This window comes from Acipenser ruthenus, chromosome 15, assembly GCF_902713425.1.
Source record: "Acipenser ruthenus chromosome 15, fAciRut3.2 maternal haplotype, whole genome shotgun sequence".
NCBI classification, from domain to species: domain Eukaryota; kingdom Metazoa; phylum Chordata; class Actinopteri; order Acipenseriformes; family Acipenseridae; genus Acipenser; species Acipenser ruthenus.
Window position 1 is genome coordinate 30,546,663 of NC_081203.1, and position 72,089 is coordinate 30,618,751.

The 72,089-nt window shown below is 36.3% G+C and overlaps 3 protein-coding genes across 8 annotated transcripts in view; all 3 read right to left on the reverse strand.

Moving 5' to 3' along the window:
* Positions 1 to 6,761: 6,761 nt before the first annotated feature.
* LOC117422667 (endoribonuclease Dicer-like) lies at positions 6,762 to 35,915 on the reverse strand. 2 transcript variants are annotated; one of them, XM_034037910.3, is made up of 29 exons: positions 35,661 to 35,915; positions 32,750 to 32,881; positions 31,962 to 32,064; positions 31,265 to 31,452; positions 30,997 to 31,159; positions 30,428 to 30,558; positions 30,069 to 30,203; positions 29,664 to 29,824; positions 29,122 to 29,290; positions 28,491 to 28,963; positions 28,176 to 28,308; positions 27,428 to 27,670; positions 27,177 to 27,331; positions 26,913 to 27,045; positions 26,650 to 26,725; positions 25,839 to 25,978; positions 25,307 to 25,486; positions 23,912 to 24,125; positions 21,760 to 21,913; positions 20,358 to 20,540; positions 20,139 to 20,244; positions 19,785 to 19,960; positions 18,770 to 19,559; positions 17,577 to 17,732; positions 14,332 to 15,157; positions 13,638 to 13,906; positions 12,521 to 12,683; positions 11,868 to 11,943; positions 6,762 to 11,269 (listed from the first exon to the last, which is right to left on the reverse strand). In XM_034037910.3, exons 4-29 carry the CDS (start codon positions 31,376 to 31,378, stop codon positions 11,104 to 11,106), a joined length of 5,685 nt encoding a protein of 1,894 aa, XP_033893801.3. In that variant the 5' UTR covers positions 31,379 to 31,452; positions 31,962 to 32,064; positions 32,750 to 32,881; positions 35,661 to 35,915; the 3' UTR covers positions 6,762 to 11,103. The 2 variants fall into 2 exon arrangements, with proteins under 2 accessions (XP_033893801.3, XP_033893800.3); XM_034037909.3 differs by lacking the exon at positions 32,750 to 32,881.
* Positions 35,916 to 36,977: 1,062 nt separating this feature from the next.
* On the reverse strand, positions 36,978 to 59,508 carry LOC117421882 (calmin-like). The gene is made up of 13 exons (XM_034036344.3): positions 59,101 to 59,508; positions 47,792 to 47,853; positions 47,048 to 47,143; positions 46,600 to 46,683; positions 46,306 to 46,398; positions 45,307 to 45,500; positions 44,358 to 44,551; positions 43,525 to 43,607; positions 41,191 to 42,675; positions 40,671 to 40,846; positions 40,324 to 40,396; positions 39,879 to 39,943; positions 36,978 to 39,322 (listed from the first exon to the last, which is right to left on the reverse strand). Exons 1-13 carry the CDS (start codon positions 59,183 to 59,185, stop codon positions 39,169 to 39,171), a joined length of 2,844 nt encoding a protein of 947 aa, XP_033892235.3. The 5' UTR covers positions 59,186 to 59,508; the 3' UTR covers positions 36,978 to 39,168.
* A 6,243-nt stretch (positions 59,509 to 65,751) lies between these two features.
* LOC131697612 (nesprin-3-like) overlaps positions 65,752 to 72,089 on the reverse strand; it is a 19,647-nt gene continuing 13,309 nt past the window's right edge. For all 5 annotated transcript variants that reach the window (XM_058987828.1, XM_058987830.1, XM_058987829.1 and 2 more), the window contains 6 exons: positions 71,876 to 72,039; positions 71,033 to 71,498; positions 70,411 to 70,569; positions 69,895 to 70,059; positions 69,260 to 69,298; positions 65,752 to 68,188 (listed from right to left, as the gene is read on the reverse strand). In XM_058987828.1, the coding sequence (XP_058843811.1) occupies positions 68,003 to 68,188; positions 69,260 to 69,298; positions 69,895 to 70,059; positions 70,411 to 70,569; positions 71,033 to 71,498; positions 71,876 to 72,039 (1,179 nt within the window). In that variant the 3' untranslated portion in view covers positions 65,752 to 68,002. The remainder of the gene's footprint in view (positions 68,189 to 69,259; positions 69,299 to 69,894; positions 70,060 to 70,410; positions 70,570 to 71,032; positions 71,499 to 71,875; positions 72,040 to 72,089) is intronic.

A 72,089-nucleotide genomic window follows, 5' to 3' on the forward strand; every position in this document is an offset into this window, starting at 1 on the left:
TCATACAATTTTTTCGTTCACCAAGTGGTTCACAGTCTAACTTCTAGACTCCCTGTCGGTTTTAAACCTACACTGTAGACCATTGCACATGTGCAAAGTCTTAATTATGTTTTTTTGCAAGCAAGGGTCTTGATATACATTGCTGACAGAGCAGCCAACCAAAACTGTGTTGCTGCTACGGCTGACTCCTCTGTGCAGTAAGGTTTGACTGGAAGAACCCCCCCAGTCCCCAACTTCTATTTAGGATAAAACAACTCCTCCTTCAATCTGTAAGTGAAGCAGAGTTAATATCAGGGAATACAGCAAGTTTTAAACATTTCTTAATTTTTTTAGTCTTTTTCACCTACACTTCTGTACTGGTTTCTGCAATTTGTTTCAAAGTTCAAGTGCAGCAGTTCCAGATCAGTGCTAAATTGGGGTCAGTGAATACAACCAACAGGGTTTTAAACTTTAAACTAGATTTGTTTGTTATCAGTCACCTCTTTAAAACCCATTAGTTAAGATCAACAGTCAGTCACAACTGCTAACTGCTCCCTTCAAATACATTGTGCATGTGAGCTTAACAGTATTACATTTAACAATAAAGCTATAAATGAACCGAAGAATCTGCTGACAAAGCCAGCAATCAAGCAAATGTCAAAATTATTGGGATTAAAAAATTCAAAGTTTGAAACCAAACTCCCGGAAATCAGTCTCAGGCATGTTATGAGAGAGATTTGACACTGCATGGATACTAATAAAGGCTGAAGTCAAAGCATGTGGTTTTAACCTTGGTGTTTGTGACATGTCAAAAATGTCTATTTCTATCAGTGGCAGACAGGAATAGCACAAAACACATGTATGTACATAAAGGCACACATTAGCTTCTTGCACCAGCTTAAGCAAGTTCATTTCAGTTTTCAACATATCCTCTTGTTGAGCCAATGGAAGGTCATCGGGGTATGTTAACTCTGCCCTAGTATCTTTGTTTCTACTGTGGAAAATTTACAGAAGCAAAAAGCTAGCAAGAGTGAGTGTTTTACTGATTCAGGATTTTGCAGTTTGAAACCATAAGCTTGAATTCCAGCTGGCCACTCAAATTCATATTTGTGAATGCATTGCTTTTTCAGATGCATGTGGAAGAAAATATAGGGGTTAAGTAGGAGGATGTTTGATCTTTACAATACAAAAATGTGTGGCGTGTCCTTATAGCAACTAGCTACTAATTGGACAGCTGCAGATGGGGTTGGTATCCGCCTGTGCATTAAGTATTTTATTACCAGTGCTGCTGCGCATATATTTAGCTCAAGCGCAGTGTATGTCAATACTTCTGAATTTTAAAGGAAAGTCTGATCCCACAATCTTTCTCGTGGGGAAAATGGCACCGTCATTAAAAGCTCATTAAGAATAAGCAGTCAATACAAAAACATTACACTGCTAAAGCAACAAGGGTTGTGTAGACATATGATTTATCCAAAGAGGTTAATGAAACCTATTCAGAAATGGATTGAAGGATGTTTCTCAACTAAATGTAAAAAATTCAAGGTTAAAAGAGCTGTTACAAGAATAACAGCAGGGAAACTGTAAACCTCATAGGAAGTGTGTTTTAAATGTAGGATTCATATTTCAAACATGTTTATTTGTTATGATAAATATAAAGCACTATTACTAATGATAAAATAGTTTTATAATGCACAAAAAATAGTTATAACAAAAGTAAAACTGCTTGTTTACCAGTACCAATAAATTCAACTTCTCACAAACAGTTTATAACACCTAAGAGTGTTTTTAAGTAGAATGCAATCAACTCAGTGTTAGAGCTAATGTCATACTAAGATCAATTTATTATACAGTAAGTAATGGGCCCACATGGGCACATCCTTATTAAGCATAAGGAGAATGTAGTGCATTAGAGCGACAGGAGGTTATCTGCTACATACAACAGTTTAAGTAAGCACACATTGATTTTTTAGGCACTGCATGCTGTCTCTTAAAGAATAGCCCTGTCATTAAATTCGCTTCCGAGATTAAAATCTCCTCAATTTGGAATCCACTATTAAAACCACCTGCAGTTTTCTGTTAGCTGAGTTAGGTGGTGTCAGTCGACATAGGTTCTTAAGCCAATACAAGCCATTAGGTACAATAGGCATTACTGTATTAAACAGATATCTGATAGACTATCTATGGTCAATTAAAATCTTCCCTTTTGATGGAGTGAATTTCCATATCCCGCTCTATAAGTTACCTAACAGCCCTTGAGAACTGGGTCTAATTACAAGTGAGGAACAGCAGGCCCTAGTCTGTGCTGAAAGGCCATCAGTAAGCCAAACCATTAATAACCTGCCTGTGCGCTGTACATTGTAATTGTCAGACTGCAATTTACAGTAATCCTCAGACAGAAAGAAAAAAGAAAAAGAAAAGAATAAATAACTGCAGCTGATTTTAAATTCTTACCACTAGTTGAAAGAGAGAAAAACAAGATGCACAGGTTAAAAGGCGAAGTTGTGTAAGCATGTGTGTTGAGTGAAAGACGTTTTAGTACTAGCAAGGGACCCACATTTGAAAGGTCAACGAAAAGTTTTGGCAAGAACCTACTGAAAAACAATGAACTTTCCACATATTTGTTTGCCATTTCTTTGTTTTTACAGCGTGCAGAATAAATGACTTAAATGATGCTGGGTGAGCCTGCACATTGTCAACACAGGTTATAAGTCATTATTAAACCCTCCCCAATCAATTCAGACTAACCTGGTCTAGGCAACCAGAGCAGAAGTTATTTGCATTCCTTTTGTCAAAAAAACAAACATATCCTCTTTCCCATGACTTTCCTTTTCTTTTATTAAATACAGCCACAATAGTATTTCATTGCAGGTTATGCACATTTTAGAAAGTGGCTCTGTGTAGCCTAATGTAAATGCCTAGAACTAATTCAACTAAAGCATACCAGGTGAATCTCTCCAGGCATTCAGTCAAGGCAGGCATATTACTTTTAAATAAGATTAGCCGATAGCTTTCACTATACTAGTCCCCGCTCTTAACAGACACCACCCAGTACACACAACTGCCCAAAAAATAAAATAGTGCCTTACCACAGCAATACAGGTAGTTCCAGTGATGGTCTTATACTCCTTATCACTGAGAAATACCAATAGAAACTAAATTCAATGACAAATGTTTCTACTGGAAGTCTTCCAATGTCCTTAGTATTTCTAAATTTAGCACAAGCCTTTTAGTGAAACAATATGTGTAGAATCCAAAGGTAACCTATAAACAGTGGATGTTTCCGGGGGGGTACAATTAAATATTTGGACACCTATGCTGACTGCAAGCTAGGTGACGTTTTCCTTAGAGATGATTCCTTTGTGGTGTGATGTCAGAGCACTATCTTATAAAATACAATGTTTATAACCAATTGTGGATAAACTGCTTGCCATGACAGTCAAATCAGCAATGTATACGTCAGTCAGAAGGCTGGCCATATCTCCCAAAGTGTAGCAAGAACACAGAACCATGTTTATTACAGGAACTTATCCAATTAACCTGCAATAGCTAACGAGATTTTAACATGGCCAATAAATAAACAAAAAAATAAATAAATAAATAAATACATACATACATACATACATACATTAACATACATGATGCTGTGAAAAGGAATAAGGTACTTTGATCATGGTCTTAATGGCAGGTGAATTGGTTCTCCAGCTAGTTCAGAAAGGTGTTACAAAAGGGGGGAGTAAAAATCAGATGGGCAAATATTTATCTTCTTGTAAGGTAGCACCGATAGCAGCCGAGCAGATCTGTCATGCTGAGCTGTGAATGTTCTGCAAATCCCATGCGTACTTCAGATTCCCAGCTGATCAGCACTGGATGAAGTGTGGTTTAACAGATAAGATCTTAGATTACTTATGTTTGATCAGTAATAACATGGACAGGGTTACTTGCTTTACACTGCAGTAGAATTACTAGCAACATGTTCCTAGGTTCCGGGTGCAAGTTAAAAGAGCTGACGTCTGGAGGCCAAGAGATCATGGTGCAATCACATCTCAACCAAGGCTTCATTGTCTTGTTATTTGCAACCCAGGGTTTACACTAGCGTAACTTAATTTAAATATCCCTGCTTAAACCATATTAATCTCCCACTTCATATGGCAGCAAATGATAAATAACAGATACAACTATACCGTAATTCTTTTAAAATGAGTAGACCACACAACTACTGTAGCAAACGATGAGGAAGACCCAGTTCACAGTAAACCTTAAGCCTTTTCTATTCCATTTAATTGAAAGAGATTTGAAATCAGTCATATTTACTTATCTGCAGTAGTTCAAACTGTTTTCAATAAGGATTCCAATACATGATTTGATTGTACATCCCCCCCAATGGCGAGTCAACGCAAACGCACATAAAATTAATAAATAAATAAACACCAGGTCAATAGCAGGCGTAATTATTACTACATAAATGACCTATCTTTGTTTATTTTTAGTTGCAAATTAAACTGTAGACTGCATATTGAACTGCTGACAACCCTAAAAATTGGTATTGCATCAAGATGAGAGTTACATAGTCCACTTTCATCTTGCCGATTATTAATTGGCAGTGTTTTGAAAAAGGATGAACATTGTTTAAAACAAAGATAGCTGAATTACTTCCTGCTGTAGGCACTTCTTTCTTATACTTAAGTCCCAGCTGATAGAGCATGTTTATACAAATTAGGGTGCTAATTTGAATGTGTTTTTCAATCAAACTCACCGAGCCAAATTCCTGACAACCCTGCTGTGGCTCTGTTTAGATTCGGCTCAATCAATTTCAGGAGTGGTGCATATTCTGCAGTAGAGCAGGAGTCATTCAGCTGTGTTTAGACTAACAAGTTAGGTCGGTAGTCTTCAAAATGTTAACATATCTTCAGTTTACAAAGTGCTACAATACATATGCATCGGCATTTCAACCGCCTAGCTGTTAAACATAGGACTAATTTCATTAAAAATAGCACCTTGTATTTTTACTTTTTGAGGATGTTCACTCCTTTACCAGTTTGTCATTCTTTTTATTATTGGCAAAATATTACTTTGTAGCAGTCATTTGTTTTCTAGATGTTTGCCTTACTGTAAAGCTTCAAGGATTCTTAAGTAAGAGAACTGAATTCAATAACAATCTCTTGACATTCATTTTATCAGTATATCGTGATAAGAAAAGGTTTGGGGTTTTTAGTCATCAGCACTGCATACACTGCTCATACTGTTAAGTCCTTTTAAGAGCTGCTGTTTTTTCACAAGACAAAAACAGTCATTTTCATCAATCTTTTATTAAAACAAGACTTACTTCAAAAAGCGCACAGTTAAAATTCTGGCTGTGAGCCTACAACGAATTGAATATGGGATATTATTAGGGGTCTGATTAAAGAAATTTGGTACGCTTTAAATTTGAAGCAGAACAGCCTCCGAAGCTTCCGCGTTCGTGTTGTACAGTGACAGCAGATTTCAGTGCTAGATGTATGAACCTTTCCATCGTCTTCTCAGGAAAGAGAGGAACATTATTGTGTATGCATCATTATAATTACGTCTCATAAATAACGTTTGCAAGTCTGTAAGGAAATCCACAGCAGTCTGTTAAACTTAAGGATTTTAACCATTCTATTTATTAAAAAAAAAAATAATAATAAAAAAAAAAAACACACCACAACAAAACATGTTTAACAGTAATTAATAGCCCTTTAATGCACCAAATAAATAAGCAGGTACCATGGTTCCAGCTCAATTCCTAACCACAATCTGATTTTAAAAGAACAACTTCATAATTTACTGTTTAGATTACAAACATGATGCAAGATAATTTGGCCGTTTCCAGACAAGAAAAATGTAAACAGAATAAGAAAGCATTTAGAAGTGAATTGGTTGTATTTAATAAACATGATTAACTTGACAAATTAAAAAAAAAAAGTTTTATTAATTTGTGGAGTTTGTGCAATATATTCTCTGCAATATCAATTGCATATTGTGCCAAAACACTTAGTAGGCTTTTGTACTGGAATCTGTCTGGACGACTATAGATCTACCATAACTGTTCTTAAATTGATAACTTATCAATAACATCATATCAAAGTCCCATTGAACAAGTTAAAAATGGCACAGGCTAGTTAGAAAATACCTTGCAAAAAATATCACCAAAAATGTTTATTATGGTGTGCTTGGTACAAACCTTGTTAACGGTCAGGTTTACATAACAGATGTAAAAGGTTGTACTGAATGTGGAGCTTATAAAATCATTTTATACATATGGCTTATGGTAACTGAACATAATGATGTGCGAGGGTGCTGACCCTCTTCATCATTTCTAGAATGATGCCCAAGTAGGAGCATTCTGCATTCTTTCTCAGCCAAGCCGAGGGATAGATTCCACTGGCCAAGTTTAAAAAAAAAAAAAAAAAGTTACCTTGTATTACAGAAATATTACAATAAAAAAGTGTAAGTGGACATACACTTCAGTTCTTTACATTTCTTCAGTAGTTACAAGAACATTCTACATCAACTCTATTAATTTTGCTGGTGTTTTCCAGCGAGAAATGGTTTACAGTATTATGAGGAGTTTGCATCTGGGACTTTATGAAAGACAAGAGGAATGAGGTTCCGTTTATAATTTTAGATTAAAATGTGTTAGAAATGGTTGGGTCAGCTGGCAAAAATTTAGCATAAGAAGTCACAATTGGCTTCTTATTAAAACAAACAGTCTAGGTGTGCACTTAAAATAAAAAATTAAAAAAAGACAAAAAGACGCCTAATAATGAACAACCAGAACATAACTTTATTGTAGATATACTCAGCTACAATTATTACAAAAACAAAACAAAAAAAGATAATAAAGGTAATTGTGATCCATAAGGTGCAGACCGTAAACCTCTGCAGCATGATTACAGTATGAATGAGAAATATTTAATGTCCCTTAAAGACTGCTGCAGCATGTGATGGCCCATTATTCCCCATTTAATTAATTGTATTATTCATTCAGTTCTGCTTGAATTCAACCATCCTTTAAAAACTAAATATTTACAGTACAACAAACACTTGCAATACTCAAACTTGCTTACAAGTGTACATCTCACATTACCCTTTAGTTTGCTACAAGACAACTTGCTGCTGATACAAGTGCATTTCTTAGGTAATTTCTGGCATCAGAGGTGGATTTTTATTAACGTTGTATTTATTTAGTTATTTTTAAGGGTGGAATCAGTTTGTGAAATAGCTTTACACCCAAAACCAAATGACCCACCAATACCTCCTAACATCTTAAATAAGCAATTTACAAAATCACCAATATCAATTTTAGTAAACCTAGGCTTTACATAAAATGTCAGCAGATGACCAAGTAAAAACTTTAAAATTACTATAATGCAGAAGCAAAAAAAGGAACCGACTGTTTTCTAATGATAACTTGCTCAGGTTTTAATACCCAAATCAATTTTAAAATTGAGTGATAATAAAATTTGGAAATCTTTCAAATCAAAACTCGCAGAAGTTACTGTGAAAGTATAACTTACAGTAAAATATGCAACAATATTCAAGCCATACTTACAGGAGATACAAAAGTGTGGGTAATTCACATCTGTTCCAGCCTCCCCTCATCCCCCACCCCCTGTAGGTGTTGCTAAGGGTGCATCAGCTTGTAAGCTAATGCATTTTCTCCACCAATTAAATTAAGTCCCAGATGGTAGAGATCTATTTTGTACAGTGAATTAAAAAAAAAAAAAAAAATCCTGGAGGCACACTATTTAAATTATTACCTTTTCTAATTTCAGCAATTTTACAACAGCAAGGCCAAAACCACATTGTTTCCCTCCAAGCACATTAGCATACTTTTTTTTCTTGAACTGAGGTAAAGCATGGTGCCAAGTGCAATGCTTATTTGTGCTACATGTACAAAAATAGCAAACAAACAAAAACAATTAAGTGTCTGTTAGAAAATAAATCTGCAGCATATAAAAAGGAGGACAAAATTACGTTAAAGTACACTTTTTAAACCCAGTAAATTATGGTATAAAAATCTCTGCATGAGATATATATGCCAACTTTGCCATCGATTTCAGTCTGTGTGGCTCATTGAGATACATGGTGTTGAGAGTCCTTTTATCTCTGAAAACAATTCATGAATGTGGCACCGTCAAGTGATTTCACATTTTTCAAAGTTATTCTCACAAAAACAAAAAGGTAATTAAATGACTGTTTATCCCTAACGTTATATAATATTCTTAATTACAAAAACGGTAAAGTGTAGAAATGCATACAGTGTGAATCCTAGTCCGAGTTCACCTCAGGTGTTCCAAAGCACACTGCAATGAGGTCACATTAGGGAGTTTAAATAGCTGTAAATGCAACAATAAAAGCCACTCATTTTCAGATTTCATGTAACAATGTATGAGGTTCAGTTAATATATCTGCAAGAATGACAAACAGATTGCAATATTTAAAAGATGCTAAAACAGTCTGAATTATGGCTAACTAAAATTTGATAAAAAAAAAAAATAGTTTGTTATTTTGGCAGTATTGACCTAAAGATTTGACAACCTGAGGTTACATGTAATAATGGTCTGCATGGTTCATACAATGAGTTTACATGAAGAACTCAATATTCCCCACAACTTAACGTATCTACAGTAGACTCACAATATTATGCTGCGAGACAGGAAAATCACTACAGTATATGGTGAATAGGTTATAAAAGGACAATGTATAGGGCACATGGGTCTTTTTATCCAAACAATTTAGGGTAGTCACAGATTTGCCAGTTGCAGATGATACTTTCCTGATGCAACAATAGTTACACGTTATATAAACTGTTATTTATACAAAACAAAAGGCACCGTTTCTCTATAAAAACAAAATACAATTATTTGTGGGAATGACTACATAGTGCAAAGTGTTACCTTATAAGAGGCAAGTGCCCATCATATGAAAAAAAAATCACCATTTGGCCTTACAGCCATTTATATTTTTAAAAGAGTGCAGCTTTATTCAGGAATATGTCAAAATATTTATATTAGCCTGAACCAGTTCTTAAGGTAGCAGCACCCATTTCCATGTTACATCATCCGATTTTCTGCCCATGGAATGTGAAGCCTGATCTGATCTAGATGTTATTCATTTGTTTTATTTATCCTACTAGTTGCTAAGAAATATGATTTGATACTATACCTGTGGAGATGTAATGACAACTATGATCGACCTACAGTTCATAGAATTGTACTTACTGGAGATCATTAACTTGACTCTAGCAGCGGTTAATTACAGATGTGTTGTGACTTCACAAAGCAGTCCCTTAAAAAGGGACTGCTTTTTAATGATAAAGAATTTAGTTTTTAATTATCAAGAACTTATCAAGACAGTTTTTACCAAAGGATTCTGATAGGGGTTGCCTATAAGGACAGCAATCTGTTTTCTCCTGCAAAACATTAAGTGACCCATTTAAATTTGAGATATTCAAGGAAGAATTACAAACTCAAAAAGAAAAAGAAAGAAAAAGAAAGAAAGAAAGAAAGAAAGAAAGAAAACCAAGATGAACAAGCATCTACCTCAGGTTTTATGTGCAGAAAATATCATCTTTCTCAGCTTTCCCAAAACACTTCAAGCATAAATCAAAAGGGAACATTTAAATTGCAGCTAACCTCCGATTCACTGCTGGTAGTCTGGACAATTGATCCAACATATTTAAAAGGTAAATTAAAAAGAGGTATTATAGTTAGAGTGCAAAAAATTAAAACGTTCAAGCTTAATACAAAAAAAAAAAAACATAGCACCAAAAACAGAAAACAATGCATGCAAATAACTGAGGTATTCAAGTGAAGAGTGCCTAATTCTACCAAGTACAAAAAAAAAAAAAAAGAAAGAATTTAGGCTTTGCATTAAGTCATAAACATGATCACAAAATTAGCTTAGACCAAAACAAAGGCTGGTTTAAATATCTTATCACACACTTTAAATGACACTTATCTCACAAATGCAATCTTGTGACACTGCAACAACGGTAACTTTGGTAAATGAAGTAGGTATGCAATCTGTGAGAACTACAGTAAGAAACCTGTATCTTAAAAGTGTAAAGGTGCTCCATTTCATACAGAAGTAACCAATTCTTACAAAATCTGCAGCATATTTCCTAAGTGATATACCTGTAATATTATCAAAACTTAATTGAGTCAATGGAGACATTTAATGCTCACGTTTAGACACTTGATTGAAATTGTAACTGTTCTTGGTATCAAAAACATTTACTGAAACTTAAGTATCCATCTACTAGCATTTTATATATATATATATATATATATATATATGTTATTATAACCCTGCAAATAGGTTTATAATATTTCATAGCTACACAAACATGCATTCGAGTGTTGTAAAAAAAAATATATATATATATATATTTGTATTAACTATTACAGTGAATGGGAATGTAAAAATTTATTTGTAACAGAAAAATGTATGGGTAATTTTCTTTAAAGGCAGAACCTTTTTACTCAAATGCAAAAATTGTATACGGAGTCACTATAATCTGATCACGTTCATCTACTACACACCGCTGGTTTATTTATATATATTTTAAAAAAGCCCCTATCAAATAAGTGCAATAAATGATTAAGAATGTCACCTCAGGACAACAGATGAGAGGACAATACTGGCACCCTTTAGTTCTCATATCAGTTAATCCACAGCAGCGACTTCACTGCTTTAGCACTGGCAAGAGCTCAGAAACTGAGGAATTTAGATTTGTTTGTATTTATTTTCAAACTTGTAATTTTACTTTTTAAAATGATGTACAATCTAAATCAACCTACTGTTAAGCACAAGCTTCTTGGCTCACCAACACAAAAGCAGAGCTTTATATAATAAAAGAAATACAATTTAAAAAAAAAACTGACCTTTTTCTCTAAACACTTACTAATGTTTTAAAGCACTCTCGTGAGAAAAAAAAAAAGCAGAAGATTGTGTTTGCGCAAAGAAAAAACTATCATGAACATATTTCCTTTTTATACAAATGCTTTAAAAGTTGAGTGTTTTTTTTTTTTTGTTTCAGTTTTTTACAGCTTTTGCTCACAATTTGTTTTTAATTTAATGACATCTTGAGCCTGATGCTCAGCTGGTTTGGACCTGAGGTTGATTCGCTTTGAGACTTCGCAGGGCTCTCCGTGCTGCTGCCGATTTGGCAATCCTGTAGCTTCGGCCGACACCTTTGAACTTTCCCTTCCCTACGACTTCCACTGTGACCCGGACTTTCCCATCGTAGGTCCTTTCAGCAGGGCTAGGTAGTTAGCAAGACAAAACAAAATCATTCGGTCACATTGCAGTTTTTATTTTAGATTCTATGTGACGTTCCTTGGGGTTAAGCATTTACCTTTTCTGTTCTTTTTAGGAGCCGAATCTACTCAAAGTATAAAGTATGGACATGACCTAGTTATTACTAACCTAAAGACAACCTTTTCTTAGTTGATGTACTTGAACACAGTCCAGGTCTGGAGATGAAATTCAAAAGTGAAATAGTACAGAACCGGTGTTTAACTGTTAATCTCTTTAAAGTCCACTGCTTATATTTTCGGAATACAAGAGTAAAATGTAAAACTATTTTGTTTGCTTTTGTTTAAAGAACAGTGCAGCTATAGCTGCCAAAAATCCTGCCAAGTATTCAAACCCAGCAGCAAACCTACCACACTAAACCATTAACGATGAGGGGAAAGTGTAACAAAGTACTTCCCATCATAAATCTGCACTGCATATTCCACCTCGGAATTGTAACACAATGATTCAATAGTGCTACAACAGTTTGGTAAAGGCAGTTAAAACAAATAAATACTTTTTGATTAAAATAGTCTAAAAAGTACCAACCCATATTCAAAACTTACCTGAATTTGGCAGTCTCTGGCTCCATCTCTAACAACTCGCGTACTGGAGAACGAGGAACATTAGCAGAAAATTTCTCTGCAAAAAATGATAAATATGTTTTATTTATTATTATTATTTTTTTTTACTTAAAGTCATGTTTTGGCACATTAAAGGTGAATAATTTAAAATGTTCCCTTAAATGAGGTTATCAGCTCTTTCTCCATCTCCTGGGCCAACTCATGTTTTGTCGCTGTCCCCTGTCCCCTGTCCCCCGTCCCCCCCCCCCCCCCAGCCCCCACTTACAGAAAGCAAAGCAAAGTGTTAAAATAAATCTTGATTTATTTAAATGTTTTATTTAAATTAATTTTGCATTTCATATAGTGCTGAAAATATTTAAATAGATGGGTAGAAAGCTGTGAAAGAAATACACGAGTGAAACTAAAAGAGAAGAATGGGGAATAAGGAGATGCGTCCTTAGGTGCAAAATCATCAATTACCATACCTCTAAATTAATCCTTTTGATTTGCAATACAAATTTTATTTTAAAAGGAGAGTAAAAACTTTGCTAACTTGTATATTAACCATTTCCAGGTAGCAACCAAAATGTTTTTTTCAACAGTAACATTTATTTTACTTTATGGAAAATTTAATATAAATATTAAGCTGTTCTTACCAATTAGTGGCCTCATCATTGGATAGTACACTTGCCAAACAGTCTCCAAAGACATCCCACTATCCATGTAAAGTGCCCCAGCAAGGGACTCAAAGATGTCTCCCATTGCTTTAGGAACTTCAATATCTTCTTCTTTTGCATCATCTTCTTCAGACCGCCTTAGCTAATTTGAGGAAAAAGGAAAATGTGAAAAGTAAATTAGTGTCAAATGAGGATCAGAGAGACTTCGATTTTAGTACAGACCACCTTAAAATTGTAATCCATAGCTCAAATTGACAGGAACACACAAATAAATCTTTTCTGCAGAGAATCTGGCTTTCCAACGCCTTGTACCCTCTTGATCCATAATCAGGGGTTCACATAACTGGTACGCAGGTACTCATGCGGACCAATAAACAAATGTGGACTTAGTTATTGTTGTACAAGACACAAGCGTACCATCAGTATATTGTTAAACAGGAAAGCATTTATAAAAAAGACAGATAGTGCTCGTGGGTTGAAGGCGAGCTATACATTTATGGATTATTCCAGGAGAGTGGGTGTCTACAGGCTTTGTCAACAATGTCCACAACCTCCCCCCCCCCCCCCCCCACCACAAGTGCAACAGAAAAGAAATAAATATATATATCTTCATTTTTTGCCAGCACCGTCCTTTCATTCCATTATTTCTGCCATTTTCTGTAATGTGAAATGTAGAACTGCACCATAACTGTTTAATTCACAGTACTTGTTTGTGGACCAATGAAATAGCAACTTGCCAAGGACAGCCGTCTGCAAGCACCAATGGGGTATGTAATGTAAAAACAACCGCCTTAATGAAATTCTGCCTTATTTTTTTCAGTTTTTTTGTTTTATGTAGAAAATAATAAATACGAACCTCACCAACTGTCACAATGTGTTAATAGCTTAAAAAAAATAAAATAAAAATAAAAACCCACACACCAAAAACACTCCCCACCTGCACTGATCACATCAATAGCCCAGAGATTTTTCATCTCTGCTTAGTAAAAAATACATAAAGAACATTACAAATGGTTTACTGATAAGAGATTTGCAGTGTAAACAACTGTATACTTGCACTGAACAAACTTGTCCCAGATACCCAGTTATTACTAACCTCAGAATCCATCCCTTGCATTTCATTCTTTTCCAGCTGAAATTGCACAAAGTCATCAATCACATGGAACAGCTCAGGAGAGACCGCTTTAAAGTATTTGTGGTAGTCATACTTTACAGCCAGAGAAGCAAATATTGTGTTATTGACGAGGGCAGATCGCAAGTCAGTCAGCACTCCAGGAGAGTGCTGCCGTGGATCTTCATAAAGGTGCTTGGTTATGAGGTAGTCCAATATTGCATCTCCAAGGAACTCCAGCCGCTGGTAACAATCTTCATGGTACAAAATAAACACACAAAAAGTAAATTACTAACAGAATACATCTGTGCAATTACATGTTAGGAACAAAGAGGGTGCCTTCTGTGAATGAAAGTGTGCAGACTTAGCTTCCAAAATACAATCAATTTTAAACGTCCTCTGTGACTCAGACATGGCTTGTTCACATTGTACTACGATTCTAGGGGGAATTTCTGCGACAGAGGTTTTATGTATTGAGTTTTAGACCTGTCTAAAAATCGGGCTTTACAAGGTGTCTCTAATTTGTATTCTTACCACCAGATGTCAGTATAACCCTAAGAAATAATGGGGTTACTACAAAGTGCTTTCCCTCATCTAATGAATCCTGAATCCCAAGTGTGTAAGTGAATGCACTTACACATTTAAGAACACTGAATTTCAGAAACACTGTACTTGTTACCTGTAATGGTATTGTAGTGGTAAGAAGCATGGGTGAAAGCTTGCAAAAGGTAGGCCTTGTTTTGAAAGGTATAGTTGATTTTCTCTTCAAAGTTTTCAAATCCTGATATCAGATGGTTCAAGGTCTTTTCAGCATCTGGGTGATCAAACATACATCTTGGGGGGATCTTCAACCAGTCATACTCCACATCTTTAGCCTTTCCCTTGCTGAGCTCAGTTTGATTACAGGTGCTAGCAACCTCACTGTTCTTTACAACAGGAAGCACTTTTAGGCCAAGAGAGCAAAGAAACAACTGAGCTGCTCTCTCTCCACAACTGGTCAGATAGCATCCAAGAAGAGCTTCCACACAGTCTGCAATACTCTTGTCAGCTATACACTGTTCAGTGTGCAAGTCATAAGAGATAGACTGCTTGCCTTGGTCAGCCCCACAGTTTTCCTCAGATGGATTCCAAAACCCAACTACAAAGTCATCCTCTTCAGCAGCCTTGCTGGGGTCGAGGTAACACATGGCATCCCAAGAGCTGTAATCAAACTCATCCGCATCAGAGGAATACTGGACATTAGCAAGGGACTTTTTAGGGGCTTTCCATTCATAGCTGGGCTCTGCAGCTGGGAAGGTTGGAAGGGATATCTTCTTTCCAAAGGCTCCAGAACCAATCAGCATGTTATCAATGAATTTGATGTGCTCTTGGTAGTATTCCAAATCGTCTTCGACATTGACCTCGTCCTTCGGTTCCTTCCACATTAGGTCGTCGTCATCTTCGTCCTCATCCTCTTCATCATAGTCTTCCTCAGTTGTACCGTTGGCCAGCTGGTCATCTTCCATCTAAAAAAATTGGAAAACAGACAACTGCAGTGGAAACACCCTTTTCTAAAATCGAAACCACAGATTAGGGAAAGAAGCATCATTGTGGGTAGCAAACCTTAGAGGCCTACTTAAAGTCACACAATTTCACTGCAAGGGATACATGAACCTAAACTTAAAAGCACTTTCACTAGCACAGTCCTTTCAGCTCTTCCAGGCAAATAGAGAGGATCTTGTTCCAGTTCTTAACTGGATGCAGAATTCTTGTTTGGAAGGAAGTCCTGGAATGGACAAGTACCATTGCACAAACTTCTTTATATACATTAACATAAAATGAAGAGCAAGTCCCCTTGTGGTAGTGAGGAAACATTGCACAGACATACAGACGTGCTCAAATTTGTTGGTACCCTTACAGCTCATTGAAATAATGCTTCATTCCTCCTGAAAAGTGATGAAATTAAAAGCTATTTTATCATGTATACTTGCATGCCTTTGGTATGTCATGGAATAAAGCAAAGAAGCTGTGAAAAGAGATGAATTATTGCTTATTCTACAAAGATATTCTAAAATGGCCTGGACACATTTGTTGGTACCCCTTAGAAAAGATAATAAATAATTGGATTATAGTGATATTTCAAACTAATTCGTTTCTTTAATTAGTATCACACGTCTCCAATCTTGTAATCAGTCATTCAGCCTATTTAAATGGAGAAAAGTAGTCACTGTGCTGTTTGGTATCATTGTGTGCACCACACTGAACATGGACAAGAGAAAGCAAAGGAGAGAGTTGTCTGAGGAGATCAGAAAGAAAATAACAGACAAGCATGGTAAAGGTAAAGGCTACAAGATCATCTCCAAGCAGCTTGATGTTCCTGTGACAACAGTTGCAAATATTATTAAGCTTAAGGTCCATGGAACTGTAGCCAACCACCCTGGGCACGGCCGCAAGAGGAAAATCGACCCCAGAGTGAACAGAAGGATATTGCGAATGGTAGAAAAAGAACCAAGGATAACTGCCAAAGAGATACAAGCTGAACTCCAAGGTGAAGGTACGTCAGTTTCTGATCACACCATCCGTCGCTTTTTGAGCGAAAGTGGGCTCCATGGAAGAAGACCCAGGAGGACTCCACTTTTGAAAGAAACAAAAAAGCCAGACTGGCATTTGCTAAAATGCATATTGACAAGCCACAATCCTTCTGGGAGAATGTCCTTTGGACAGATGAGTCAAAACTGGAGATTTTTGGCAAGTCACATCAGCTCTATGTTCACAGACGAAAAAATGAAGCTTTCAAAGAAAAGAACACCATACCTACAGTGAAACATGGAGGAGGCTCGGTTATGTTTTGGGGCTGCTTTGCTGCGCCTGGCACAGGGTGCCTTGAATCTATGCAGGGCACAATGAAATCTCAAGACTATCAAGGCATTCTGGAGCGAAACGTACTGCCCAGTGTCAGAAAGCTCTGTCTCAGTCGCAGGTCATGGGTCCTCCAACAGGATAATGACCCAAAACACACAGCTAAAAGCACCCAAGAATGGATAAGAACAAAACATCGGACTATTCTGAAGTGGCCTTCTATGAGTCCTGATCTGAATCGAACATCTATGGAAAGAGCTGAAACTTGCAGTCTGGAGAAGGCACCCATCAAACCTGAGACAGCTGGAGCAGTTTGCTCAGGAAGAGTGGGCCAAACTACCTGTTAACAGGTGCAGAAGTCTCATTGAGAGCTACAGAAAACGTTTGATTGCAGTGATTGCCTCTAAAGGTTGTGCAGCAAAATATTAGGTTAGCGGTCCCATCATTTTTGTCCATGCCATTTTCATTTGTTTTATTATTTACAATATTATGTTGAATAAAAAATCAAAAGCAAAGTCTGATTTCTATTAAATATGGAATAAACAATGGTGGATGCCAATTACTTTTGTCAGTTTCAAGTTATTTCAGAGAAAATTGTGCATTCTTCGTTTTTTGTGGAGGGGTACTAACAAATTTGAGCATGTCTGTATATAGTACAGTCATTTTTTCAATTAAGTAATTTAGAGAATTTGGAACAAAAACCTGAACACCCTGCAGCTCTCATGGACCAGAGCTGACCACCCCTAATTTAATTGAAAAAAATAACTTGCTAAAAGATCAACAACTTACATTCTTCAGAAATGGATGATTAAGGGTTACCTATAAAACCTGCTGGATTGTGGCTCTCCAGGACCAGGGTTGGCCACCCCTTGTATAGTATTATACATGTTAGATTTTCTCTTAAATTATATTAAAAGCAGTAATGATGTTGATCAACCTGCTTGTAAACCTTAACACAAGATTGACAAAGTACATCAGCCTAAAAGTTCTCAGTTAAAATTCCAGTATTAAAAGGATCTCCAGTTGTTTTTTTGCACGGTATTTCAGTTTTTTTTTAAAAAAGCATTCACTTTTTGAAAGACTTACCATTTCATCTGCATCCAATTTATCATCACCACTTTTGTCCTGGTTAACCAGATATCCAGGAGGAAGCCAGTTCACAGGTGGATCAAAAATTGAAACCACCATACGGCTTGGGAGGCCTTTCTTCTTCCCAAGGCGATACAGGTTACAATTACTGACCTACAGTGTAAACAATAAAAAAAAATCAAAAGAAAAAAGTTAACAAACAACATGCAAACAGTACTTCCCTGATCAATCTACTGTAATTAAGATTAAGTGAACTGAAGCCCACATGCAGGATCTGCTTGGAGTTGCATTTAAAAAATAAAAAAAAAAGTTGTAATGTGCTCTTTAAAGTGAACAATAACCACAAGAAGTTACTTTGGTTGGACTAAAGGTCAAAATAGGAAAATGACTACTAAATCAAACTTTAAAGTACGCAGATTGACAAATGTTTTTACTTCTTAATGCACTATCCCAGAAAAGCTAAAAAGACATTTCAACTGGCAAATCTACAAAAACACTTATGACACTACAAAATACATTTCATCAGCTATTTTATATGCTGTCACACAAAAAGCCCACACTTACAGACATGTTACTTGTAAAAGGACAGGAGACAGGAAGATGGGAGTAAATGTATTTCCTACAATCAAAATGATCAAAAGGTATACTAGCCTTTAATACTGACAGCTTAAGAGACAGAGGACCATCCTGCTATTGAACAACAAATCTGATTTCTAAATTGTTTTTTTATCCTGTTATTTATTTAAAGTCTGAACATCCGCAATTAACTAAATTGGCATACTTTTGCCTGGGAAAGCTTCAATATGCTGACAGTCAAAGAAAATATTCAGGTACAAATGAAATCAGTGTGACAGTAATATTGTTATTTAGAAATCAATCATACGTGCACATTCTGCTGCTTTGAAATAGTTTTTTTTGTACAGCACATTTTTTACTGTAAAATTGACAAAATCAACAAAGTTCTATGATCTACAGGGTATAAGAAATACTGTACTGTTCAAACACCATTACTGTTATTATATTGGAAATGCTGTCCACGGGTGGGGGGGAATATGATATTCTCCAAACAATGCACATTTACTTTTTTTATTGGAATGGCTCGACTTGAAAAATTCTTAGAATGCAAAAAAAAGCAGTAGTTTGTGTTTCATGTATTTCATACAAAATATAAAATGAATTGCAACACCCACCTTTTTACTCCTCATGTACGACAGACGGCCTTCATGGGCATCAGGATATGTACAAAACAAGTAGGTGGTGATTGCATGCTTGAGAAAGGAGTCACCAAGCATCTCTAGCCTTTCCAGATTAAACCCATCACTGGCGTTGGAGAGGGTCAAGGCTTGTAGTATAAGACCAGGGTTTGGGCCAAGGGTTTTGGGGGAGTCACTGCAAACAGGGCTGGTAGCAAGTTCCAACATATCTGTATAAACTGCTAAAGGTGCTGAGGAACTGGCTGTCACTGCCACTGCCAGGCAATCTTCCGAGGTAGATTTTTTTACATGTCCATCAAGGTTTTTATTACTCGCAAGAGTACATTCAATGCTGGGCATGGGCTGGTTCTCAATGCTGTGTGTATTCGGCTTGGGAACTGAGGTAGTTGATTTTAAAGATACTTCACTCTTGTGGGAGGTTAGCGGATAATGCTGGCAATCATTATCTTCTTGAAGGTCATCAGCAGTGCCGTTTGTGAGGCTCTTAGCACAAACAAAAGTATTTTTATCTCTGCTCCGCTCAGAGAGGTTGGTCACATGAAGCTTGTCAGATGACTTTTCAAAAGAAGCTTTATTGTTCACAGGCGTTTGGTTACACCACTCTGGCGTGGAGTTTTCTACATTAGCACCTTGATGTGCAGCATTTTCAGGGACTATAGTTGTGCTGTGCTTACAGTATTTTTCATCTTCTGTGCAAGAGCTAGGACTTGAGATGAAAGACTTGCTGTCAATAGAATTTTTCCAACCAAAATCCAAGTTTGGGTACCTGGTTCAAATAAAGTAGTATCTGCGTAAGTCATTAACAAAATATAAAAAAAGGTACCTGTTACAGGTCTGAATATTTCTAACATTCTGTGAAACTGGTTCTAAATATAGGATAAATACATAGCTTTAAATAAATAAATAAATAAAAAGAACGGAGTGAATGTTGTCACTAAATACTTTAAAATTGGCTATAGAAAATATATTTACAAAAAAACTAACAGCAGACCTGAAGTCAGGAGGAAGAGTTCTGACCCCTACACCGGCATCAATGGCCGTCTGGGCCCTCAGTTCCTCTGCTGTTAGAAGGCAGTGCAGACGATAGAGGATACTGGGGAGGCAGACTGCTTTCCTCCATAAAGAAGCTGGGATCGGGTGGATTGCACAGAGTTCAGGAACCAAAATCTACAGATAGACAAAACAGAAATCTTTACCAGGATCAGTCATCAATATTTATTTTCTTCACTTCAAGGTCTAGGTAGGAGAGCTGGCTGTTAATGTATTTGTTTAAAAATAAATAAAATAAAAAAACCCCAACAAGCATTATTTAAAATTAATAAAACTGCCTGTGGAGACATCCTACCTGTTTATTCTGCAGACTCTCCCATTTAGCTTTCCTCTTTTCAGCACTGCTCAAGGGAAGTGCTTTACCTTTCTGATTTAGGTGTCGAGGAGTTAAGAGATTCAGTCTAAATAAAGAAAAAACATCCGTCAGCATTTATTGGGAATCCATTATTAACAGCATAAATTTTCAAGAACAATCTGTACTACACAAGATTAGGAGGTACATTTTTGTTCATACCTTGAGGATGTGTGGTCCACATCCAACAGCGGCTGGTTGAGGTTTGACAGATCAAGGTTATACTTTGTTTTATAGTACTCAGCAAAGGTTTCATATTCTGGAGATGGGAATTTACCAAGTGGTGTAAGATCTGTATAGACATCTGCTACATAGAAGCGATGAGGCTGGTCAAAGTTGCGATACCTGAAGAAAAAAAAAATTAAAATACAAACAAGTATTGTTAATAGGAATCCCAAAAACCAAACAGAACTGGCAGATACATAAAACAACTATTGCAATACCATTCATTAACAACTTGAAACACCAACCAACACCTTTATTAAGTGTTACATCATATATAGCACATTGACAGACACGAAAAAAATTTGGTAAAAAAAAAAAAAAACTTTGCCTGGGCATTTGGGGAAAGCAGTCTATTTCTATAGTCCTATTCTCTTTCATTTAATAAAGATCATACAGAAAGAAATATCTGGTTTGTTAATTCAACTTGTCAATACACAAGATTTCTATTTTTAGCCATGCAGTCCTGAAGGCCTTTTCCTTAACCACCCAGCTTCTTATCCCGAGATTTCCACATGGAGCGCAAGCAAGCCCAAATTTCTCATTCCCGTGAGAATAGCGTGCAGGAGGTTATATGTGCATCTGCAAAGTTAAGCACGTCTTTGACGTGCTACACTAAATAAATATGCAGAATATGATACTAGTCTGCAGTTTTGTTTTTCCGCTGGCAGATGGATGACAGATCGGCCCATCCATATACAAGCACAGCTGGGTGGCTACGACAGAGAATGAGATGAGGGTATTTATTTATTTGTTGATCTTACAAGGGGTTGTAAGGAAACCTTGTCAGGACTAGTACTGGTCCAAAACGACCGATTTATTGTGCTGATGAAGTACACTTCACAGATAATGCATATAACAGCGATACTCACCTGTACCCAAAACTGTGGAAGATAGTAAGAAAGTTTACCACATCAATGATATGGTGCATTGATGTGGTAAACTTACTTTCTAATCACCTTGTATATGACGTGATTGAAAATTTGCGACACAAATTTTCTGATGTACATGTACCAGATAATGACGTTGGCATTGATGAGTGTCTGCTTTGAAATCTATCACAAAAAATAATTTCTAAAAAGTGATATGACTGCACAATCACTTTTTGCTGCACTTATTATAATGCTGATATTGTAAAATAAAAAAAAAATAGTTATTTATACTTCTATAATGCTTCCATTGGAAAGAAATATGTTATTTTGTGATTTATATTGTTATAAAAGTTACAATTATAAGCAAATTGTTATTTTGTTATTTAAGTTCTATTGAAATATATTTCTGTTTTGCAAAAATAAAAAGGGCACCTGGGTGGTTAAGCAGTAGTTGTAAATCTCTCCCTTACCGTGGAATGATAACTGCATCCTGGTAGTCCTCCAATTTGAAACTGAAAAGATTTTCCTTTGTATACTGTGTGTTAGGAATGCCTACACGTGCTTCCGATTTTTCAATATCTTCCATGAACTTAAAGTCCAAGTCCAAAGTTTTGGAGTCCTCAACTAAACAAAAATGAATAAAAACATTCATTGTTGTATTATTAAAATACAATAATATATTATATATATATATATATATATATATATATATATATATATATATATATATATATATATATATATATACACACACACACACACACACATACATACATACATACATACATACACTACCGGTCAAAAGTTTTAGAACACCCCCATTTTTCCAGTTTTTATTGAAATTTAAGCAGTTCAAGTCCAGTGAATAACCTGAAATGGTACAAAGGAAAGCGGTAAACTGCCAGAGGTTAAAAAAAAAAAAGTTTAGGTTACCAAAAACTGAAAAATAATGTACATTTCAGAGTTATACAAAAAGGCCTTTTTCAGGGAACAAGTAATGGGTTAACAACTTACAGCTGTTCTGCAGCAATGGAAGTAAATTAAGCCTTGAAAGTTGATGCTAACAATTCCTACAGGTGTCCCAACTTTTGTTGATTACTTACAAACCCTCTGTCTGTATAAAAGCAGTGTTGGAACAGACTGTGTTACTACACCCTCTTAAGCATTATTTGGTCAGTATTGTACTGCAGGAAGTAGTATATTGCTCTCATAATGGCGAGAAAAAGGCAATTAACAAAGGAAGACAGACAGACCGACCATTATAACCCTTAAAAGTGTAGGTCTTTCCTTTAGAGAAATTGCAAAGAAAGCCAAGGTGACAGCGAGTACAGTTTCCTACACCATCAAAAGGCAATTGGAAACTGGAGGAAACTCTGACAGGAAGAGGTCTGGCAGACCCAAAGCCACAACAGAATCAGAAGACAAATTTCTGAGAGTCAACAGCTTGCGTGATAGGCGGCTCACAGGACAACAGCTTCAAGCACTGCTTAACACTGGTCGAAGTAAGCAAGTCTCAGTTTCAACTACTGAACTACTGGACTACTGAAGACTGGAAGAAGGTCTTATGGACCGATGAATCAAAATTGAAATCTTCGGTTCATCACGCAGGGTTTTTGTACGCCGTCGAGTAGGCGAAAGGATGGTTCCTCGGTGTGTGACACCAACTGTCAAACATGGAGGAGGAAGCGTGATGGTCTGGGGCTCTTTTGCTGGATCCAGAGTCAGTAACTTGCACAGAGTGAGTGGCACCCTGAACCAAAACTGCTACCACAGCATTTTGCAGCGCCATGCAATACCCTCTGGTATACGCCTAGTTGGTCAGGGGTTCATCCTACAGCAAGATAATGACCCAAAACATACCTCCAGGCTTTGTCAGAACTACCTTAGAAGAAAAGAACAAGACGGTAGGCTTCAAATCATGGAATGGCCAGCACAGTCTCCAGACTTAAACCCCATCGAGCTGGTTTGGGATGAACTGGACAGAAGGGTGAAAGCAAAGCAACCTACAAGTGCAACACATTTGTGGGAACTTCTGCAACAGTGTTGGGAAGAACTTTCCGAACAATATTTGATTTCCATTGTAGAAAGAATGCCACGAGTGTGTTCGGCTCTTATATCTGCAAAAGGTGGCTACTTTGATGAGTCAAAAATTTAGATTCAATTTTGTTAAACAAAACGATTCAATGATTTCTTTTTTATCTCCAATTGTTTATTTGTTCTATGCTTTAATATCAGAGTACATGAGACATTAAACTGCGTAAATTCCAATAAAAACTGGAAAAATTGAGGTGTTGTAAAACTTTTGACCGGTAGCGTATATATATCTCCACCCCCTCCCCGTTTTACCTATTTTTAACCATTTAATCTGTTTGTTCACCTGTAGTCGCAACTCATACTTTATCACCAGTAACATAACTTTTTACAAATAACTGAACTGAGCCAAATAAGAAAGGCTTAATGCCAAGTCAAGGGTTCATGTTCCACTGTGGGTAATCATTATCTTCACCAAGGTAATCAGCAGTAAGCAAATGCTAGGACATCTCCCTTTTTAGTGTAAGGGGCCACCCAATACAACCGACAAGGTTCCCTTCTCTTCACCATCTACGACACTAGAGCACTTACCAACATTAAGAGGTAGTACACAGTAGGTTGAATCTGCCTCTGTAGGTTTAAACTCTAGTGCAGGTTTCTCAAGACGAAGAATGTGAGAGAAAATGTACTGATGAAGTCTGGTGATCAGCTCTAGCTGCTGGGCACTCAAGGTGAAGCCAGATTTCTGCAGTTCAATGGATATGGTAACTTCTCCAGAACGAGTGTACACTGGAAAGTGAGGAATCTATAAGGAGAAAAATATATAATGAATTAATGTGATTATATCTATCTATCTATCTATCTATCTAGACACACACACACACACACACACACACACACACAGTGCTCCCTCACTATAACGCAGGTCTCAGGGGATACACAATATGAGCTTTGTAACCGAAGAGAGTTATAAACAGGGGTGGGTGGGGGGGGGGCACCGCGTGACAACACACACCTGACAAATACAAAATAAAATAACTCCCTCTCTATAATGCACATAAAAAGGTAACATTCCCACTTGGATAATTTTAAATTAGCAGTTTTTAAACTATACATAGCCTGCCTAAACGGCGTTCGGGAGTTTAGTTCGAAACAGACAAGCAAACAAAGTGCGAAAAGGAGAGCGGGTCGGGCAAGGGGAAGAGGGAATGGGCTTGCCCCAGGTTCGGCTGCCGGAGCGGGGCTGAAGCGTCTCGTCTCCTGGAGAAAGCCGCAGCTCCTCTCACAACAAAAAAGCAAATACATTAGGAAAAATAACCACGTAATAGGCCTAATATTTATTTAGTCATAAATCAAATGCTGAATAAGATGTCTGTGTTATAAAGTGCCAGAGCAACTTTCCTTCAATTCAGATACTGTATCAAAAGGGAGAGACAGAAACAGAAGTTAAACTGAGAAGTTGTTTATAGTTTGAACACTGGTACTGTATTTACTGTAGAAATATTGCATGAATCACTAGCATAGGGAATTGGGGGACATGCTGTAGGAGCGTTATATCCAAGGCACGTTATAACCGAGAGCCTTATAGCGAGGGAGCACTGTATATTAGTGGTAAACTTTACTTTAAATTTAATTATTTTAACAAGACACAGCTTGTTTACACAAGATTACAATTGTTTTTTAATAAATGTAATAGTCAAACATAGAATTATATTTTAGTGTATAAAAAAAACAGGATTGAAAACGTGACAGAAATGTGCCAAGTTATTAGATGAATTATACTGGCTTGAGGGTCCATTTCCTATCTATGTAGGGAGGTTGCTTTTTACTGGAAGCAAAATCTGAATTCACAATAACCTACAATCAGCCAGAGCATGTTGAAACATGAATTTAGTAATATTTACATTACACTTATATCATTAATGTGTTAAAACAAAATGTTGCATATGCCTATTTCTACTGTATACGTAGAAGGTGGTGCATTACCCGAGGTATTGGTTTTGCAGTCAGTATCCCAAAGCATCTGGTGGTATCTTCTGGAGGATACAGTTTCCTTCTCCTAAAGTTTAGCTCGTCTGGGAGAGGAGTGGTCAGTGCCATACCTATCACATAAAGGTAGCACAGTTTCTCAGGTACAGGGTAACTGTTCCGCAAGCATTCTGGAATCTAATTCAGAAGAGAACCAAAAAAAAGAGGTTAGAAGCTTCAGTTTTATTCAACAGAATTAGAAATTAAACATCTCTATGATTAAATATTTACATTTCACAAATGATGAGAAAACACGTCAGGAAAGTCAATTAAACAAACTTTCCAGCTAACGATAAAGATTTGACTTAAGTTTATCTCTATATTCAGTGCTCTTTTTTTCCCCCCCACCCATACATTATTGTTTTTATATTTTATCACTGGTGGAGCCAAACCACCTTTGATATTGATGAAGATTTTAAATCACATGCTGCTTATGTTTTTTTCTACAACCTAAACACTTAATTATCTACAGAAAAGAGACAATACTCACAGCTTTTGGATAGCACTGCCTGCGTTTTGTAGAGCCCGGTCTCCCTGGTACGCTGGTTTCTTCCTCATCATGCAAGTCCAACTCCTCCTCATACTTGACTGTCTCTTTCCCAACAGGCATCAAGTGATCATCAAGTTCACCTAATTGAGGACAAATAACTATTAAAACATATTTCTGACATTGCTATGACCTGAAACTAAAATACAACTTAAAATACACATAACTTCAGCATATGGCTATATGCATTTCTAAAATGTACACAAATTCAGCATATGGTTCTATGATTTTAGCCAGAAGCTTTTTAGTCAAGTTTTAAAAAGTAAAGAATATATAAAATTTAACAGATTACTTCCCGCTAGTAAAGGAAATGATATTGCACATGTTGAAATAAATGTCCAGCATGATGCCAGATTACTATTGTGCACCTATTTTGCACCTATGTTTCTCACCAATATAGAATTTCTAATTATGTTCCCTCACAGCTCAACTCCCCACAGTAGCTTAAGAGAAATAAAGATCAGTGGGCATTCTCCAATCCCCGACAATCATTTCTCTGTATCTTGAAGGTCAGCCGGGCCAGTGTTTGCTCCAGCTCACCAGGTACTTGGCTAGTAGGGGGCTCTGTAGTGCAGAGAGCTGTCCTGAGATTTTACCTCCGAAAGCAAAAGGACCAATCTGATGCTGCGGGTGGCTGGCCAAGGTGGACCACTTGGCACAGCCAGGACGCAACCCTGAGCTTCCCTGACAGACTCACGGTGTACTCCACAATCGTGCAACACCACATTTTATCATCAATACAAAATGTTTTTACCTATTTTGTGTAATTTTTCACAGCAAAGAAGGGCCACAGCTTTCTCAGCTAGCCTTGCACAACTCATAGTAGGTCCCTAAAAAGAACACAACAAAAATAGTACTTTAATCAAAATGATTTGCATGATCATTTTATTGTTAAGTAATTTTGTTATATTTACCAACAGTTGTTCAACTTAAAAAATATATATAATAGAAACAAGACACTAAGTTAAATAGACAGCCCTTTCAGCTAGTACCCTCATCAGTAAACTAAACACTTACAGTCACAGGAACTCGGAGAGGTGAATTGATAGGAAGGTAAAGAGTGGACCTGTAGCTACCATTCCTCAGTTCCATCGTTTTACACTTTGGCGCAAGATGGGTAAATGGATCACTTGGTAATCGTGCACAGTATCTGTAAAACAAGTATCAAATTAATGGTTCAAAGTACTTAAGGTTATTTATTTCACTAAAAATCATAGCTCATTTAAATACAATATATACACATTTTGTTATATATACAATTTTAAAAGTACCAAGTAGTACCTGTTAACATGCCCAATGGCTGTGTTAATGGTAACTCGTGGGCCTCCATCTTCAGATCGCAGTACATACGGTGGCAAAATGTTGTCGTCGTCCACAACAGGCTCAACTTCTAATTCACTGTAATCCGTTGCCTTTGAACACTTGTTCCTAAGGATCTGAGAAAGAACAACACTGTATATTATCTGTTTCCACTCATTGAAATGCCTAAGAATTATACCAGTACTTAACTCATTAAATGATTGTAAAATTACCTTTTCTATAGATTTGTATGTTTTCAGATCCTCTTCAAAAGTTTTGGTTCTTTCAGTGTCAGCCAGCATGATATAATTCGAAACAGGGGCTCTTGCTCGACCTTTAGACTGAACATAAGAACGATATTCTGTTGGCAAATCAAATCGAACTACCAAATTGCACTTTGGAATATCAACGCCCTCCTCCACAATACTAGTTGCAATAAGCAAATTGGTCTCATGAGCGCGAAACTTCCGAAGCACCTGCAAAAGAAATAAGACAAGGTGTGTATTATACCTCCAGTTATACTTAAAGGAAGCCAACATACACCAATCATTCCATTTTTAACCAAAACTATGCTCAACCAATATAACCAAGCAGGCAAACATTGTAGAGCAGTAGTGGGTGGTTCACATGAGAATTCTGGTGGACCTTTGGGTAGATCTGAACATAGGAAGCCCTAAATACAATGCACCGTAAAAGATGTACAGTTTTTAGGCTTTACTTACTGGATTAATAGCAAAAACAACAAGCACTTATATTGGACCTTATTGGTACATTATTGTATAATGTATAATATCACAAAAACTAATTTAACCCAACAACTTGTTTCCAAGAGTCATGCAAGATCTAACAGAACAGTGTTGATTAACTTTTTTTTAAATTTAGAAGTTAAAGATGGAACTACCGGACACACAAAAGTACCAGTGCAAACCTGTCTGGTACGAGGGCTCACCCAATCCAATCTACAACATAATTCACGGTTACCTCTTCTTGCTTTCTGAACTCCACCTCCATCTGTTTGTTTCGAGGTTGATTCTTCCCAATACTGTGCCCAGTTATGAAATTGCTGCTGATGTAAGCAAGTTCAGGGTCTAGCTTTCCAGCTTCCTTTATTAGCCTGAGGAGATAACAACATTTCTAAGTGAACCAATCCAAATGCTGAAGTGGTTATCAAGGATGTTTTCAGGATTGGAATGTTGGAAATGTAGTTGACATTAATTTTCTTCTCAATTTGACACTATGTTCAGCTACATTACCTGTTGGAATTCAACATAATAAATCAAACCAAGAAATCCTCACCTGTTTAAGACCACTGCAGTGTAGCGTCGCTCAACAAAAATAATCCCACACAATATGTTGGTGAAAGGGGAAGGAAAATTGGCTTCAGGTTTTTCTTTTTCTTCAATTTCTTCATCCTCATCCTCGTCCTCGGAATCGCTCCAAGAAACGTAATTATCCTGGTTTCTGTTGTTGTACCACTCCACACTCTCAAACTGCTGCCGTTCATACGGTTTGTACTCGTGCAGGATCTGAAGCAGCTTCATTACTTTAGGGGTAACAAATTTTAGGTCAAGTGAGGCAGGCGAGAAGTGCTCTTCGCACAATGCATGGATTTTTCTCAATATAGTGTCTGTAAACAATAACAACTTCCGGTTCAACTCCTCCTGCTCGTGCTTGATGTATTTCTGCAGTTCCCTCACCATTATTCCAGCTACTTTGTCTGCGCACCAAGGTCCCAGAACTGTCAACACTGCTTGGCAGTCACTCAACACCTGTACAAGAAAATAGTATTCATAATTTTTTCCCCCCCATCTGCATGTTTATCGAAAAATAAGTTTGCATATATACACATAACCCTTCATAAAGTCTAACAAAAATGGATTAAGCATAACCAGAATAAGATACACTGAATTGTTTACTGAATGCGTACCTGTTTGGAAATAAACGTTGGATCTCTATCTTCACGAAGTGCAGATATGTTGCAGTCATTCAGAAAATTAAGTGCTTCATCCAACTCGTTAAAGAGTCTTTCGCAAAGCCCGCTTTTATCCACATATGGTCCACAATCTAAAACAACTTCACGAGGCTGAGATGAGTACCTATGAAGAAGAAAACAAAAATAGTTTAAACTAATCGTTTAAAAATAGCAAGGAGGTACATTTTAACCATGCATTTGTGACATGAAGCCTACAATAATTATGTTATAATTTATATTATCAGAACATAACTACAGGATGTAGAGTGGAACATTTTGTTAAACATACTTATAGGGGATTTAACAACTCTCGTGGTAAAGGTAATGAGTACTATTGGGCAATATGTGTGGTGCTTTAACAGTGGTTCTTTCATAGCACAATATAGTTCTAAAGGGCATAGGCATAGCTTTGCAACCCCTTTTTGTTAAATCAGATTGTACACATGAAAAGGATGGTTAGACGTAAGGGTATACTAACCCACTATAACCCAACCTACCTATCTAAGACAACGAGGTCCGTAGCAGTTTCTGCATTGCTCTTCAAGATTCTCTCAAGGTTCAGAATCTTCTCCTCTAGCTCCGAGGGGTCGCATTTCCCATTTAAAATGGAGGCAGTAAGACCCAGTATTCGAGGACAGGATGAGCAGTCCTCACACATCTAAAACCACAGCAAAAAAAAGCATATTAATTCAAAATATAAAAAAGGACCAGGCTGAAAAAAGCTGGATGTAGACAAAGGGTTCACTAACTCAAGCAACATGGTGAGATATAAACTGTAAACCCAGTAACATTAACATTCAGAAAACCCAACAGCAATTGATACTGTACCTGTACCAGGTTAACATTCTGAAGAAAATCAGTATAAAACAGAAAAGCCAAAGCTCAATTTTAAACGTTTTTACCTTCATAATTTCCCGATAGGGATGGTCCGTTATTGCAAGATGACATTCATCAAACACAAGCAGATTGATTTTAGATAGGTGTAAATATCCTTTCTTCAATACATGCAAAAAGATGTGGCAAGTCATGACAAGAACCTGTAAAGAAACATATTTTAAAAAGTATTTTTAAAATAGTAGAAAACTGCATTTACAATGGTCCAGAAACTACAGCACATTCATTTAAAGAGTTACTTTCATTGTCTCTTACCATGATCAGAATGTTTCAATTGTTTGCAAACACTAAGACTTGAAATTATTAATCCCCACCCCCCACAAGAATCACTGATAAATTTATCAATTAAAAAATTAACAAAAAATACCTGTTTTTCTGTTATTTCATGGTTCCATTCTTCTTCTGTCCAAGTGTGTGTCATTTCAACATTGGTATATTCCCCAACCAGAAGATCTGAATGGGTTTCAACTGTTGCTGCCTGCTGAATAACATTTGATGCTCAAGAAAAGAAAAAAAAGGCATATTTTAAATTTCCTGGGGAAAACGCTAAATATAACTATTCCACCTTTCTTATCTCTAAGCAACTCTTTCAGCACTAAGTTACTTTACAGAAAGACTTCCCTAGGCCAACTAATTAAACATTTTCTGTAAACACATGATATTAGTGTACTGTATAAGATTACTTTGCTGGTCTGCTGTTTTGAGTGGAGTTGTCTTTAAGACCTGTATACAGGTCTGCAGTGTTGAAAAAGTTGCATTTTCTACAGAAAATACGTAGCAATACTTTAGGGAAATACAGCATATTAGAAACTATTTAGTGGCTGATGTGAACATCTCAGCAAGTGTTTTTTTTTAATTTACAGCTGTGTATACACAAAGGGATACTGCCCTGAATATAAACTCATAGAATTGAACTAAACAACTCACAATGCTTACCTGTATTTACCAAGAACACTGTTCTTTTCCCATTTTTGCCAAAGTCACCCCTGATTTGATGAGACAGCTCTTTTGTAAGAAGTACTGCAATAAATGTCTTCCCTGAGCCAGTATTTAAACAGACAATAGTATTGTGTTCTAGAGCTGCTTCAAGAAGTTCAACCTGCAACAACGAATATCACATTGCAACTCAAATATGTTCACTTCTGTTTGTTTCCTTACACATGTGCACAACCAATTGTGTCTAAAGGTCTAGATCCAAATGTACCTGATATTTCCTTGGTGTATAAATGTTATCATGGATTGCTTCTTGTTGCCAAGGGAGTCCAAAGAAGGGACCCATTGGTGATGAAGCAGGTGTCACAAGCTGTAGTCCTGCCATGCTTAGGGATTGCAAAGCAGGTGCTTTTATTCTTCCAGTGTTTCTCTCATTTCATTTTGTTCCCATGAAGCTTACTGTTAAAAAAATGCATATATCCATCAGCAACACAGAGCTTTAAATAATAAATAGCCATTCAAATTAATCTACCTAGTACAATTAAAACCTACTAAACAGCAGACTCGTGAGCTGGGGGTCAGACCGTGATAATGTGCTAAGATTATTCAGGAAAACTATAAATTATGCTTCCCTTACTACAAGAATATTCTGGGATCAATCCACTTGCACAAAACTATCTTTAGATAACTAAATTGTTAAAAAAAAAAAAAAAAAAAAAAAAAAAGCAGGGTTTACAGGATCCCAGACACTCGGGTGCATAATGGGTACACAGTCAAAGATTTTGTACTTGCTTCCAATCCCATTTATTCCAATATGGCTTAACTCTGAATTACTTGCTTTAAAAAAAATAAATAAATTGCCTCATGCAGGAAAAAAACACGTTTAATTCTGAAGAGCTAAAGATAATGTAAAAAAAAAAAAAAAAACACAAACAACAACAGCTTTTACTTCCCCGGTAAATACTTACAGTTTGAATTTTAGAGACTTCAACATTTGCCCAATTTACGTGAATTTTTGGCTTCATGACCTCCCATCTCAGTGAATGCACATCATTCTTCAGAATTTGCCACCTAAAATGAAGAACTGTCATTAAATCGAATGTAGTTTTAATATTAATGCATATGAAAAAGTGACTACACGGTTTAAATCTACTGCGCTGTCAACATACACAGGCATTTTAATTTTTTTTGTACTACAAAACTGAAGTTTCTTCAAAGCTTAGTGCAAAAACGTAGATATTTCATATTTACCAGCTAGCCTAATTGTTTAAAAGCACACAAAGAAGTCATGGTCTGGTTGGAAAAAATGTCATCATGAATAACATGGACAGTGAAATGTTGCATATTAAATTTATACCAACCACATTTGGAATTTCTAAACATGCTCTGCAACCTAGCTTGCAAGAAAGCCCCATGTCAGTAATTTATTTGGTTTTCAATAAAAGGGAAATCAATATGTTTACATACAACAGACAGCAAAATACGTGAGAATTACAACACTGCAGTGGATTCAGATGCTTAAGCTGAATATTTTATTAAAATACCTATCGTACATTGAATCACATTGTGTATAATCTTTAAGACGACAATCATTTGATTTTTTTTTTTTTTGTAGCCAATGTGTAATTTCAGAAAAAGTCTGAATTAAGATATTTTAAAATGGTAAAAATAGTTGATTGCTTTTGGGTTTTGTGTAGACATTTTTTTTTTATTCTTGAATATCTGCACTAATTTGCAGAACTTAAAGCCTCATTACCAGTCTAGTGCTGCGTATCTAATTAGCGTTCACATTCTGCTGCAATAGAGAAACCATTGTTGTAATTCATTTGAATGGCCGTGTAGCATACACAGTTAACAGGAACCTCCAACGCAAGTGCCCAACCACCATCTGCAAAAAATGATACAGTGTAAAAGCAATAGCGGTAAATGCATTTTTAACCCTCTCTTTCCACTCCCCGCTCCCCTCCTCTTCTCCCTCAACAACTTAACAAATCTGTTGGCATTACAAAGCTATGTGCCGCTATTTTCTCTTTTTATCTCAAGTCGCTTATTAAAATCACAACACGCTTTATGAACCGTTTCAATGCAGATTATAACTTTGAGCCAGACAGGCCACATACCACAGCCCCTGTTAAAGTTCTAGTACAAAACAGCGAGCTTAACCCACATTAGCATCTAAATGGTTCCCAAGCACCTCTCCAGACAATGGCTTTCGACTGCAGACAGGCGACTCTCACTGTCTGAAGGCCAAAGGCATCTGTGACTTCCCAGTGTGCTTCTCCCCAAACAATGGCAACAGAGAATGGTTACTGCAGCAATGAACGTGACGCTCCGCTGCAGTTTTTGTCGTTCATTCCAGCAACACCGGCCTCACGTACACAAGAAAAAACAACATTGCAGTCAAGGGCACAGTATACAGTATGCAGTGTTGGGAGGGAGGGAAACAAGAGTGGGAAGGGGAAAACATTATATTCAAAAGGAAGAAAAAGGAGGCTGATCACAAATGCACTCAAATATGCTTCACGTTGGGAGTTTATGAACCAGGAAGCAGGCAGGAAAAAATAAAAGACAAGAAAATACAAATGCAACAGTCTATCTGCCATGCCTGCCTTGTCTGTTCTGAAACCAGCATCTACTCCTTTTACTGCCGAAATCTACTGGATCAAAATGAAAAGCATTTCTGTAATTGTACTCACAATACTGTTTGTGGTTGTTAAAATATGTTGGTATGTGGAAATGAATGAAAAAGGGGCCCCCACAGAAAGTGATACTATTTCCAACCATACATGCAAATATGGTGGCAGACAGAACCCTTGACTTTTTGACCATGTTAACGACCCCATCTCCCACACCCAATTACTATACAAAGCACGCTCTCCAGTGATCAAGTACAAATCATGAAAGCTTTATACAGTTTTAAATAGAGATCAAAAAGTCAGCAAGCAAAAAGTGTACATTCCGCCTTAAAATATATTTACAGTACCATAAAACAATTGCAAGGGCTTTAATGTCAACAGGAAATCCCATTAGTTTATTGGTTGAAAAATTAGGCAATCTGTGTGCGGAGAGAGAATCACCTCAGTAAATGTATCTCCCAGATAATAGTAATAAGTACATTTAAAAAAAAATAATTATATATTATATATAAAATATATAGTATATTATATTATATATTATAAGTAAAATGTAATACCGTACTTTCAATTCATGTCATACATAGATCGGTATGCACTACTGAGAGTGTTTTGCAACTAAATATACTACTTAAAACAGACAAGATCATAACTGCCAAGCCTGTGTTGCTGTACTTTAAACATAAATGGACAATAAATGTCATGAACAAAAAAAAGGAGAAGAGAAACAGTAACAAATAGTCTAAGACAGTGGCCTTTACTTTCCATATTGGAAAATTGCAGGCAATTTGCCCCCACCATAGTAAATGTATTACACTATGAGCAATTTGCACACAGGGGGAAAAACAGCCCAATACCTCTGCGCTGTAACTATTACAGCCGACTTAATCTGCCACAACAGGAAAACATACACCTCCATTTGATTACATGTATTGTATTACTATTTCCATACCTGGTTGTAATAAATGGTCAAGCAAATATTAATTAAAGGCAAGAAGTTCTACCAAAATAAATACAAATACAGTATTCTGATTAATGGATTTACAAACCAAGTTCCATTTAAATTCAAGGATTTATCCTCAAGATTTTGCTCAAAATGTTGTGTGACATACAAACGAGAGCCTACACTAGTTCCTACTTTCTAATCCACTGCATGATCAGACTTGACATCCTCCTATTGCCGGGAGGTGACATCTCAGAAAACAAGTAAGTTAACACGAAGTAACAATAACGTATTTAAAAATAGTTAACAAAAAACATAAATATGCTTTTAAAAGCAATTTAAAAAATAACTAAAATGTCTGTTGGTTTTTGTTGTGTTTCTACAATTTAAGTAAAAAAAAATATATCTTCATATCCAATACCACAATCTCATTTCTTCCCTGATTTCGTACACATTTATGAATGTAAAAAACATTCAAAGGACGTCCGTCCGTATACCGGTTTCCTCTAATTAAATCTGCCAGTTGTATATGCGTACACCTTTAACAAAGCTCACTCTTCTCATTTACTGCCAGCGAAAGAAATGTGTCAAAACCTGGATTGCACCGTTATCGCTAGGCCTCAGTGCGACCTTGGCCTTTAAACATTGTAAAATAAAATTGTAACTAATGAACGCAGAACAACTTTGTTATAACTATGCAATCAAATTTTGTGACATAAAAACGCCACTCGATTAGTGTTTTTTTTTTTTTTTAATTTATTTATTTTAATGAAAACCATGCAAATCGTCCAATAAAATCTTGTCCAATATTAAACGCACAATAAAACCATGTGTAAAACGTGTAACTCGAGATAAGGAGCGCTAATCCAAATCAGCATGCAAATTATTTAGAAACACTAAAACAATCATTTAAAAAAAACGCATCTTCACGAGCTCAGTTTTATTTTATATACACTTTCACTATTCCTTTGAAGATTGGCTGTTTGCTACGGACTACAAATGTGATACACAATTTATTAAAACAGAAGAGGCAAAACCATTTTGAAACAACGCACAGTCAACCCGGTTTATTACAAGACACAACTGCTTACCTATGGGAAGGTCTGTGTTTAACTATTTTGCAGATAAACGTGTTTTAACTCCGTCTGTTTACCCTCGACTTCATTATCTCCTCCCGCTGTCAGATTACTCCACGATATTTCCATTCACCTGGGCCTGGACTGCCCAAACAATCCCTGCGTAATTTACGTAGGCGCTCTAGTTTCAATTTTGCACAGATCATCCGTCCACTGATTGCGTAAACTCGATAGTGAATAAAGAATCCTTTCTGAGGCTGAGGCGCGAGACCAATGAAACGGGTATTCTGATTGGTTAATGTTGTAAGGGTAGAGGTCAAGTAAAAGGTTTGTACGAATCAGCGAAATTGAAACAAACATTTCTAGTACACCGTGTTTTACAGTAAAACTTTGTATATTGTTTTTTTGTCTTTTGGGGGATGTATTTTGGGAAGGGAGTTGGGTTCTAGGAATGTTACAGAATTACCCAAATACCTCGACGTAAGGCCATCGTCCTAGTTCTTCCGGAACTGCGTCGGCATTTCTGATTTGGCGAACCGGCGCTGGGGCCCAGGGTGTTTGTTTACTGACATGGCTTGCTTTGTACTGTAATTATATCACACATGCAATAATCCTGGACTTTGTTGTTGTTGTTGTTGTAAAAGGGGACTTGCAAGTTAATACAAAATGTAAAATCGACCAATGGTAATTAAAGTCAGGACTGCCTAGCAGTAACTAACTACCACCAATCTTTTCATAATAAAAATGTATTTACCAGTACATCTTCAGCTAGGTCTTCCTCTGTGATCCAGAACATTTCTACAGCCCCTGTTTGGTGGTAGTTTGTGACAGGGCTGACTCACAGCATATCTTGTTCTTATAAAATGTAATTGTCTTTGACCTATTTAACAAGAGATTTACACACAGTTGTTCCAATACAATCGTTGTATGTCAATATGGTTACAGTATGATTATGTATTACTTACACTAACATTGGCCAAACTGTTAGTTTTGTACATGCCAGTAAAATAATATAAATGTCTTTTTATGTTAAACTACTTACTAGAATCATCCTTTTTTGCTGGGAGTGGAACTGATACTGGTAATAAAAATCCCTAAAAAGGCTGCTGCCAGTAGATTTTCTACTGGTTCTTGTCACTAAAAAACTCCTGTATGTACAGTATGCTCCCTGTACCTTTAAATATTTTCTGGTACCCTCCACTAGATGTCACTCTATACATAAGAATTATTTGATTGATCCGTACATTGCCCTTTCCCATAATGTTTTGTTTGTTTACTAGGGGATTTCTTTACAATGTTATAGAACATGAAGAATGAAAGATAATACTTTTTTAATGATGTTTTATTTAACATTTATGAAACAGTTTATTTCAAGAAAAGCCTCTTTAACAAACAGGTAATTACTTCCAAGATCATTGGCAATGTTGGTAAACAGTATGACACAATTGGATGCTGAAATGTCTAATATTTGTAATATATTGTTAATAATTTAAAATGTATTCATTTTAAAACAGAACTACACCAGTTGAACTAAAACGATTTGTAATCAGTACTGTTACCCAATCACTGCCAATAACCCTGTAACCATTGTTCAGCCCTCTCACTTTTGACAAACATTTTTTAAAGTAGCCTTTCATGCCAGCCCAACTCAATAACCCTGAACTGACCTTGTACGTACAACAGGATAAGCGAACATACCCTGGACAAATAGAATGGATAATTCAGCATTATCCTTATACTAGATTAGACCTTTCTCTTGAGTAACCTCAACCTGATTACATTGTGAGCTTTCTTTAAATCTGCTTCTCGTTGCAGGGGCACAGACAACTTGTACTGTTGTGCATACACAGAATAAACCAAGAAACAGCACTGGCAGGCAAATAGTAAATGTGTTCCGTTCTCTTCTACAGTATTTAATTTGACCTCTTTGTAGAACAGTTGTCACTAAACTTGGATCAGTGAAACATCATTTTTAAATCAAGTAAACTGGTATCTCTGTAGTTCTGCTGGTGTTTTACCCACATCAGCACCATTTTTACACTAAAAAGATGCATTGAAATAAAAGGAAGTTTTAGGGTGACAAGGTTAAGATCTGTACTGTAGATCATTAAAATATACCCTAGTGCATTCATTTAAGACCCTTGTAGTACCCTTGTTTTTCCTGAGTCTTAACTTTGAAAATATGTACATTGTTAGTGAACTCAGGCCATTGTGATTTACAGAAGGTTATCGTTTACCAGATATCATGATTAAGTGGCTGAACAGGTTTACACTATTTATAATTCCAGTGTAAATGGCAGTCCTTGAGTAAAGTACTGGGTAGCAATGCTGACATTGGCTATAGTGTTGAAAGAATAGTGACTAATATTTGTCAATTAGCAACTGATGGAAAGCCCTGAAACCATTTCCAGTGGACCTTGTATCAATTCATGTATATATATGATTGGTATAAAATAATAAATAAAATAATAATAATTTTAAAAAATGCCTGCCGGTAAATTAAAAAAAGAAAAAAAATCAGCAAGCCTTGAACCTTCATGATCTGCAAAGTCATGATCGACAAAGTACCTGTATTTACTACATTACAAACTTATACATTGCTTGCGCTGTTCAATGATTCCATTAAGCATATGACATAATCCACTAATACATTTAAAACAGACATCCTTATTGAAATATACAATATTACAATATAACAAAGAGTTTTATTTTGCATGTATTATTTGTTTTTCAAAGCTTTGGGTATGTAAGAATATGACAGCAAACATTTAAACTTGTATGAATGTCTTTCTGAACTTCAACATTAATAATATACTCCAGGAGACAATTTCATAAATATGTACCTGTGCTTTTTAAGTCATGGCTAAAATCATGAAGCTGAGTAGAATAAAGTGAATTCATCATAAATAGTTTTAAGAAAAAGCAAAGGCCCAGCCTTAATATCTTTGGCAATTTACTGCTATCAAAGCGCAACTTTGCACGTGGAACGATGCTTTCAAATTCAAAGTTCAGCTTCTTTTAAAAATGTTCCACTACATATTTATAGTACACAAATAATAGTCAAAACATAACATCAATTTAACATGAAAACTGAGGTTGATATTACAACTCATAAATTGCAGTTGTTTATAATGGCAGTCTAAACACACTGCAGGGATTACACGATTCATGTGGAATTGTTATATTGTTTTATATATACTGGTCAGGGGAATCAGCTACTAAAATCATAATGATATCAGAAAACCCAAATTAACAATTAGGGATTACTTTTAATCTTCCAAAGCATTCTTGTGCTTTATAAAAAGAAAAAGCTGCTGTAACCCTAAACCGCTCCCAGAGTTATATAAACCTGTTTTAAAGCCAGATTTTAAAAACATGTGCAAGAATATGGAAAATGAAAGGTACTGACAGTCTTTGTCTAATTTAGTAGCATGTTCTGCTGAGAAAGTATACTGAGTATCTCAACTAAAGAGATGTTTACATTATCCCACGCCAACTGACATCAGTAGCACATTAAAAAGAGTCAATCATAGTTCAACTGTGGAATAATGATAAGACAGTAAACCAGGATCCAAAGGAATATAAGCAGGTAAATCCCTGGAGTGGTTCCATTGCTGGGGTCTTCGGAATTCCTTGCTGCTTTAACTGCTGAGCTCTCCTGACCTTGGTATTCTCCACTGCAAAAAATTCAATAATTGTTTAATAATAAGTACACGCCATTCTACACGCACAGACGATGACATGTTTTGGTTTAAAGTTATAAACAGGACAAAGACCAAAACAGTGCACAGCAATTTGAACTAGGAACTCATGAGCTGTCAGTAAAATCCGGATGGCCAACTAATGGAAGAGTTATTGGTGATAACTTATGAGCCAATTGGGCTGGTTTAGTACACCTGTTTATAAGCATGCTACGCTGAACAAAAGACGGGTTGACTGAAGCATAAGGGGAGTGTTGCTGCCAACATCAGCTAATCCTAAATCTAATGTAACGCATGAGTAACTGAACTAACTGTAGACCTTTATGAGATATTTAAGTAATGTAAGGTTTCCAAGTAGTTGCAGGTGGAGAAATTCAGCTTCCTTGGAGAAACTAGGCAGGACACTGGGATCAATGTCCAGCAAGTACAGGCAACTCCTCATCCTAACCAGTGCAAGTCTATGAAATCAGTACAAGCATCTACAGCTCATAAAAACAACACATTCAATAAAATAATATAGTCATAAAGTTACCTGATATTAGAACTGATAAGATGGTCATTTTCACTTCCATTTTCCTTCATCTGGTTACTCATTGTCTGGAAAAACAAAATATAAATAAAATGTATATAAACAAAAAATAAATAAAATCAATAACAATTCAATAACCACTCTGGGTTTTCAAAACAAGGATCTCCAAGCTTCCAGAAATCCAGAAACGAACCCACAGTGCATGTGGCATATACAAAAAGCATAACACAAACACTGATTTGCAAATCTTAGGTTATCTCTACTCACATCAGCATATACAGGCATAGATACAAGTAAAACAATAATATACTGTGCCAGTTATTTGAATTGGTAAAACACTCCTGAACTTTTGATGGTTTAGATACAGCAAAGATACAATTACATTGAAAAGGTCCTACCGGAAATGAAAACATGGCTTTGTTTTTAGCTTTAAATATTAACTACATACCTGTTTCCTATGGGACAACTTGGGGCAAATGTGGATCTCGGTTATTGAGTCTTCAGAGTGTACATTGTTCCTCCTGTGTACAAACAAAATAGTTACCTTTTCTTCCAAACATAACATAACATCCACTTTCCCTCCATTTTATTTTCTAAACTTTTCTAATAACATCCCTGTGAACAAGAAGAAAAAAGAGCCGTGGAAGAGATGTAATGTGTTTCTTGTCAAAAACTAGAGGGTTCTGTAACACTTTAACGCACCTGACTTTGGAGTAACCTTTTTAATTAAGCAGGAAATGTTATACTGTACTGTACTGTACTGTACTACACATCTCCTATGCCAGTTTACAGTACCTTATGATTTCTGTGTGCTCTGTGTTTTCCAAGTCATCATTACGTCCTTCTGTTAGAACTGAGATTCCACTCTTGCTATCAGATGACTCTCTGCCATCCTTGATATCATTGCATTCTTCACCCAAATCTGTTTCTTTGACTGTTGGCATCATGCCTTCAACCAGGTGCTCCACAACCTAACAGTAAATGTGCACACAGTAAAATTCCAATCAAAAACAAGACTGTCTTTGAATAATCAATAAAATTAGCAGTGGATATAGAAGCTAGACATTACAAATATTGTTTATAACTTGATCTGCAGTAGGTGCAATACCAAATTGCAAGAAACTTCAGAAATACTGTACACAGTGCAATGCACGTCTATATACAGTAGGATTTTCACTATTGCATTATCAAATAGCAAGCAATGGGGGATTCTACAATACTTCAGACGGTAACATGGGAACCAGTTGTCCATTTGTTATGGAATAACATCCAACTAATGCAAACTAAATACATTCTGTGACTACTAAAACATTACCTCAAGATTCCCCTTTATCTCTGGCTTTGCATTCAGCTGTACACTTTGCTCCTCCTCACCCTCTTCAAGCACTAACTCCTCAACTTGTTCTTCGTGAATATGTCTGGATGAAGAATTAAAAGAACTCTCTTGATCTACACCTTGGTCAGTTCTTGTTATAACCTGAGCATCTGAATAACTCAACATCGCTGTGTTTTCTTCAACTTTAGTGGAATCCTCCAAATATTCCTGATTTCCTCCATTCATTTGATTCAATGTAGCAGAAGGTACAGCTTGCGATGTGTTACCTTGAAGCTCAGAGCATGGCTGTATATCTCCCTTAACATTAGAAACTACATCCCATGATGAACTTGTAACTTGGAGATGTTCTGTACCTTCAGTGACTGGCGGGGAGAATGCTTCAATGATGTCTGAAATGGCCACATTGTAGTGAGGGTAGTAGACAAGATGTAAAGGTGTTACTGAAACAGGACTTTGGCTTACACCCTGTGCTTGACTACCATTAACTGGACACAGTTTCTTATCAGAAGGCTCTTCAGAAGCAGGCTTACTTTCAAGTGCAATGGAATCAATCTTTTGCATTGCTTCTGGATTCTCTTCTGATGGAGCATCGTTGCATTTGGATGGTATTGTCAGTGCATTAGATCTGTGTTCTACTGTAGAGATCTCTTCTAAAGCATTGTGTGGTTCACTTTTTTCTAAAGCGGACTCTGATGTATTAGGTGCCTTTTTGACTGTGGCTACCTTCTCCTCTTCACCAGAGAGTTCTGAGGACACCTCCTGGGCATTTTCTTGTTCAGGAAGATCCAAAATGTATTTGTAAGCATCTTCTTCCTCTGAAGGTAATTTAGATTTCACCTTAAAGCTAGCTTCAGATATTTCAGAAAAAGTACTCTCATCTATGAAAAGGTCTTCAAAAATGTAATCTTCCCTGGCATGTCCCTGTAATGGAGAGGTTCTACCAGGTTCCTCAGTATCTTTATCAGTTTCTACTAATTCCCCATTGATGAGCAACTCCCCTTTCTGAACAACTGGCAACTGACTACCATTCAACTGGCTGCGATTTTCGTTTTCCTGGATCTTTCCATCAAATTCTTCACTTATAAACTCATACAAAGAATCAGGTGTATCTCCGACAAAAGATGGTTGGGCAGAATTTGCACTTTGAACCACACAAGATACTCCCACTCTCAGTTCTAATGGCAGCTGTGGATAAGCAGTTGGCTCCGTGTGACTTGAGATGGAGTCTGAAGAGTCTTCTTCACTGTTCCAAGGCTGGTTATGTCTATCATTTAGAGTCTCGTACGCAGGAGGTGACATTTGTTCAGGCTTATCTCGTACAGAGGAAATGAAGATCTTTGGTGGGGGCTGTACCCAGTCATTTCTCGCAACGTAAGGCTGATCTCCATTCTGATGAAGCCCATTTACTGGAGAATTATCCTTAACTGGAGAAACAGATTTTTCAATAACGTCTGATACTTCATCCTATAATATAAAAAAATATCTGTGATGAAGCTTCACAATGAGACTGTGGCAATCGATACAGTATATATTTAGTTATCTTATTATTCATGGGGATTTTCATTCATTGTATGATAAACTTTTTGCATACCTTACACACCCATTTCCCCTTAACATGAAAATGTCTGTGTCTATGTGGCAAAGTGCCCCGCCCCTGTGTGCATTTGTGTGTTGTGTGTATGCGTGCGTGTGTAAATGTTGGTGTATAGATTGGTACACGGGATATAAATGGGTCTGTGTTTCACGTGTATTTAAATAGTGTATATTTGTATTTAGGCACGGGATTGCACATCACGCACGTGCATTTAAAATATAATATGTGAACACGGGGTTTCACGTAATGAATTCACGTGCTGGGATTCAAGTGAGTAATTAATTAGTAATTGAATCCCAGCACAACAGTATATATAGATGCACGTTTCTTGCACTAAGGGTTGGGTGTTCGAGAGTGGAGAACGGGTGAGGAGAAGGAGGAGAAACGTAAAGTAAAATAATATCTAGAAGTGTTTGTACTCACCGTGTTTGTTTGTCTCTCCGTGCACCGTTTGTTAAGTGTGTAGTCCGTTTTGTTTGTCTATTTATTTTGGCGTGAAGTGCCGTGTCCCGTGTTTTTGTCTGTTCCAACCTTTTATTTTCTGTTCTGTTTATTAAATGCTGAACGCGATCACGCGTTCAGCCTCACCAAAACCCCATCTCTCTGTCTGTGTATTCCTGTCTGGTCTGACACCACCCACTCTGGCCGTCTTTGTGACAGTCTACAATTTACATGTGGGAAGAAATTATGCAAGATAAAACAAGCATTAGTTTACTTACCTCCTCAAGCTCAGGAAAATGTTCAAGAAACTGAGAGACATAAGTCATAATGGACTGTTCATCAGGAGAAGCAATGGTAATATCTGTAAATTAATTTGTTTTGTTAGGTGTGGCTTAAAACTTTTGTCACAAAACACAAAAGCTTGTTTACACAGAAGCTTCGTTGTGTAAAATTACATCTAATCTAAAACTGCAGGATTTTGTTTTGTTTTGTTTATGCAGGTCTGAAGTACCAGTGACAGCATTGTACTGTGGTAATGGTGAATAATAAATATGTCATTGTTTTTTGCAGTGGCTACTGGAATATGTTCATGAATTGGACTTTTGTATCTAATTCTGCTCATCTGTCATCCCAGCAAACATTACATTGTAATATCAAATATAAGTATGCAGGCAAGTTGTTTCTACAGCACTATTATGTTGTTTTCCTGTCTCTAAATTACTTTATTATAACACATGCTAATATAACAAAGGAAAAGAGTAAATCATTAAAGCAAAATGACCTTGTCAGTAATATGCAAACACAGAAATTCAATAGGTATCACAAGTGACTTGATAGCATATACCCCGATAGTGTATTGTTTTTGTAGTGTGCTGTAGTACAGGATGTATTTTTCCAAACATATTCAATAAGAGAATTACTCACCACAAAAGCCTTTGCACTCTAAAATAATTTCAGTATTTAAAAAATGTTTGGTTACTCTGTGTCATCTTGGTGAGAACACACTTGTGTGACGTTTATGTCTGCATTGTCTTTCAGCGGGGCTGTGTAGAATTCTAACAACAACTGCATCCTGTCAGTGGAGAATGGTAACAGCAGCTAATCTTCTTACCTTCTGGTTCTAAAAGTCTAGGAATGCCCAGGTTATAGTATGCAATTCTGAAGGCATCCTCTAGGTTTTCCCCAGCAGTATTCTCCAGACCCTTCTTTATGTCTACCAAGCTGGGGTCAATTGCTTTAATAATGGCCAGGAAAGCTAGGCCACTCTTCCAACTTTTTCCAAAATCTTGAACAGCCACTCCATACCTTTAAAAGAAAAAAACTCCTGTTTTATTTACCGTTTACTCTTAAAATATCCAACAAAGCCCCTGGCTGAAATATGTTTTTGAGTAATATATTCGGCACGGCCTAATGGGGATACTGATAATTGGGATTTCTGCTTAAATGGGATACAACTGTGGGAGGCGGTTCTTCCCAGTGCTATTTATGTCATTTAATTGGGACGTCACTTCATTTAATTGGGATACACTATTTTCAAATGATGAACCGGTTTTCCGAGCAAGACAGGTTTGCGCAGCACAGTGCAGTGACTAGGTCACTACGTGATTACACTGTAACTTGCGTAAATTGCGTAAACCATCTCCTGTGGTTTCTCAGGCTGCTGTTGCAAAGGAAGTTGGCGTGTCAACACCACAGGCGTCTCGCTTTGTGATAAGACGTGATTTCATTATTTTTCATTTCATGAAGAAATAAAAACAAGTGATTCAGCAAGTATTTAACATTTAATCATAATGTGATGTGATTTCATTCCTTTTCTTTTCATTTAGAAACAGAAATATGTCTCAAATGTCTCTCGTTTAATTGGGACAGCTGCTTATTTGGGATATTTTTACTTATCCCGAGGCATCCCGAAAAAAGCTGCGCCGACTGTAATACTGTATACCCAGCTGTTTAACTTACAGCAGTAAATAACTTTACAGATTACCCCCTAACTCTCCAAGCATAACTACCGTCCTGTTGTTAAATAGTAGTTGCAGCAGGGTAAAAAAGACAATTCTTACTTCCTTGTGCGTCTCTGTACCCATTGCAGAAGTGTCTTAATGGCTCTCCTTTGACCCTTCAGTGACACTGACAAGAGCCTTTCCTCAGTTGGTGTGCTGGGGTGTGATGTATCTGAATCTGTGCTGTTCTGCAGAGAGGAGAGGCTTGAGGAAGACAAAACTCTATTCTTGATATTTCCTGTCAGTTCTTTGATCTGGAAAAGAATAATAAAACGGGGAAAAAATGTGTTAAATGTCTAAATACCCTCTTAAAATCTCCCCTCAGCTAATGCAGAAGAAGGGGAAAATAAGGATTTTACTTGGCTCTGTTTTAGTTCCTGACTGTGCTGCTTTGTTTCGTCTGCTGGGGATTAACTCTGCAACTGGGCCAAAGCAAACGTACACAGCCTTTTTAACTAGAAACGGAATCAGTAAGTGCTGGATGATCTTTCATGGCCAGATGGAATCACTAATCACGTGAAAGTGTAGAAGCTGCAGATTAGTCTTGTAATTGAAAAGGTATGTACTGTAGACGCTTCCACTGTATTTGTGACCTTATCTAGTGGCATCAGAGCTATGCTTAAGCACTATGCTTTTGTGTAAATCCCCTGCACTATAGTACCAGGAGATCAAATCTCAGCTGCGGACTGCAGCTTATGATGAGAGTGTGGCATGGTTCCAGAATGCCATCATGCTGGATTTGGACCCTTTTACTATGCTAGCGTTTTATCATACAAGATTAGCAGCCTGGGAGTCCCAAAGAGTTCTGTTATTCAAATCACCCTCCAGCTGAAGAGACCATCCATCACTTTCATTTCGCTCAGAGTAACCTTTCATATGAGGCTGTTCTTCCTGACTGAAAGCTGTTCATTATATACTTTGTGTGCAATAAAACAATTGCATTAATCTTTTATAAAAAAGCTATGTAACACTGTATCAGTCTTAATGTGATGCATAACGTCATAGCCGTTCATATGAGCCATTCATATTTCCACAGTTAAGCATAAAAATATACATTACCTGAAAGAAAAGAATAATGTTCCATATCAATCCAAGAACAATGGAGGAATTGCCATCTGCAACATCAGCAGCATCGATGCTGACCAACTTTACCTAAACAGGTTAATTGGAAGTGATGTTATATCCAAATGCATTTTGCAACATACTGTAATAGTTTTGGCTTTCAACTTCACAACACATTTAAGAAGTTTGCTACATCTCTAGACCCACAAGGCACAATTGAGAAATGTACTAAAATGGGCGCTACCTTGTATTCTACTATACATTTGAGTAATTTTACTTATTGGTACTTACATGTCTTTCCTCCAAAAACTTCAAGACCTTTGCAATATTGTTGAGCCGAAAAATGCGATGCGACGATGGTTTGAATTCATGAAGCTGGAAGACATCAACAACATATATTTGAAAATGGCACAAAAAAAAAGCATTGAAAATCAGTTCCTACGTTCAAATTCAAAAGTATTTCTTTAACCAGGATAACGAGCTGGAAATGCGCATCATTTTTAAATGAGTTCTAACAAGGTGATGAGTCACAGAAGTTACAGTATTAAAAGAAAGTTCATTCATTAAACTCAACACATTACAATGTACAGACCGCAAAGTGTAGCATTAACAATGTATACAGTACAGGTAGTAGCCATGATAGAGGACTATATAAATACCTCAATACGTCCAGACAGCCCATATGGTCCAATCAGGAATCAAAATATGTCTGATAAAAAAATTACAAAATTCTACTTACCAACTTACAGCCTGAGAGCTCCTCCAGCAGTATCATCAGGATCTTCCCATCCTGGACGTCCTGAAATAAATCTGTCACTTCCAAAGGAGGTTTGCACTAAAGAGAAGAGGAAGCTCTTTTTATTATCATTTTATAATACATGTCATGATTTTGAATTTAGACACAGAAGTCTTTTTCCTAATACAGTATTTGACTTTAGCATGGAAGGTAAAGTATACATTGTAAATAGGTGCATATTGAATACTATATATATATATATATATATATATATATATATATATATATATATATATATATATATATATATATATATATATATATATATTAAATGTACCATGTAAACCGTAATACTCAGAGTACTGTTTATAAAAAAAAGGTAAGAAAACATGTAGTCATCAATTAGTATTTATTCCTAGTTAATATCTCCATCTTTTACTGCAATTCTGATCAATATATAATTTGTTACATTGAATGAGGGGAAATATGAGGACAAATGTTCCTTTGACTAAACATTTGACAGCATTTCAGAAAAACATGCCTTGCACAGGTGCAACCGAGAGTGCAAGCTGTGTAACATGACAAGAGCGCTAATAATCTCCTTGCAAACAAAACACATCCTGTGATGTACATTTTCTACAGGCCTCACACTGAGAAAAAGATGGTTAAAAAAATATATATGTTTTTTCAAAGGTAAGGTAAGTATAGCCTTTGGAACACACTTTAACGGGGCCTGATGGTACTTACTTTCTCTAAATGCAAATTGATCCACCTTGTAAATGTCCTCTTCTGAACTGTTTCTCTTTCAACTGTAAGATAACAAATGTAAGTTGCATTGCAATGAATTATATATGGTGTTATTGGGTTCGTACATTTAACTACTCTTGCTCCCTCCTCATGTAATGGCAATTCCCAATTTTCATGAATATAAAACCAGCCCCCCCCCCCACTTCCCCCCCCAAGTACCCAATACGTTTACATAAGAAATCCAGCAAACATGTGGTGATTGATGCACTTGCTATAATCCACTTGATGTTATATAAATGCAACCATTCTCCCCAGTTTCAATGATAATACTTATGCACCATCTGTGACAATTTATATGTGCGATCTGTTCTGCAAGGCACAAAATAAATATAAAATGTACCAAGCCAACTCTTTCTTCTGACCATTGAATATAAAGATGAGTCACCATTAAGACACCTTGTGAGTCATTTCCATTTAAAGTCAATGTGAAGATTTTAATCAGTTGCAATAGTTGTCAGAACAGAGAGATTTTACCAAAAACCAATACCAATATTACAGTATATCTATAATATAGAAACAGCTCTCACCTTGGTTATATACTGCAGTAAGTGATTACATTACAACAGTGGAGTGAAGCTGGGAGCCTGCTCAAAGGATAAGCCAATATTTTCTAGCCAAAAAGTGAAACCCTCAGCTAGACCTGTTTTGTCCCTCTAATCCCAGAAGGTACTCAAAGTATCATCAGATTAGTGGATATACTATCAATTAAGTGTAAAGGTAATATAGTATATAGTTAGTCACATGATCTGGCAGTTTTCAGTTCCAAAAGATAGCTCTCATTTTTTAAACAATATGTAAGGAAATGAGTCTAAAATGTATATTTCAAACCATTAAGGGATTATTATCTACAGTATAAGCACCAACACACTGTGTAAAAGCTTAGGACTTCCTAATACATATACCATTACAAATAAGCGACAGAAAACCAGAACCTTTGTACCTCCACAGCCCATAAAACAAATACATATGGCATTTGTTTCAGTGTAGCATGGACTGTACCCCAAATCCATTGTGCTACCTTTCTATTATTTAACAAGAATAGACTTAACTGAGTAGTAAGCAAACACACAGTAAAACATTAGCCCAAGTGGTAGTCTGACTACAAATCAAACCCCATCAATAAGGACTCAGGAAAGGACCCCTCCCAACTACTGTGATTAGCAATTCATGACTCATATTACATATTCATTTTTTACGTTTACTGTGTGCTTTAATTGGCCATTTATTCTACTCAAGTGTTCTCACCTGTCTTAAACCCAGTTTACCAATAGATCCTTAAAACAGACCTGTGGCAAAGTGGTTGCAGTGCGCAGGTGTACAGGTGATACAGTGCTCAAGAGAACAACAAAGGTACGGGTGAAATGATGGTTTATTTTTGTAATCCAAAGTCACTTGACAACAGTAAATAACAGTGTTAACTGGCAATACACAATGATGCGTATTGCTCAGTAAAACCACGGGGTTCAGTCCCGAAACAATAAACACGGTCTTTACTACACACACACTATACAAACATGGTCACCAGTCCAATGTGAGTGCTGTAGTGCTTGTGATGCAAATACAATTTATCATGATACAAGTGCAGTGATTTCCGGGTTCTGTGCTGGCCTCTGGCAACAGCTCCGGATCATGTTAACCGTCTAATAACAACAAACAAGTACAATTAGACACCACAAAACAAACAAAACACTCACGATTCACAATACGGTTCTCCTTCCCTGTCATAGGATATGTTTAGCATTTGGTGTATGCAGTTTTGACAGACAAAAGGGTTATTCAATGATGTAAATAGTCATTAGGATGGCTCCACTAACAATTAAATACTGTACAGTATACTTTATTTAGAAGTACTATCACTTACTAACCATGATGATAAAAACAGTACATGCTGAACTACTCAGTAATCCTGTTTGCACAATGCTGCAAGTGTTTTTTTTTCTAAGGCAGCCAATTTCAGGTCTGGCTGCGTGCATATCATGTGAGGTTAATTTGTTTGAAATGCAAAGAGTGGCAGACCGTAGCTGAAGGTTTGTGTGTTACCAGCATGTAGCCACACATCATACTGGGCTAGCATGTTAAAGGTTGAACTTTGTAGGGAAGCCCTGTCACAAAAATACAATACAGTGTTCTGCTCAAATATCACACTAACACTGTTATACTCTTAGTAAAGCCTTTTGGAGCCTTTTTTCATCCTGCATTTTCAGAACCTCTACTACAGTATAGCAACCTATCTCTCCCATCGTTTTTTTGACAACACACTTATTCTGTGCAATAACATGTTTAGACAGAGATGGAGTGCAGTTCGACTCCCAGCTGAAAGCTGGTTGTTATAGAAACAAGGATTGTTACAGTATATAAATAACTTGCTCAAAAAAAAAACTATACTGCAAAAGGTGTTAGGTTTCAACAAAATAATGCAAGAACAGGATTTCCTGTTTTTTTCTGTTACTAAATAAATGAAATCCTTTTCATTTAATAAAACATACCACTATCCACGACCACTATCATTAGTTCATCATTAAACAGTACTGCTTTCACAGGTAGCAACATGACTGCATAGTTGTTTTCTGTTGTTTTTGATACTCAGTATTCCTGATTGGGAAACACCTTCCATTTAAGCACAGCACTTTCACAGTTCATCAATTCATTATTTAATTATCCTTTTTTGTGAGCAATTTTTATTCATTTAGAAAGCTTCAAATATACAAGATGTAAGAATGATAACCTGCATTGTAACTGTTTTTTTATGGTTTGTTTATACATTCATAAACAGCAATCCACAGACCTCAAACTGTGAATGTCCAAACAAATTGGTGCTGGTTCAATTTGGCATCCAGTATAGTATTATAGTATGTTGACAGTGAGGGATTTCTATGCCCATTCCAAACAGTCATTTATTATCAAAATCTGTGTTTTGTTTTGTTTTTTGTTTTAATAAAAAGGACATACAAACCATACCAAGAGAAAATATTGAACTGAACAGTGGGACTCTGTAACGATTACTGTATGCTCACAGATCCATCAATAGTCATCGGGTGTGTTTGTGGGGCGATTTGGGGGAACTGCTGGGTAATTTTTAGATCAATCCAACAAAGCATTTAGAAGTTATAAGCCTCACAAGCTTTCATAGAAAACAATACCCAAACGTCCAAATGCATGCAGCTTGCCTCCTAATTACACTATCCATCTTATGCCTGATCTCCTCCAAATTAAAGAAACATTTGTGATCATGCATTTTATACTCTCCCGTCTATTGTATCGTGCACAACAATCCTGAAAAGAAATAAGGCCTATATTGATATGGTTTCCATTGTATTTTTTAACAGTTGCAGACTTGGGATGCAAGAAAGTCCATGTATCCCACCAAAGCTTCCTCCGAGAAAGGATTCAGGATAGAGACTGGCAGCAGGGCTCTTTAACACAATGTTACCACTGTGCCATGTATGCATTTCAGACAGATATACTAGATTCCAGGCTGCCACTACCTTTTGATTTTCTTTTTAATAATTAGTAATAAAGCATGGAAATGTGAACTGTGATCTATTGTTATGGTTTTACACCTCTATTTTCAATTGCAAGCACATTCTAAAGCAATATATATGAGTTATAAGGACTTTAGTCCCCTCGCCTCTTTCCTATTCCTGTTTTTTTGTCTGACTTCATTAATCAATGTAATTAAATATCACATGGGATCTTAGTTTGACTGATCAAAAGATATACATGACATTATTAAATATATCGCCTTTTTTACCAACAGAAACCACTGAGTTACAAACTGTCAGGTTTCTTTATCCAGTCCGTGATTTACTAAATTGTAAAGCAGAATGCAAACAGTATACTGTACCTTTTTCTACAGTTTCAGTTTGAGTGACAGTAAGTGTTATTATAGGAGAAAGTGCTTAGTGTTTAAATACTAATAGTGTTTTCAGTTTAAAACATTATCCTAGCATTTTATAGATTTTGATTTGTATCAGCCAGAAAAAATTGAACAAATTAAATTGAACTTTTATGTATTATTTTGGGGTCAGTCATATGGAAATGAGGACAGTACTGGGCCACAGTTGCAACAACATATCTCCATTTTAAATTACAGACATATGCAGTCCTGTAAATAATTAAATTACAGAAATCTGCCCATGGCCCATAGCTACTTGAAACGCCACAATAAGTTAATAAGTGTCTAAGTGTTAACTAAAAGATGGAACCTAAAAAGGGAAAAAGGATGAACTTTTGCTCAGAGAGGGCAAAATGGCATTAGTTAAACCTATACTGCCTCATGTGTTCGGCTTCAACTGCAACTCAATTACATTGCTTGAGGAATACATAACAATTTGCATTTATGAAAATGATAGGAAAATGGATATGATGTTATGCCTTCCTTGTTTCTGCTGTGCCCCTCTTGCAAGCTCCAAATGGCAATAGCTTGGGAACTGCACCTTGTCTCTGCCACCCTGTATCAAACTGGTTTCAAATAAGATGCTACTAGTAGACTTGCAGTAAGCATGGAGTCAGTTCTCGAAAAATTCTCATTTTAGGTCCAATCAACAGGTGAAAAGAAACAAAGCCACCATACAAAATGGCCCATGATAAACAGATCTGTGTCCTCACCTCACTGTATCATTGAATGGCTCTCGCAAGCCTTTTTTTCTATCCAAGTAAATATTTCTTACAGCTGTTGGATAATAAAGACAGACAGGGATAAAATACCTACATGTTATCCTGATCATTGTGGTCATGGTCTGGATTAGTCTTGCTTGCTAATCAATAAATCAAAACTGTACCAGTTATTTGAATACCAGTGCTACAGCAGCATTTTTTTTTCTCTAAATGGTTGTTATGAAGCCCAATGTGGCCAGTAAAAACAAAAATCCTCAAGAAAAATCTTTATTCGTAGTAAGTTTAAAAATGTGTCATTTGTAACATTGTTCATCTGCTAGTTCCTTCCTACCCCATTAAAAACTGACAACAAAAAAACCTCATAAGCAATAAACAGTGTTTTGAAAGCCCAAACTAACAAGGGTTTAGAGTCTTGTAGTATCAATGTATAACCATACAGAAGCTTCTGCTGTTGTCTGGCACTGATATTATAAATGGGATTTAGCTACAAATGTACAGAACTGTCATTAGGTTTCATTAAGAGCCTGAGGCTGTTCATGTTGTGTAGACTGACAGGATGGAGCATTTACAGATCTGGTCATTCCTGTTCTTCATATGTTATCCATTACCCACCACTACAAAGGAATCTAATGTTTAGAAAAAACAGATACTATGTTAGTTGTGTTATTTCTATTTTCGGTGTCATTTCTGGTACAGTGACATGATACACAGTACTGTAATGGTACTGGTAGTTATTTTTTTACCATGGTAAATTTGCATTTCTAGTTTTCTTATTCTTTTCCGATGGTGATACTATGCATTTACCATAGTTTTTAATATGCTTTTACCATACCTATCTGCGCGTTACCTATGCTTTACCATGTTTTCAATATGTTTAATTACATTTTGCTTTTACTATGGTCAACTTTTATAGTATAAGGGTAGACATGGAATGGGCTTATCAGCTTTCAAATGCAGGAGTCTGGTTTACCCTGGGAATCAGCACAGACTAATGGCTTTTTAATAGCTTAAGAGCCCTATTTTGAACTAAGTGCAAAAGCAAGTTCAAATGGGAATATAATCATGTTACCAGTATGAAACTAATCAGCGACTCAGAATTATAATGTAACTGCTCCTTCCTGCCAGTTTTATACCCGTAGCAATCAAAACGTATGAATTAATAACATCTATCTTGTGTAATATTTTGTAGCTATCAAGCCTAACACATTGTTGTTATGTGACCTAACTTAACCTTCACTCTGCTAACAACCTCCAAAAGTAAACAGCATTTGTTTTCAAACCTCCCCTTAACAAACACTCTCTAGACTAGGGCCGCTACGATTAAATCGAAAACCGATTTTTCAATTGATTCCATTCCTCATTATATACATCGAGATAAATACTGGATAATCGATTAAATGATTACATTTTTGTAACACGCATACTTAATAACATTATTTACGTTTATCAACAAAAAAATACACCGAACGTCCTGCCTTGCTAGTTATAGTATTTCTGCCAGACAAGTACAATCAGTGCTGCCCACAGCTGATAAAACATTTTTATTTTACTCCTACAGTACCACGCGCAAAGCTATATTACAGTTAATTACCAATCACATTCAACTGTTGTGCACAAGCTTTTACTGAACAGCAATTATTAAAATAATGACATCATAGGAACAAACATTTCTGTGGGCAGTACAATCATATATATTTTTTCGAACTATTATATTTTGTTTGCCCAGTTAATCGATTGCTATTTAGAGGCTTAACTGACAGCCCTGTTCTAAACCCAGGCTGCATTCCACAAAGACTCCTGTTGGAAGATGTGGGAATTGAACAGCCATGCTTTTTTTCTGATAACCAGCATTGCCTCCCAGATGTGAGTCATTTTCTGCTGCTGGTAATAGTTTAGAATGTTTTCTTACCCTTCATCATTTAAAATAAGGACAGGTTGCACCGACAGGCAGAAGGGCATGGCTGACCATTAATTATAGGATGACGAAGGTATGAGGATCAGGCTGACACCAGACTCCACCCACAGCTGCACTGATAGGGAATAACAATCCTGTTTTTAGCTTCATAACAATATTGTTTGTACCGTAAAAAAGGAATGGTAGTAAAATCTAAAGCCCGCTATGCAATACCTATACCTAATTAAAGCCTATTAGCAGTTGCTTACCTGTGAGAAATGCCTATGCCCCTAGACATACTTCCACTATTTGCTCTGAAATTGTTTTTTTAATTAATCCATACCTTTAAATACTCATAAATGGAAGTCTTATTTTATGTCTGACATTATCAGTTTCTTCGTCATTAACTGTCTCACGTCACATAGTGTATCATCACTTTTCTTCTCTTGTTTATCTATGTATGCCTAGTATTTGTTTTCAGGTAGCAGTTGGGCTTCCCTAAAATGTTCTCATGGTCTCGGGTAAAGGAATAAGCAAAAGAAATGAAAAGTAACACAGCTCCATGCTCATTACACACAAACTATGCCGAAAGCAGCAAGCACTCATGCACTCAGGAGGAGTATCCCTTAATATCGCTAAGCAACACCTAAGAACCTTTTTTTAGACATAATATCCTTGAGTGTCTGAAATTCAGTGGTTGTAGTCTCTGTGTAACCTGATCGTTTGTTTACATTTGTGTGAGTAACTGAATGAATCATTTTCTGATAAACACTGAAGGTTTTTTTTTCTGATAACCAGAATTTTTTTTTATTTTTTTTATTTCATATGAAAGTATTTTGAGGAGTTAATTGTTCCATTGCAGAAGACTGCCACAACACACTACTGATTTTTATTTCAGTAGTGTATGTACGAGTTGAAAATAATAATAATAATAATAATAATAATAATAATAATAATAATAATAATAATAATAATAATAATAATATAGACTTAGTAGACTTTCCAGTGTTGGTCTGTTAACAAAATGACAGATACTTGCCACTTTAGATTACACAGTGTACATAACACAAGTTGACTGAATAGCAAGTCAGAGTTCTTTTAGCAGGCTCAAGAGAACAGAGTAATTGCTATGTCATTGTGTTTTGGTGTACTCTGGTGACACCAGCACCACCTGAAACCACTGCAAGATCTACATGCAGTCGCACTCAATCACAATACAAGGTGAATATGTCAGGCAGTATCCATCACATGTGGCCACCTAGTGTCAATTACACAAGTCCCCTGACCTGTCAGGCAGCTTGAGCAGATTCCTCCTTTAGTCAGAATCCTACATGAAGGAAAAGTCTGAAGGAGCATGTCTTTGAAGCACCCCAAATGACAGCTCCACTGGTCATCAAAGAAACAGTGTTCTCATTTGAAAACCAGGCCGGATTTACTTATTGTTCTGATACGGAACTGGCAGAAGTTCAAGTGGGAGAAAAGTAATAGCCCATTCAAACATGTTTGTTCAGTTTAGTTTGCTAAGCCAGGCAGTCAAAACAGTTCTGTTCTGTGATGAAAAACAGAGGTCTGTGCTAGTGGTCAGACTGACAAGGCAGCTGGACAAGGCCAGCAACAGAAGGCTGAGGCCATTTATAGCCTGTAGTTAAGTTTAAATAACAATAAATACCCCCAACCATCATAACCTAGCTTTCAGGTCTGATTATAGTGCAGAGAAGCAATGAATATACTAGATGCAGTTCCAATACTATGCATCTAAATCCTCTTGCTATGTTATTTTTTGACCTGGTACATAAGTCTCCTTGTCCGTACTATTAAGAGTCAAGCATCTAACATTGTCTTTAATGGAAATGGATAATAATAACCACCAACTTAGTCATAACATCTGTTTCTGAAATTCTGTTAACACCAGCCTGCTATTTTTATTATATAAAAATATTTTGGGGTTATCGAAATTTGAACCGACATAAATTAATAATCTTTGGGACTCTTTCACAACTCAGAAGTGTTTATAAAGCTCAGTTTTGACAGATACTGATTGTGTAACAGCGATGATTTATAAAACTACACCAGCCACCAATGCACACAGTCTGAATCCCAATGAGCTTTGTTGCTTTTAAGAGCTTGTGTGGGAACATACTGGAATGGAATTCCTGAAATCGTATGCCAGAGAAAACCCACTTTTTTAAAATGAAAAGATGTTTGTTTTTTTTCTTAAGGCCTGCACAGAACATTACTACCCATTAATAAAGGCATACTAAAAAGTCAGGTTTTTTGTTTTTTAATGAAAATTAGATTATCCTTTAAATGGTTAAATCACATCACTCCAAACAACTTTTACTGCATAATTTAAGAGCTGAGAGCTTTTAACCATCACTTGAAGTACGCAACGCAATATAATCTATAAATAAAATATTTAATTACATTTTAACTCATTGGTTCCTTTTTTCATTCTCTACAACTGAATTACAGTATATATCATTTTTAAATGATACTCTGTGAAATGGCTTTGATGTACTTATTTATCCAAATTTGTATTTGTAGAGTATTAATTCCAATAACAGGATTAATTTTATGACTGTATAAAATAACATCCACAGGATATTAATGCAATAAAGCTGTACAGAATAAATAGCAATAAAACACTCACTGGTAGAATATGTATTAATACTAAAAGAACCTTAGTAAGATTCTTTGAGTTTTGACTTGAAATCTTTTTCAAAGTCTTGACAAAATATACTGTCTAAGAACATATACTGTTAAATTGTACTTATTGGTTATGCAATCGTTTATGTATCCTATACAATTAAATTTCTCTGTGAATTTAAAGGATTCATCTCAAGCTAACATATTCCCTAATCTCCTACTTCAAACCCAATCATGTCATGGGTTCAGTCTTTCATTTCCATGTATGTATGCGGGAAAACCACAAGCCAGGTGTGTTTTAATTATATTACAAACTAAAGAGGTAGCAACCTTCCTGGGGTTAGGTTTACGCTACACACAGGTAACCTTTCTAGTTACATACACCATTTCAAACGCTAAATCACTCAAGGGCTGGTCAGGGGGACTCTAATGCTCTCCCCTAATGCAACATCCCAGGCAAGAGAAGAAAGAAAGCAGGATTTGTTTACGACTGCAGTTCTAGAATTATCACACTTTAAAAAATTCTAAATACACATCTGTAAAGGTATTCTCATTCATATGTGGAAGTGCCAGATTGAACTCACATCGGGTTACTGCATGAGATTATGAAATAGCTTGGAAAAAAAATACTTAATACTGGGTTTTAGAAGCATATAGTATGCCTACGCAGCGTCCTTGATCTCCAGATCTCAAAGCTTTTTTTAAAAAAAAAAATTGTAAAAGAAATGTTAGGATTAGTTGGATTTCTGTATTCAATTTAAAATTGATCCAGATGTCTATCATATGCACCACCTCATGTGGAAGACCTTATGTGACTGTACTAGTATCTCACAATGTTGTCTGCAATAAAATATTTATGCACATTTAACATTGTTATTGCACCCACTCCATCTCTGGGGTGTCTGGTATGCATGTTACGTAAAATAAATGAACATATTGTAGCAATCTCAGTTAACAAAGGCAGGCGCATCACACAGGGCGAGGCAATCCACACACAGGCAGAGGGCGGGTGCAAACCCGGGTCCTCACGCACTAAAGCATAGCGCTGATACCGCTGTACAAAAAAGCCGGCTCAATAGCAAGGAGCGTATATCACGCTTACGTCTCTATGTGTGATTACATCACATACCAGCCCTGCTGCTGCCTTCCCCCGTGTATGCAGCAATATGTATTGAATGATTACTGTTTTTATGTTACAGGTGTTAAAGCATATTACTTCGTTATTGGATTCACTACCAAACTTTTACTGTTTCATTTGCAAATGTGCAGGAAGGCCACTGCTCTGAGATGCTCTGAGGTTAACTGCCCTAAAGAACTTCCAAAAAAATGCCCAAGTGGAAAACCCACCTTTACAAAACCGATCATCACATGTTGATAACCCCACCCTCATTAGCATTAGAATTAGCATTAGCATTAGCAGAAAGCTTGAATCCTCTAGGGAGCTCTCAGCCTTATTTGGCTTTAATAATGTTACAGTACTATTACATCCTGTAACATGTTGCGTCTCTATTGAGGCAGCATGGGTTCAAGCAGATCATGTTAAAAACAAAGTCAAATAATTAAAGGTAAACGTATAATCTGCGTTTGACACATTAACCATTGGTAAAGCCAAGTTGTGTGTGTTTTTTTATGTTTGTTTCCTCTACGTGCGCCACAGAAGAGTTCCTTAAACGCAGGTTGTACTCCATTGTAATTGGCGCTTCATTAGCCTAAACACGTCCATGCATCAAAAGGAGGCGGTCATTCGTTCAACTGAGGAATGTGCAGCAATACCCTTCTCAAAATTCTGGCTGCCCAATCATGACCCTAACGCAACGTGTGTAAACTATTCAATCCCTGTCACACGGCTGCATGAGTATAACAACGTTTTAATGTTGGATGCTGCGATCAAAACAAAAATAGACATATAACTAAAATGTATGCGTTACTGAATATGTGAGGTGAACACACTTCATACACCTATTATATCATTTTGCAGAGTTGAAGTCACCAAGGTTAATGCAACGACATGATTTAACTTATTTAATACCGCATACATCCTGCCCCTGTACGTACACACACATTCACATAATACTTTTTACGGTTTACCTACCTTGTAAATTCTGTACTCTGATGTCGCTGATCTGTCCGATTAGTTCCTCTCGTTCAAACCAATCATTCCATTCGTGCCCTGCCATTTCACTAAAAACTTACAGGAAGCTCTCGTGCAAAACTGACAAACTCCAGAAGAGAAGCAGCTTTGTGCGCGGCTTTATCTTTCGGGGTTTTACAAGGCAGCTTTAGAGAGCCATTGTTGTTCAAATCGTATACTTTATCCGTGATTAGATGAGTTGCTTCAATGCTTTTCTGGAAGAGAGGATGGGTCTGAGCTGCGCATTGTGATTGTGAAGTTTTTATGTGACGTCGCTCAACAGCTTCAGAGAGCGAAAGCAGCAGGGAAAAAAGACACCTGGAGTATGTACAGAAAAAGCACCGCACGCCCACATAACAACCACCACCTTCCAGCTATAGTAACGAGGACTGGAGTCCAGGACACTAAAGCCAATGATCTGTATTTAGAAAATGGACTGAGCTCTACAGAGCTCTACTTAGATAACAAAATTATAGACATGGATGCTTTCCAGCATTTTACATGCAAAACAATAAGCTTTAACTGACTCGGGAGAATTGAAGTCCGTCTCTCCCGGTTTCTTTCAAAACAGTAAAATGTTTATGTGTTTTAGAAAGGCATTATAGTTTTTCACTATTCTTTAAATGAATATTATGCCAATACACAGTGTACAGCAGAAAAAAAAATAGTGTGCCCCAATGTTCGCTTTGAAAGGCCCTTGATTTAAGTGGAATTACCAGATCACAAAAAAGCATCACACATCACTGTAGTGTATAGAAACATGCATAATACAAACTCAATGCAGTTAACCCTTAAGAACCGAAAATCCAGACAGAACAGGGAATACGCCTAAACACATTTGAATTTGAGACAGGAAGGAGCAATACCAGAATCTAACATTTTGTATACCTTTCATGCCCCAGGGGACGTTAAAATATTAGCATTGCAAAACCAGCTTCTTTATTTTTATTTCCATATATCTTTTTTTTAATGAATGTTTTCTTGACTATTTTTTAATTGTTTTCTGTATTTGTGTTTAACTAGAAGCTCAATTCACGCAGAAGCGTTAAAGGAGTTCTAACTAAGGTTTTAAGATATATTTCATCATTAGTAGTGTTTTCTTCTGTTTTTGCTAAGAACCAAATAATATTTTAAAAGGCAACCAGTCATAATGGTAAGAAAGTCTGTTTAACAACTGGTTAGCACCCTTTATAAAACAAATATCTGCTGGTGAATGCAAACAAGTAATTTCTTGTTTCATAAATATAATGTTTTTCAAAGAACACAAATAAGGGCCAACTGGTAAAAGAGTGCTACAAATATTTCTTCATGGCTGCTGTCCAAATAAGGTATTATTTATTTATCTTCATGATAATGTACAATCTCCTTAGTTGTTTCTTGGTAATCTGTAGCAAAAATAATACTGTCACCTTTCCACTGAGGTAAATGTTTTGTGAATGTGGCCCAGCATACTGTATTCACATTCCTATCTCCACGGGTCCTGTCAGTTACGTTATGTGATGTTAAACATAAAATAATAATTAAAAAATGTATTACTTTGCAGGTTCAGGTTATATATGCTGCTTGGGATATTTGCCTTTTTGTATGTAAAGCTGCTGCTGTACAGCTAATATAAAATGAATAACACCTGTTACAGGTATTATTGTTCAACCAGCGCCTACTGTGTCTTTCAGTTCACAAAGAAACCCCATGTCAATCAAGCACAGGGTACACCCTTGATGAACTGGTTAAACACCAGTCAATGCCAGTTTATAAACTGCTATTGGTGACTTGATGCCAGATGACATTGGTACCTCATTTAAGATCAAGAGGTATTTGCATACCGGTATTGCAGGTATGAGGGCTGGATTTGCTCCTCCTATCCCTAAGGATGTTTTTGTTAAGAACAATACCACTAGTTTCTTAATAGATACGTTTTTATTCACTCAGAACTACATTTTAAATAGCCAGTAAAAATGTAAAATGCCTGTCAACATGAACTTTATTCTAGAATACTATTAAGGTCTTTTAAAACAAAATATGCAAGATAAGTTGCACAGTCTGCACAGTACAGTGCTGTGATAGATAGCTTTTGTTTTACCCCAGAGAAAACATGAGTTAACATACTGCATTCCGAAATTAATTTCATTTTCTGACTTCTCTCAATAATATATTTCCAAGCTGAATTACAGAATGCATGCATGAAATGTTTTCTGATCTTAACAGACCATTAATATTCATACTTTTCTAGATATAATGCCATATAACAAAAGGCAATTCAAGTGTATAGCTGGGAACTACATTTCAACATAAATTAGGTTATACATACTGTAGATGTGAAAAGTGTATAGCTGCATGAATAGAAACCTTTCACTGAGACTCTGTAAACTGTGCCAAACATCAGCCTACGCAGATATTTGAAATGAGTTGAAGCAATCTGTTCTACACATATAGTTACAGAACTTAATGAAGCAAGCTTTTCAGCTCACTAATTGTGTATTAAAAATACAATCCGCTGTATCAGCTGTATCTCTATTATGAGCTGGTATATTTGTAGTTGCTAAGGCACATGGTATTCATCTGTTTCCTCAGCTGGAGGTAATTCAAGTCCTGCCAAGTCTATCATGTTGTCTAACTCGTGGCTCATCAGCAGCGTTCACAATTAAATCAAAATGAGACGTAACGAAAAGAAAACAAGAATAAAGAATCATTTGAAAAACTGCTGAGGCCCAATATGCACAAATCTCATTACACAGTTATATAACAAAATTATTATTATTATTATTATTATTATTATTATTATTATTATTATTATTATTATTATTATTATTATTTATTTCTTAGCAGACGCCCTTATCCAGGGCGACTTACAGTCGTAAACAAAAATACATTTCAAGAATCACAGTACAAGTAGTAATACATGAGACACTAGTTTAATTTCTATTTATTTTTTGTTTTAAAGGAGCTCCTTATAAAAGTGTATAGTGCAGAATGCTGGCCACTTGGTATTGCAGTGTATACAGAATATGTTTGTGTAGAAAACACTATACAGTGCAATTTATTATAATGGGCTATTACAATGTTATCATGTTTCAGTGTCTTTTTCGGAGGTTAAATGTGAAAGGTGCAGTATATGTAAAGAAAGCAATGGTATAGTTTTTGTTAAGTTGTCCTAAGCAAACCACCAAGGCATGCAGACGACAGTTAATGAAGAGCATTTGTTTGATTTTTTGCCTTCTACAATTATATATAGCTAAAAACATTGGGTCACTGCACTTTACCCACTCAGCATTTGAAGCATGCACAAGTGTTGCATAACTGAAGGTGTAGGTCAAACTCCATGCCCACAACAAACAACTGAGCAATATGACATTTTTCAGCAGTATTTTTTTTTTTTAAACCAAAATATATTTTTAAAAATCAACCTTTATTCTACCTCTACTCAAAGGTCAGTCTATTTTCTGTTACTGTTATTGATACATGTTTCATTACATCTGTGATGGATCAGACTAAACCAGCTTGAGTTAAATGAAATCTGACTCTTATTTAATGTTTAATGTTAATGCAAGAATGGCTGAACCTATGCATCTTTAAGCAGGAGAGAAATCAATCTTTAATTGTGTTCAGTACACCCATATTTCACACCTATGCTTGTCAAAAATAGTGGATTTTCTATATATTTTTAGCATATAAAACATAATTCAGGTTCTTAATATTTGAGTACTCACCTGGCTGTTCTTACCTTTACAGTGGAAATGTATGGTACTCATTCTAAACAAAGGAAGGGGATAACTGCTCAGGTGGCATCAAGTGATTTGCCTCATTACTACATCAGGGCTGAATTGGGTTGTCAGTGTACATTTCTAAGCTAAGTGATTCAGTAAATACCGACATGGCAAATACTCATAGCACTTGCATGTAAGTGCATGTAAAAAAACAAATTATACACTGATCATTATCACCCAAAGTGTATATGCAATTGTTTGCCTTGTACCAGAAAGATGTATTGCTACTTAAAATGGCATTGAAATTATAACATTAAAAGTAATTAAAAATTATAACATTAAAAGTTCTTCCTAATGAAGTTGTTGTGAACTGTATTTGGCTTGTCACTATTAATAGGTTACTCTTGTTAGAAAAAAAAAATAATTCAAACAATTACAGTATGTCTAAATCATACATTAATTGAAACTGAAATGTATTATTTTTCTGTGTGCTGCCAGATTTATCTGTGTAGTGTGCACATAACTACTGTATAAGCTAAAAATGTCAGATTCAGATGACACGAACTGTACAAGGCATTGTGTCACATGACCTCACTGTTTTAATGCAATGCACCAAAAATGTACTAAAAGTGCACAGCCATGTAAGATGATGTTTTATTTTAATTGCATTGTTCTACATGCCATTAACAGTGACAGAAGAACTAGAATGGTCTATTGTTTTTATTATTATTACAGTAGCGGTCTCCAGTATACTTTATAGTAAAAGCAAGGGTCAAACAACAGCTTAGCAACCACAAAATGGACATCAACAATAACAGCTCAATCATGCCCTTTATCTCCTTCTCATCACATCCAGATGTGCTTAAAGCCTTCCTGTATCGTTATCAGTTACATCTTTTATATGTTGCTCCCTGTTGACATGGACACATTGAAGATGAAAAATCAGAAAACTGTTTGATGACTCTGAGGTCCAAGCTGGAACATATGGGAGTAACTCTGTGATATTTGCTGGACCAAAGCATGTTGAGTTTTGTATGTCATCAATGCCTGTGGGTGTCAGCACATGGAAAGCAACATTCTGCTCTAACACATCTTTCAAGACCAGCTGGGTGAGGAATGATATTCGTCTATGAGGCTGCAAAGACAAAATCTGCTTCACAAGGATGGGACTGTGCCCCCCAATACTTGTTGTATTATAGGTTAAATATATATAGTTTCTTTAAAAATATATACAACCAAATACTAACATTTTGGAGATAGAAAAAAGACGATTGCCACATGTTGCCAGATCTTGGTGCTATAAAACCAGCAGTGAATCAGTAAATGTAGGTTTATATTCTCAGCTATTCATGGTCAATGGCATCCTAATAGTTGTGTTGAATATGGGTGCCACCAGCAGTACCAACGTGTATTTGCATTCATTTTAGGATCAGAGTCTTCTTGTTTTTAACAATGCACCAGTTCCAAATATTTGGCTTAAATAACATTATTTGGCTTCCAGGCATCCAGCTTTCACAGATGTCTCAATCCCACATGCTTGGCGTCTCAGTGGCAGCTGCTATGATTTATAGTACAAGCTATAACCTGCAGCTCCTCTGTAGACTGATGATGTTTTACATGTTTGTATATCTGTCCTAAAAGCAGTATCTGCAGCACACCATGGTAAAAGCACAGTGTTTATAATATCAACATGCTCCAAATACAGGCCTAGAAGATGGCATAATCCAGACAGGAAATGTAAACAAATTATCATCTATTCAGATCGAAGTATAATTTGATGTTGATAAGTAAATCAGGAAATGAGTTGCATTGTAACAATGCAATGCAATTGCCTTCTTCTGTGTGGACAGTAGCTACCTATACATTTCCAGAAAAAAAAAAAGATCTGTTGACATCCCTGTAGGACAAGGTATTGCTTTATATGACTATACATTACTCAGTTGCTGGAGACCTGGTCATGTTCATGCATGACCAATGCCAGATCTCCAACTATATCTGCAATCCCTGATTTAGTTTTTTTTTTAAATGAAAGAAATATATGGTCTATTTAATCTCATTATTTTAAACTACAAGTCATTTTTATATATTTAGCATATCATTTTATGTCCACTTTTATGTGCCCATGGTCTAAAAATAGAAAAGGATATTTACTGATATTGATTGACTACACATAAACAAGATTTTTTGTTGTTGTTGTTGAAAATGAATTAATATTCTCTTTAGCGCTGGTCAATAGTAACATCTACACAAGCATAGACATAGATTTAAAATGTTAAACATCATATGGCTGGGCCACATCTCAATGTGTTTTTATACTGAGATCAGTTTAACCTACAGAGGAAACCTTTGTAATTCTATATCCCCCGGGTGGGAAAACATATACTGGCATTAATTAAGCAATATGTTGTCATGGTTACCTTTAAAAAGATTAAACATTTACTATATAAAAAATGAGCAAAGGGCAGGAGCAGCTATGTGCTGGACCATACTGTGGAAAGAATGAGCACTATTCATGGTCTCGCATAAGTAGACACAGCTGTAAACAAGTATCGTACCTAGTGAAAAGTTAGGCTGGTCTGGGTGTAAGGAACACTGGCCATCTCACAACCTTATGTACGAGCACAGAACATTAAGAAGTGAAATACTATAAGAGAATTAATTTTGGGGTTAAAATTCGACATCTTCTGAATACAAACAAAAACAGCCAGAGGAGGAAATGTATTCTTAAATCACAGTACAAAAGAGCCTTCAACATGTTTTTTGTTTCACTTTAGGACTTGCTTGCATAACTTATTTTAAGAAAACTTCTACTGCACTAGATGGGAGCGAGTCTGAAGTGAGATATGCAGCTTGTTTACTGAGAACATATGGTCTAGCTGATGAAAAATACCACACACACACACAATGCTTTTGTTTACACAATGCAAAGCCTTTAATTATTTAGCAACCGTGTAAAACATACCAGCAAATATGCATTCAACATGACCTCAAACTTCAGGATATAATGTATGAGACTGTTTGAAGTTTAAAAAAAAAAATACAAAAGGTATTGTTTAAATAATAACCACATATGTTATACTATAGAGCATATTGTTATGTTGCAATTTTAACAAGTAGCCATACACAGAATATGGATTGTCAGGAATAACATTCTTAAATTGTGGTTAAATCTTTCCAAAATGCTATCTCCCTCTTTCTTTCTTTACCCGTAGAGTACATAATTTACTTTCAATAGTACAATATGAGAATCAAAAAATAAATGTATTAAGAATTACAACTTTGATCTGTTACATGATGTATAAGACACCGGACATGAAAACTCAAGATATAATAATTGTACTCAATAGATACACCTAATATACACACATAGCACCTGTAAATGGTACTAAACTATTTAATAGTGGATGTAAAAGTTGATACAATGTTTTCCTCCAATTAAAATATTTTACAGGACAAGCTGTATATTGTATATATATAGTAATTATTTGATAATATACAATAGGAGTCCTTGACACACACTAGTTAAAAAGGCACAGGGAAACACTAAAAAAGGTTAAAAATGGAAAGTTAATACACCATAGTATATCAATCTGTCAAAATAATTTTGTACAGCGTTTGTTCAGATATTAATTCCTTGCTCTCAACTGAGTAATACAAACTAAAAAAAAAGTTTAGTTCAACTATTTCTGCAACAGTCTGGATTACTGCCAAATAGACAAAGGGGCAGAAGGCCCAAAGAAAGTAGGAATTTGATCAAAAAAGGAAATACTGTAAGCAGTGCTGACCCTTTTTACATATGCAGCATCACATAAAAATAAAAAAATAAAAAGTTTAAAACAAAAGACATCCAGCTGCAAAGGATGTGTAAGCACTAGAATCTTCATATTACCATAACTAAAAGCACATTAATGTTACGATTTGAAATGCTTACACACACACACACATACATATCTCTCATTTACCCTTCAGAACTGTCCATAGACAGAGGACAAACATCATTATTAAATGTAACTGAGTAAGTTGTTCTCACTACCATGTGCTGTCAGGTAGGGGGAAATGAATTAATCTCTCTGTTATTGAGTCAATGTTGATTGCTCACTACATTCATTTTAAAAAGTCTTTGGATTTGCAGTGCAACACAATGACACCAGCAGTTTTGAAAACTGGACAAATGCTCTAAGTTTATGAATACTTCATATTACTTAACCATTTGATACAATAATTATACAGATGAATTAGTAAAATAATGTTTATAAGTGCAGTTAGAAGTCAACCTCTTTGGCTTTTTGTAAAAGTACAAAAAAATAGGCCTACATAAACTATGATTTCAATCAAGTACATATTCCCCTCTTTTGGAAATAGGGCTTAATTGATACAAAGCAAATAATGGTTTTATACAGCATCCAAATATATGTTCAGTTTTTTTGCATCTACAATATAAAAATACAATGTATAATACTACGTCATGTTATGCTCAATATATTGTATGAATAAGCAACCTCAACAAAACTGAAGTGGCTCCCCATATAACCTATGGGTGCTTTTATAATGTTGACAAGTACAAATAGCCCTATTTGAATAACAATTCTCAAGTGGTATCTGCTGCCCAAGCTCCATCAATTGCATTGGGAATTCAAGTTTTAGGACTAGCATTTATCTGCATTCTTCTTATAAGAATAAAACATTCTCTTCAACATCTCTTAATAATGAGGGCATATTTTATTAGAGGGAAGTTTAGCAAACAGGTTGCCAAGAAGCTCATACTACTGGAAATTCCACTAGAGTGAGGTCCAAAGTGTTCCAACCTCGCTTAAGATTGAATCTGCTGACTAACAGGCTAGAGGGGTGCCTTGCCTTTCTACAATTAATGACAAAGGAATTGAAGGCAAGACTGTCTCTTTACACTAACACACATACACACCCACACTCCTCACACGTCTTTCACTAAATTTAACAATGACCGATTTCACCAGAAGAAATCAAACAACAAGGCAAATCCTTGACTTAAGTCTCGGAAAACGAGCCACAGGCCTCCAAGGAACACAATTAAAAAGTATACTATTAATGAATGTGTTTTGTTAGCACTCGCCCTCTTTGAGTCAGTCAGTACACAGTATAAGAAAAACAATCCCATTATCCGCTAGCAGTGCAGATTAAGATTATGTTGGCGGTGGTCCATCGTATCTCAGCATCAAACTGAAAGATCGGGCAAAGTTGTTGGCCAGAGAGCAGCTGGCTCCTTCGTCCACTAGGGGCAGCAGGAAGGCCAGGAGTAAGAGAGCAAGCAGTAAGAGCTGGAGGGGCAGGGCAGCACAGCACACCCGGTACAGGAAACCCGATCGTCTCTGAAAAACAAACAGAAATTTATAAAACCTGGAATGCAACCATGTTTACCATGTCACACACGTGACAATTCTCTTTTCACGAGACACCAAAAAAGGAGTTAGTTAATATAAAGATTTTGATGAGACTGCAGTTTCAGGTGTAAAACCTTTTAGAAATAGAATACCGATTTTATATACATTTTTTTTAACCTTTACCTGAATTTAACCTGTGTACATCAGCACCTTGTATAGAAGAATAATGGGATATGCTTGTTGTTTGGTGGCTTAGTCTAACATTAAAGTGCAATGATTTTAATAATTAACAGATAGGATCAGTGGGATGTGATGCAACGTGGTTTAAACATAGTAACACAGGCAACCACAACTCTCCTTTTACAACAGATTAAGAGTGTTGAAATGTGTCTATAAATATAAGCATAAACTGCAGGGGTAGGGGGTAGACAGGTAAGGGGTAAGAATGAACAAGAGTCCTTTGAGGTGGTCTAATCTTGTGGGTCCTGCAATAGGCCTAAAAAAAAATTAATTAAAAATCATTATGTAATAGAAACAGGATCTAAATCTGGAAATGAATGGTCTCAGTCTGTTCCAGCTAAGTATTACCTCAACTGTAAGGTGTTCAGCTAATGAGCAAAAACTATACAGACAGAAAGGACACAGCTCAGGAAGTTGAGGCAGGTTTAATGAAGCCAACAGAGCAAGTGGTTCAAGAATGTACAGTACATGCCAAAATATGGTTTTTAAAAGAATTGTCATTGGAGTGACTTAATCAGCTTGCCAACATTAAGATTCAGACACCTTTAGAATCTTAACCTGAAGAGCCTCCTTAAAACCACAAGCACTGGCTTCTTACTAGGAAAGAAATAATTAACAAGATTCATTTTTCTTTGACCCTGATGATGTGGATATAGTCCTTCAGGTGTTTGCCAGGCCAACTAGTCCTTTGTGTTTTCCCACAGAACAGCCAATCTAAATACATCTTGCCCTTTAGAGTTTATAAGACTTTTTTTTACCAGACAGAAGTTCCTAAATTAATATAAAAGCAGTATATAGTATTACTAAAATAATGTGTACCTTTTCTGTCCTGATAGGCTCATCCAGAGGTCCATGTCTCTGTGAAACAAAAAGTATATCACTATTCTAAAACATTTATCAATATTATCAGATGCCAAGTTAGAAACTGCTTTTCAAAAATGTTATTAATGGAATGATTATGTTTCACTCCAGAAATTAGTTCTTTTACAGTTTCTGGGTTTTAAACAAATATGTTTTTTCTTTGCTATATAAAAGTAAGCTACAGACCACTACATTAATGATCTGCCAAACAAGACAAAGCACCATCTTGTGGTCATTACAGAAATATTCAGTAACTAGATTACCAAGTAATTACACTAACACAGTGGAGTTAAAAGGTTTTAAGAGGAGATAATCATTTATATCGAATAATTCATATTATTATTATTATTTGTTTATTTAGCAGACGCCTTTACCCAAGGCGACTTACAGAGACTAGGGTGTGTGAACTATGCATCAGCTGCAGAGTCACTTACAATTACATCTCACCCGAAAGACGGAGCACAAGGGGGTTAAGTGACTTGCTCAGGGTCACACAATGAGCCAGTGACTGAGGTGGGATTTGAACAGGGGACCTCCTGGTTACAAGCCCATTTCTTTAACCACTGGACCACACAGCCTCCTTGTATAAATACCTGGGCAGCTACCCTAAGGTCCCCAACATCTTTCAGTTTAGATTTATAGAGCATCCACTGGTAGCGCAGGTCCTCCAGGTGTGCATCTGCACCCATTTTAGTTCCTTTTGACTTCAGCAAAGACTGAAATAGATCCTGCCCCATAGAGATGCGTGACCGTAGCTCCTGTGCATAAAGAACATGTGTCAATAAAATACAAACCATACATTACTGTACATTTAGAGGAGTTTAAAATCCATTCAAAGTATTAGATAGACACAATTAAATACTGAAAAGCTTACATTTTAATAAATACAAATTTTCAAAAAAAAGGATCCATACAAAGTGCCTTACCACCAGTCAGGCCGTCCCCAGTCCTTATTTTCACTCACTGCTGCCCAGGTCTACAATACAACCAGGGGCGCTGACCCATAACCCACCCAACCTCTTTTAGACAATGGATGTGTACTGTATTTTATTTAGTTTAGATTTAGCCTACATGTGGTTTGCAGAAGTGCCTTTAATACAAAATCCTACCTTAAGTCCCTGTTGCCTGCTTTTCAGTTCTTTACTACTCAGGGACTCTTTACGTATTAAAATCTTGGTTAGTTTGCCGTTTTCACTTCTCAGCCACTCTTCAAATTGCTTCTGCAGTTTATGGTAGTCACTGCGACCTTGGATTTCTTGTGCGCCGTCCTGAAAAGCATACATATTTAATTTAGCAATCAAAACATCTCTCCACATTACAATTAGTATTGTGACGATTTTAAAACCACAAGGGTATGAAACAGTGCTTTTTCGTTCTGTGTTTGTTGAAGTGTCAGTTAATAGTTATGGCAAGAACGATCCCAGCTTGGGGTTTGTATTGCTCTGTTCTGATTGTTTCTGAACAGTTTTATTTATTTCTTAGTGAGAGATAGGGTTTCTAATAGATCTTGATGTGGATGTCTTTTTTGTTCATCATCAGCTACACTATTTTATATGCATTTCCAAAGCAAATTTTCTTCAACGACGTTTATTACAAAAAAAAATAATAATTTTACAAGACCACAACAAGTAGTTATAATTCCAACAGATTAACTAACACACAGTATGGCTGGTCTGTATACCTTATTAAAACACATATACAAATAAAACAGAATATTTAAAATCCTGCTACCATGGTGTATCCATCAGGAGTGTCTGTTGTCACTTTGATGCGTTGTCCTGAACCTCTGAATTTCACGCCAAGGTTTCCTTGAACTTCATTGCTTCCCTGCTTTTGGAAATCATTTCTTCTGTGTTCTTTATATTCATTTCTGGCTTGGATACCTCCTCCTCCCTCAGATTGGTCATATTCACCCTCTCTTTTTAATGCGTAATGTCCACCTCTGTATTCAAAGCCTCGTTCACTGCCTGTCTTTTTAAATTCATAATCGATACCACCTTCATCTCGGTCATAATCTCCTTCCCTTCTGAAATCAGGTACATCTCCAGCACTGACTTTATTGACTCGGAGTTCATTACTTCCACGTCTCGAGTCATAATATCCTTCAGCTCTGAAACCACTTCCTCCTTCAGCTCCATGATCAGTTACTTCAATACTGAGTTCATTACCCCCTCCAGCTTGGATTTTGCTTCGCAAGCTGTAGATGCAGAAAAGATTTGAAACACAGTAGCTATTAATAGAAACCAGGGGCTTTTTACGGGCTTCAACTACTAGCACCATAATATTGGAAGCACTACAATATTGTAAAGCCTGAATGCCCAAATGAATGATTCCTTAGTTAATGTTTCAGTTTAATTTAATATCTTTTCAGTTTAATTTAATATCTCAAAGATTAGATACACCACATATTAAGACCTACAGTCTAAAAGGGGAAAGGAAATAAACAAAACACTGAGTAGAATTACTAAAACTTTGGAGTATATCACAAATAAACCAAGGCTTCTGTCATTTAAACATTGCCACCTGAAATACAGAATCTTATTTAAATGTATAAAGGAAGCATGTATATCTTGCCTGGTGATACTGCTCAGCAGGGAAGCCCTCGATTCCCTCAGCTGCTCCAGGTCTCTCTGTATGTGCACTCTGCCTTCAGAAGATGTTTTTGTCAGCACAGCATCTCCTTGAGACTCAACCTGGTGAAGCTCGATATCCTTCTCAGAGAACTCGGCAAGCAATTTCTGCAAGGAAAAGCAACACAAAGCTCATTTGCATTCGAAAAGCCAGCCAC

What these genes read in the sequence shown, in the direction of transcription:
- LOC117422667 (XM_034037909.3), bottom strand. Translation starts at nt 31,378, where the DNA reads ATGGCAGGACTACAGCTTGTGACACCTGCTTCATCACCAATGGGTCCC. An exon ending in ATACACCAAGGAAATATCAG is followed by an intron (nt 31,160 to 31,264) that starts GTACATTTGGAT and finishes TCGTTGTTGCAG; the next exon opens with GTTGAACTTCTTGAAGCAGC. An exon ending in ACTGCAGTGGTCTTAAACAG is followed by an intron (nt 28,309 to 28,490) that starts GTGAGGATTTCT and finishes TTATCTCCTCAG; the next exon opens with GCTAATAAAGGAAGCTGGAA.
- LOC117421882 (XM_034036344.3), bottom strand. Translation starts at nt 59,185, where the DNA reads ATGGCAGGGCACGAATGGAATGATTGGTTTGAACGAGAGGAACTAATC. An exon ending in AGTTTTTGGAGGAAAGACAT is followed by an intron (nt 46,399 to 46,599) that starts GTAAGTACCAAT and finishes TAACCTGTTTAG; the next exon opens with GTAAAGTTGGTCAGCATCGA. An exon ending in GAGCACACAGAAATCATAAG is followed by an intron (nt 40,397 to 40,670) that starts GTACTGTAAACT and finishes GTTTGTACACAG; the next exon opens with GAGGAACAATGTACACTCTG.